Raw genomic sequence first — 72089 nt, 5'->3', positions numbered from 1 at the left:
AATTTCTCTCATGGGTAAAAGAACACAGTCATTATATTAAGAGAGCAATGGATATACCCTGCCTTACAAAACACAATCATGATCATGGTGACTTCCCTACTATGTAAGTATATTCTTTTTAATTTTTTTGTTTCAATTAAGGTACTCTTACCATATCCAATTGTCAACTAGAAATAAGTAATTCATCCATATATGTACAGGCCCAAGTATTCTATAACACCTGCTTGCTAGTCTCTACTTCTCTCTGTACAAGAAAAGAAACTTAAGCTTAAAAACAATGATTGTAAAAGCAATTACTAGAAACATTTACTTTGTTAAAATTCCCAGGCATGACAGTGAAAAATCTCTGAGTATTTTAGATGTAAGAATTCAGTATATCTGATTATGTTTGCTATAGAATTCTTGGTGAATGGATAGACATTCTGCCCATTGTAGGACTGAATGAGGCTCTAGAGATTTCTAGACTCTGTTTATAATTCCCCTTTAAATAACTTTTACTTACTTGGTGTAGTAAGACATTGTCATTTCCTTGTAGTTCCTTAAAAATGTAACATTACGCATAAGCATAACCACACTCCCATTTTCTCCAATTTCTTTAAATCATTTGAAGCCATGTAGATTGTGTTAAATTTTCCTGAAAACTAAAACACAATGTCCAGATTGATCAAGTGACCTAAACATTGGCATTCCCCTCTCTCTCTCATCTGTTTCACACATTGCTTCTGTGTCAAACAAAAGTTACCTCACATGTAACATTCATGTTGCATTCTTTTGAGTGGTGAATATATGTGTAAGTAACATTATTACTACATAGGATAAATCATTTCTTAGAAGAGTGAATTAGGTGCAATATTTCAAACTAATCAAATACTTAGCTTTTGTCAAAAATGCAGTGTAAGCAATAACAGTTTTTATGTCTTGACTTAATTTTTAACTTTTTATTTTATTGCGTGCTTACATTTCTTCAGAAATTAAGAACTTATTTTCATGCATAATGAAGTTGCAAACTGGGGAGATGATTTGTGAACAAACACGAGAATTTTCCTTTTACCCTTGAAATGAGAGTCACCACAACAGCAAAGACAACAAAGAGAGGAAAAACAATTCACATAACATAAATGATCCTAAAAAGTTTAGAGTAATTAACCAAATATCTTGAAGGAAGTATTTTTATATTTTCCAAGAAGTCATGTCTAGCTTTTCTGACAAGTTATATTTTAATAGTGTCCTTTTATTGGAGGGAAATACTTAAAATTGTGGCATTGTGCCTATAGAGATGGCTATGTTGTTAAACAGAAGTCATAAAAGAAAATAAATATATATGAGATCAAATCTCCAAAACTGTGATAAAATTCAAATGCATTACTGTGTTTTTCCTCTCCTTCCTCCTATGATGAAAAATATTTGAAATGGTGAGGCAAATATTAAAATATAGGCTAAATAGCCTATATACACAAGAATCATGAGATAACAAGCCAACATGTGGGCCACAATACTTAATGTCTCACTCTGACTTCTATGTGTTTACTATAACCTATGTCCATAACAAACAAATTTCCAAACGTAAAAATACCTTTATGGGAAACATAATTAAATATTAAATTTAGGATAAGCATATGTCGTGTATTCCCATACAAGGGCATTTCAAACAATTTTGGTACATGCATGGCCAAAGAAATGACACTATCATTGTCAATTACTTAGATTTTTTTTTATTTCACAATAAATATAATGTGACATGACAAGGAAATTCAATCAAACAAAAGAGGTATGAACTTACTTTTAGTTGTTGTACTTGGTGAATTTTGTACCTGAACTCTTGGAAGATAATTCTGTATTCAAGAAACTTGTATTACTTTTCAATGACAAAACCATACTTACGATGCCATTTATTAAATATCAAGTAAATCATATTAGTTTTTACTGCATTTATGCAAAGAATGTTTTAACACAGATAATATTGTGGGGGATGTCACAAATGCATACTTAATGGAAAGTTGTCTGAAATAATATATCAGTAGAATTACAATGATTCACAGATCAATGTGAAAAGCACCACACACACACACACACACACACAAACACACACACACACACTTTAATGCCCATAATGTACTTTTTCAGGAATAATCAGAAAGGGTAACAGAGCAAGCAGAAAAACTTCACTATCTTGTCTTGGTATCTAATGATACAGGGACGAGTTTCTCTTGAAAAGTAAAATGTAGACACATTTAAAGCATTCCTCATTGGCAAGAACAATGACCTGATATTTCTTCCTTCTTCCTACCTTAAAAAACGGTTGGTGGACATATTTTGGCTTTTTTCCATTATACTGTTCACGAATGAATATTCATTGGACCACAATGTAACTGGATATTTGATACCGTACATATGAGAAAGAAACTTTTTAGTTAAATGATTTATTTCAAGGACATATTTAGACTTTTACCATTCTATATTTATGTGCTAAATGATGAAAGAAAAAATACTGCAATTTACAAACCCTGTTTCCCTGAGTAAGAGAATGTTTGTAATGTTAATTTCTACAATCCCTAAAATTCTTGCTACTGTAGAGCGGAATTAAAAAATAATACTACCTTTACTAACATATCAGTTAGATCGATAGATAGATAGATAGATAGATAGATAGATAGATAGATAGATACATACATACATACATACATACATACATACATACATACATACATGCATGCATGCATACACACATACATACATACATAGAAAAAAAGAAATTATATAAATCAGAATTTAAGGAGGAGAGATTGAACAATAAGCCTTACAGAAAGAATGTGAGCTAAGAAGCTTATTTTTATCAACCGTTCATTGGAAAGTACTAAGGAGAATGCAAATATATTTTGCGTAAATGCACCATGATTTTTAGAAAATGATCTTGACCATAAATTTCAGATGTGCACTTCCAAATCATTCCATTCAAACCTTTTCAAGTAATATGGTGCTAACTTAAATGTTCAACATTGGTATGGAAAAAGCAGACATGAGGACCAGTGGCACGCAACTTGTTCACTTTTCTTGCCCATAGTCCAAAAAACACATATTAGCAGCTGATAGGCTCCCATTAATGAGCACAGAACATGACTGTAAATAGGATGGAAGGCAATAACAAAAAATAATTATTGTATTGTGAAATGATTTGGAAATTTACTGAAGATTAAAAGTGTTGACATAACAGCCAGTATAACATTTTTTCAATACTTTGATTCGCTTAAGTAGGATAATCAATAGTAGTAATAAGCTATCATGGGAGGTTTAGAATAATACCCACTTGAAATTGACCAACCATGGACAACCAGTGGAATTTAGGAAAAAACATATTTTCCTACAGTTTGGTTAGAAAAGGATGTAGTATAGATTTTTTTACAATGTAGTAACCACTTACAGGTGCACCCAAAATACAATGTTTCCCTACTTCACAAATTAAGATGTAGATTGTTGATCCAAAGTTACCACACCAAATCCATCTGCTTAATAAAGATCAAACCAAGGGAAAACTCAAATATGAAATGTGCTTTAACTGAAGAAAATTGATTAACTACATTTTAGGTCATATTCTGGGTTAGTTCTAGGAAATCCATGAAATAAATATCAAAATTTTCTAAATTCCAAGATCTAGAGAAGAAAATATGGAAGATCATTAGTGAGTAACTTAGAATATTATATATGTATATATATATATATATATATATATATATATATGTGTGTGTGTGTGTGTGTGTGTGTGTGTGTGTGTGTGTGTGTGTGTGTAATTAATTATAAAGGAGAGGAAATATTTAAAAATATGTCATATATATGTATATGTGAAGGAAATCTCTTCTCCTAATAGTGACTCATAATTAAACAAGAAAATCAAAGAGAAAGAAAATCTTTCAAAGCGAATACAAATAAATTACAGAAGTAACTTGTGATAGGTATTAACTGGTTATAAACACAGATACCCACTATGTCTCAGCAAACTCTCTGAGGTGAAAAGCGGGAAGCATCTTAAGATGAATACCAGAATAAGATTCTTTGAGTGTTAGAAGTGTGGCATAGTTTGAAGTGTTCTGTATACTTAAATATCTAACGATTTGTGTGATTTATTTTTTACCGCATCAGAAAAGATGCTGATGGTTTTTTGAGCACAGGAAAGGCACACTTTTGCTTACTGAGCTCTGATAATTTTTATTCATATGGTTCCTGTTATTTCAGAGTGTTGAGAATCATCTATGATTTAGATTTGTCTCACTCAGAAAGGTAGAGACTTAATGTCCAGAGTGAATATGTGTGCTCAGAGCTACATATTTTACTCAAAATTACATTAAGAATGGACTCTGAAGCATATAGTATTTTACATTTCAACTTGGTGAGTTGCTAAGATCCTGAAAACAGCTTCTCATTTGTCACTGTTTCTGCCTAAACTGGTTTGGTAAGTGTAGAAAGATTTATTCATGATGTGCCCTGCACTTCTTGAATTTCAAATTTTAAGACAAGATTGCATGAGATAAACTAAATATCCCTTTCTTAACTGCCACCTGTGCAATGAAATTTTAAGATATATTCACATATTTTTTTTATTTTTAAATAAATAAAAATAATTGATTTATTCACTCACATTCCTATATCAGCCCCTCTTCCTCCTAATCCCCTATACAGATCCTCTCCCATTTCCCCTCCCTCTCCTATGAGATGGGAGAACCCCCACTAGATTTTAACCTTCAACATAGCCATTCTTCAGTTGTTGACCCACACCTCCTTACTGTGTTCCATCTTCCAGTCTCAGTAGAAAGTATATACCTAAATCCAGATCAGGTCTGATAGAATGTCAGTTAGGCTGCCTTTCTATAAAAGTTCTCAACTTTCTTAGTTCTTCTGAAAGGAAATTAAATAAAATAAAGGTTTAAACTAAAAAGGCCTGGGACTGAGACAATACCTTCAACAAGAAAGAGGATATTTAACCTAGTGAGAGGGGTCTTTTATGCCCTTCATAGAACTGAACCAAGTGCTATTGAGGACTGCTGGCTATGCCTGTCCTCAGGTCCTCCTTATTATAAAGGAATTGCCTTCAATGGAGATTTCAACAGAACCAGCAGCCATACTTCCTGTTCTTGGGGGACAGGACAAAAACTGACCATGACTGAAGTATCTGCGAGGAGTCTAGGTCTCTGTATAGGCACCCCACTTCCACCCACAAACACCTATGTGGACAAATTCAGTCCGTGTCCAGGATGGAATCTAATTACTATCTTGAACCTTCCCCAGTTGGATGGTGGGCTTGCAATAACAGACTTACTCCCTGTGTATCAACTAACGTTTTTAATTCATCTCATGATTTTTGTGTCATGATCCAGCTTTTACCCCACTTATATTATCACCCTGCATCCAGGTTAGAAAAAAGCTATGCTGGCCCGTAGTCAAAAAAGAACAATTACTTTAATCCTGGCTGCATTCATGGGAATAGGTATGGCAGTAGGAGTGGGGACAGGTGTGTCAGCTTTGATACAATGAAGACAGGAAATTAATTCTTTGAGGGATGCTGTCAATGAAGACCTAGTGGCAATAGAGAAGTCCTTTGCGCTTTAGAAAAATCTTTGACCTCCCTGTCTGAGGTAGTTTTGCAGAGCAGGAGAGGTCTTGATTTGTTATTCATAAAAGAAGAAGGACTGTGTACTGCTCTTAAAGAAGAGTGCTGCTTCTATGTAGATCACACAGGAATAGTTAGAGATTCTATGCAGAAACTGAGAGAAAGATTAGAGCAAAGGAAACGAGAACGGGATGCTCAACGGGGGTGGTTTGAGACGTGGTTTGAGTCATGACCATCTTGGATAACTTCTTTGATTTCTGCTGTAGCTGGACCAGTCCTTATGATATGTTTAGCTTTAGTTTTTGGCCCTTGTATAATAAATAAAGGGATGGCTTTCATCCAGAGTAGAATTGATGCAGTAAAACTCATGGTTCTTCAGAGACAATAACAACCTATAGTTCAAGTAGATGAAGGGTTAGGGGCCACCAATCTCTACAATTCTATTATTAGAATTAGTATAAAGAGAAGAAGAGGGGATGAAAGGAAATTAAAATAAAATGTTTAAACTACAAAGGCCTGGGACTGAGACTGCAAAGAAAACAAGCGCAGGCATGCGAAGTTCTCTCATGTTTCTATTGGTGACCCCAAATCAGGAGACTTGAGTGGGGGGCTCCTTCTTGGTGTCCTACACCTCTATTCTGATGCTATCCCTAATAACCCTCCATGTATTGTCACAATATCACAGTCAATAATTCAGGCTGAGACTTTCTGATAAACCAGAGGTCACAGAGGCCTTCAGAACTCCAGGTGATCTGGTTGCTCTCTTACACACTCTTGGTGGTTACCATATTATTCACACAATCCCTCCTCCAGTCCTCATCACCAAATCCCCAACTCTAAGTTAAACGGGGACTCCATGATAGACCCAAAGATACTAGGCACCAGAACTGCAGGTAGGCCATTGACCAAACTTCCCTACAATCTAACTGTCCCACAATATTACTCCAGTACTCCATTTCTTGTCACATTTTGACAACTTCCAACTCAGGTGGATATTAGAGGTTTTCTGTTGTTGTTTTAAATTTATTTATTTTTCATCTTTAATCCTGTCTTACAGTCCAGACTTCATCGCCCTCCTGATCACTCCTGATTTCATACCTCCTTCTTCCACTCCACACCTCAAGAGGATGTATTCAACACCCCACCAACACTCCATTAGACGTTACCACTTTATGGGGAATCACATCTCTTGAGGGTTAGGTGCAGCTTCTCTTACTGAGTCCAGACCCATCAGTCCTCTTCTCTATATGTGTTGGGAGGCACATATCAGCAGGTTTATGCAGCCTGGTTGGTACAGGTTACTTGAGATTGCTGCTCTTCCTATATGGTCATCCTCCTCCTTGGTTACTTCCACCTTTTCTCTAATACAGCCACAGGGGTCACTAGCTTCTGTTTATTGGGTGGTTTTAAATATCTGCATTTGACTCTTTCAGGTTCTTGTTTGGCATTTCAGGGAGCAGTCATGATAGGTCCCTATTTGTAAGCACATCATAGTTTTAGTAATAGTGTCTAGCCTTGGGGCCTCCCCCTGAGCTTGAACATATTTGGGCCTGTCACTGGACCTCCTTTTCCTTAGGCTCTTATCCACTTTTCTCCCCGAATTTCTCTCATTCAGGAATAATTCTGGGTCTGAGCTTTTGATTTCAGGATGGCAACTCCATCACTTCAACTTTTCTATTCAAAGTGGATATTATATCTTTCTTCTCCCCACTGTAGGGTATGTTCTCTAGGGTCCCTCCCTTTGAGTCCCGAAAGTGTCTCACCCCCGCCAGGTCTCTTTTCCATTCTGGAGTGTCCTCCAACTCTTACATTCTGAGGTCGCATGTTTCCAATCTTTCCGCTGGCCCCTCTGGGTTACAGTCTTTTTTTCTCACCCAATACCAGATCTGATTCCCCTCTCTCCGGCATCCACTGTCCATGTTCCCTCATAGGTCCCTTCTTCCCTCCCCTCTTAAGGTTGCTTTCTTCTCCCTCCATAATGGGATTGAGGCATCCTCACATGGGCCCTTCAAATTTTAATTTCTTGAGTTCTGTGGATTGATTCTTGGGCATTCTGTAATTTTTTGGCTAATATCTACTTATTAGCGAGTATATACCATGCATGTTATTTGGATCTGAGTTACCTCACTCAGGGTGATAATTTTTACTTCTAAACATATTTCTGCAAAACTCATGATATCTTCACTCTTAATAGCTGTGTAGTATTCATTGTGTAAATGAACAACATTTTCTGTATATGTTCTTCTGTTGTGGGACATTTTTTTTTCCAAATTCTGGTTATCACAAATAAGACAGCTATCAGCAGAGTGGAATACATGCCCTTGTTTTCTGGCCATAAATAAATGTGATGCGAATTATTCCATTGTTTCATTAGGTTTAGAAGTTTTGTCTTTCTTGCTTGTATGAGCTACATTAAATTTGGTGTAATGCTGTCTTCCCATTTCTATTCATACCTTCATGTCACAGGTTTTTCCCTATCCAATTACATTAGCATAGAAGAGTTCTGGAATTGGTTCCGGAAAAGGAATACAGAGCTAAAGGTTGCATAGACAGTGAATGTCTCAGGTTAGGAGGAGAAGGAAGATAGTTGTGGCTTTGAAACCGCATGGCATTTACCAGCCACAAGTAGCTATCACAAGATTGGGAAAAAAATGTAATAAGCTTTCTTATCAATTGGCTCTGATATCATTGTTTTGGTATTTTGTAAATTGTGAATTTATTTATCCATAAATCTGATTAGTTAATTAACGTTTAAGAGTCTTTATTTTACCGGGTTATTGGGTATTATGATATCCAACAACGAGGGTTGTAGTTCCACTTAGTAATTGGAATGTGGGATAACATTAGGATAAAAGCTAGAGTAATGCACATATTAAGTGAAGGCATCACTCTGCCATTTGAGTAGATTATCTCAGATATATTCCATATATTTCCAGGATGCATACAACACCACTTTTAGAGCTTTGCCTTACTCAGTCATTTGTAATTAAAATGAATATAATATTCTTTATCCTGCTTTATGAGGTAAAATTTCAGGGTGCAAATAAGGAAAATAAGTAGGTAACTATATAGTTCTTTCTGTACATACATAGAAAAACATAGTGAAACCTACTCATGGACATAGAATTACACACAGTCAAGATATAAACAATGACAGCCATGCACACAAACACTCAAGCTCACATAGATTTCATGCCTCAGGTAATCAGAGGACATCACTCTGGATTCTTAGTAAATAACCTTTTTGCTTTGTGAAGAATTGTCATATATCAACTGGATGTATATCTTTCCCTAAAGAAACCTACAAAGTAAACCTTATGATTGTTGAAATTTTGGTTAATATCCATGTAAAGATACAACTCTTTCTATGGTTTTGAATGTGTAGCACACATATTCAGGGATCCCCTCTTGCCAACAAAAGGTCTTAACAATAATGGACATGATCTGACTTCCCACAAGAGCAGGCTATATAAATCCCATGACTTATCACATGCTACTGACCTGGTTTTCAGTCATTGTAATTCTCTCAACTCTCACAGGAGAAATGACAAATACATTAACTAGAATAAATGATTCTATACTTGTATTCTTGGACTATATCCTATGTAAACCTGGGATCTTGTTGAGTGCTATGTCTGTATGTTATTTCCATCATAGGCCTACATTTACTTCTTTTTAAAATTTGAAGAGATTTAGTAGTATTCTATGTTTACTAAGTAAACAGATCACTGTGAAATGCACCCTGGACTTCTTTTTGGCTTTGCTTCCTCACTAAGTTACAAATAAATAATGAAAGTCCCCTTTTCATTTTGTGGAAATTCTCAAACCAACAACATGATGGATAGCAGTTCTCCAGGGTCTTCTGAACAGGCTGTTGTGAAATCCCACAGAATCTAAAAATAAACTATTTATTTTAGGAAGCAAGATTTTATTTCTTCCTTGACCAAGTGAGCATTGAGTAGATTGTTGTTCAGTTTCCATTACTATGTAGGCTTTGTTTTGATCCTCTTGTCCTTGAAGTCCAGATTTAATTTATGTTGGTTTAATAGGATACAGTGTTTTGTTTCAGTTTTCAATTGTGTTGAGGCTTATTGTGTTTCCTAGTATTTGGAGAGTTTTGCAGAATGTTGCATGAAGTGTAGAGAAGATGGTATAATATTTTGTGTTTGAGTAAAATGTTCTTTAGATATCTATCTGTTAGTTCCATTTGATGCACAACCTCAGTTTCATTGTTTCTCTGTTTAATTTCTGGGTCAACAACCTGTCAGTTGTAGATAGTGGAGTACTGAAGACTCCTACTACTTTTGTTTGAAGTTTGATGTGCGTTTTAATCTTTATTAATATGTTGTTTATGAAAGTGATTACATTTTACTTGACGCATAGATGTTCAGAAATGAGATGCTATATTGGAAATTTTTCTCTTGATGCGTATGAAATCTCTTTTCATGTCTCTATTAATAAATTTTGGTTGAAAGTTTATTTTATAATAAATTAGAATGGCTACTTCACCATGGTTCTTGACTTCATTTTGTTGGAAAATCTTCTTCCAGAACTTTACTTTGAATTAATGTGTATCTCTGTTACTGATTTGGGTTTCTTGTATGCAGCTAGATGGTTTCTATTAATGTATCCACTGTGTTAACCTTTTTTTTTTTTTTTTTTTTTTTTTTTCATTTGAGAATAGTGACTAAAGATGTAGAGAGCTGTTAAGGACCAGTGATTTTTTAATTCCTCCTATTTTGATGTTGTTTTGTTGTTGTTGTTGTTGTTGTTGTTGTGGTGGTGGTGGTGGTGGTGGTGTTGGTGGTGGTTGTGGTGGTGGTGGTGGTGGTGATGGTGTGTGTGTGTGTGTGTGTGTGTGTGTGTCTACTTTTGGATTTCCTGATGTGGAATTACCGTTTACTTGTGTTCTTTGTTTTCTGGGGTGTAGTTACTCTACTTGTGTTGGAGTTTTCCTTATTGTATGCCCTCTAGGTCTGCATTAGTCAAACTATATTGTTAATTTGGTTTTGTTATGTAATATCTTGTTTTCACTTTTTTTGTGGTGATTAATTATTTTGCTGTGCATAGGAGTGTATGGTGGTATTTGTAAATGCTTATAGCCTATTAGACATAGGCCCAAGCATTTCTGGATTTTAAAACTCTCTTTTGAGAAGTGTTGTGTAAATATAATAGGTCTGAATTTATGTTATTTAGTCTTTTTTCCCTGTGGCTTTTAATACTCTATCCCTGTTCTGTGTATTTAGTGTTTTGACATTTTTTCTATGAATATATTGATGATATTTTCTGGTCCTCTGATTTAGAAGTCTTCTTATCTATTCAGATTATTCTGATGTTTGTTTTTTTCATAATCTCCCATATTTCCTATATATTTTGTAATAGACTTTTTGGCTTAACATTTTCTTTAACAGATGTGTTACTTTCTTATACTGTGTATACTATCCATGTGAATCTTTCATCTATCTCTTTTATTTTGTTGGGTATTCTTGTTTCTGTATTTCCTTTTCTCTTTCCTATGTTTTTCTTCTTCAGGATTGCATCAGATCGTATTCTTTATTGCTTCTATTTTCATTTTTAGGTCTTGGAGTGTTTTAATCATTTATTCACCTGTTTGATTTTACTTTTAAGTATTTCTTTTTGCTTGTTAATTTCTTTTCCTTGTTAATGGTCTCTACATGACTGGTTGTACTTTGCCACAATTTTTTAATCGTTTTAATAGTTTCTTTTTTTAAGGGTTATATCATCGTTCTAATATTATAATTAAGGTAATTTTTGTGTTATTCAGGTGTGTTAGCAATTACAGGGCTTGCTGTTATATGACAACTGAGTTCTTGTTTTGACATACTGAATTGATCTTGAGCCTTTTAATAGTTACTAGTTTTGGCCTGCCTAGTAAACTCACATGGTATTTTGGGAAATATTAAAAAATAAGCCCACCATCCCTCTAAAAGGCTTGACTACACTCCTGTGCACCTGCCACCATCAACTCTCTCCACATAGTCCCCACATCATCTGGCTCGGTTGTTCCGGGAGCAGCTAGTAGTTCCTCAGCTATGACTCCATGTAGTCTATGATCCCACATTTCAGTAACTAAATAGAACCACCATCCTAGCAGTTGCATATAACAATACACAGTAACTTGGTAAAATCAAGACTCTTAAGGCTTAAATAACCAATCAGACTTATGTATCAATAAAAATCACAGTTTACAGGATGACAATACAATAATATCAGCGCTCATTAGTAATGATAAAAAAACTTTACCCCAGTATTTCTAACCTAGTGAAATCATAGCTACTTGTGGCTGGTAAATGCCACGTGGGTTCATGTCCACAGCAATCTTACTTTTCCTCCTACCCTTAGATGATCCATGTCTCTTCAACACCTAGCTCTGCCTCCCTTTTCCCAGTCCAATCACAGACCTTCTCTGCAATAAAGTAATTGGACAGGGAAAATCCTTCAGATCATATTAAAAAAACAGTTATAAAAGGAATAGTTCTAATCCTTGTACTTATAAAATTTTATAAAAGTAGAAGAAATTTATACCAATAAAACCCTTGATTTTGCATCTAAAAAAAACTATGTACAATCTAATAAATTATGACTTTATACCCAAGGAGATAAAGGGGTCTGCAACCCTATAGGTTATGAACAATATCAACTAACCAGTACCCCCGGAGCTCGTGTCTCTAGATGCATATGTATCAGAAGATGGCCTAGTCAGCCATCACTGGGAAGAGAGGCCTCTTGGTCTTGCATACTTTATATGCCTCAGTACGGGGAAATGCCAGGGCCAAGAAGTAGGAGAGGGTGGGTAGGGGAATGTGGTGGGGAGGGTCTAGGGGACTTTTAGGATAGCATTCAAAATGTAAATTTAGAAAATACCTAATTAAGTAAATCAATGAAAAAAAAAAAAGAAATTATGACTTTAGCTTAGTAACAAGGAGATTTCTACCAAATGAGGTCCTGACTATGCAATCAATTCTAGCTATGCCACTCTGTTCCAGTATGATCATTCCTCTATTCCCTAGTAAGATAGCCTATTAATAACCATCTCCAGCCCCAAAGCAGAGGGAACTGGCTAGATGGCTCTTCATATATTCTTCAAGCTGAATATGGGCATTGAGAAATTATGAAGGGAAGGGGAACGTTAGAGAAAATAGGATTGATACACTCTGATCTCCATGTCTCGAGTAGATCTGACTGAAGTCCAGGACATCAGGAGTTCAAGCAGGTCTGAATAGAATATCCCCCAGGGCTGCATATTATTCAATATATAAATCCCAAAACTAAATTTTAATATTATCAAGACATATATTTTATTTGATTTTCTGTGACCTAGTCCTCTGGAACTCTCTTTTCGTTATATTTTATTCATGTAACTCTGGAAAGTGTAAATCACTTTGACCATAGACATAGAGAAAAAATCTTTTCCCCAAATCAGCATATCCTTGAGCCAGTAAACAGAAAATCCTTTATTTAGACCTCTCTCTCACAGGAATAATATAAACACAAAATACGACTCATGTGCCTATGGGACTGCTATGGCAAAAATTTCCTATAATGTGGACACATTCGAGGATTTCTCCCAAACGTAATATCTTGCCATATCACGAAGCAGAGGCTCAGATGATTATCACTGGAAGAAGGCAGGCATTGACTTATTTCGGAAAAGAGCCAGATATCATTGTTCAGCCTTACAGCGTAAGTCAAGACACTTGGCTGAAACCGCATAGTACAGATTGGTTGCTTGCACAAATACGGTTTAATAGAACTATAGACAACCACTACCCTCAAGATAGGTTAATAAAATTTTTAAATGAACATGATATGATATTTCCTAAGATTACTTTTTTACAGCGTTTAAATAATGCTCTATTGATTTTTACTGATGGCTCCTCTAAAGGGCAAGCCGGATATCTTATTAATGATCAACAGGTTATTGTAGAGACTCCTGGTCTCTCGGCTCAGCTAGCCGAATTAACAGCAGTACTAAAGGTCTTTCAGTCTGTACATGAGGCTTTTAATATCTTTACTGACAGTTTATATGTTGCTTAGTCAGTACCCTTATTGGAAATCTGTGGTACGTTTAACTTCAATACGCCATCAGGATCCTTATTTTCAGAATTGCAAAACATCATTCTTGCCCGGAAAAATCCGTTTTATATTGGCCATATATGGTCTCACTCTGGTCTTCCTGGGCCTCTGGCCGAGGGTAATGATCGCATTGTCAGACTTCTAATAGGAGAAGCTTTAGTTTCGGATCCTGTTGCTCTGGCCCAACGTGATCATGAAAGGTTTCACCTCTCTAGCCATACCCTAAGGCTCCGACATAAGATCACTAAGGAGCAAGCAAGAATGATTGTAAAACAATGTCCTAAATGTATTACATTATCTCCAGTGCCACATCTAGGAGTCAATCCTAGAGGCCTTATGCCTAATCATATTTGGCAAATGGATATAACCCATTATGCAGAATTTGGAAAACTAAAATATATACATGTTTGCATTGATACCTGTTCAGGATTTCTCTTTGCTTCTCTGCATACAGGGGAGGCTTCAAAAAACATAATTGATCATTGCCTACAAGCCTTTAATGCCATGGGGTTGCCTAAGCTTATTAAGACAGATAACTGGCCATCTTATTCTAGTAAATACTTTATTGCATTCTGTAAAGAATTCGGTATCAAACATAAAACTGGAATTCCTTACAACCCAATGGGACAAGGAATAGTTGAACGTGCTCATAGCACCTTAAAGAATTGGCTTTTTAAAACAAAAGAGGGGCATCTATATCCCCCAAGGTCACCAAAGGCTCATCTTGCCTTCACCTTATTTATCCTAAACTTTTTGCAAACTGACATTAAAGGTCAGTCTGCAGCGGACCGCCACTGGCATCCAGTTACTTCTAATTCTTATGCATTGGTAAAATGGAAGGACGCCCTGACTAATGAATGGAAGGGTCCGGATCCGGTTCTAATCTGGGGAAGAGGCTCGGTTTGTGTTTTTTCACGAGATGAAGATGGAGCACGGTGGCTACCAGAGAGATTAATTCATCAGGTAAACACAGATTCTGTCTCTTCTCGTAAGTATCATTCTAAAGACTAAAATTCCTCTTGTGCTTAGAATTCAGCTGGGAATGAAAGCTCCCAGAAACGCTGTTTTCCTCTGAGCCAAATCCCCTACAGGAAGCCGGAGACTAGCTTTAGTTTTACAATTTGCATCTGAATAAGTACCTGGATTTCTCCAAAAAGAAAATTTGCATTGCTACTCTCTCATTGTCTAGATCTCTTTCTTTTCTCAAGCAGGTCAATCTCCGGCCGGACCTACAGGCGTGCCTTCCCCTCCCCTAAGAGCAAACAGGTGGTACTGCTATTCTCCCTTCCAAGGACATTCCAGCACGTGGTTTTCAGTCTGAGATAGGATTTAGATTTACCAAGAGAGCTAGGGAACTAGAAATTTCATACATTTACAGAGATTAGTTCTTATTTTGATAGAGATGGGCTTAGTCCCTTAGCTGGCCTCTGGCTTTTCACCCTTGCTGTTACTGCAAGGTGTCCTTAGTTCCTCAGGCTAGGGAATAACAGGGATGAGGAGGAAAGACTTCCAGCTCCTATTTTAACCACAATTTGTGGTGTTAATACTGACATAATTCTTGTCTAGGCCTTGCTAAATCTGAGGTTGACAAGTCTCCACTAGAGACCACTCAGGACTCAGACCTGCACTACTGATTCTTGATCAGATGAATACAGTATGGGTACTGCTTGGCGCAGGAGATTACTGCGGAGGGAAGGTCCACCTTGACCGTTTCTGAGTTCCCTGTGTGACACACCTGATTTGAAAGAGATTGGTATCTGATTCCAGCTAAAAACCAAAAATACCTAAGTCTCTGCCTCCCCTCCCCAAAAGATACCAAGAGCCAAAGATGTGGGTTGTTATAACGCCCACGGGAGGAATCGGGTCAATGTACACCCAAGCCAAGGTTAAAGGCCCTCTCATCTACGGATGAGAAAATCATTTGTTCACCTCAGTTAAGCGTTGCCTATTTAAACTTAATTAATAGGGGGGAGAGAGGTTGGAGAAGTTACTGTCGAAATGGCAAGCCCTTCACTGTCTCCCACCCAAATAAAATAGCCAATTACCCTTGTACTAGGAGCCAGCCAGTCTTGCCCCTTCTCCTTGTTTTCCCGCCTGTCATCCAAAATTGCGGAGGATTATCAACTCAGTGTTATTCTAAATTTGTTCGGTCAAACTTCGCCAGGGTTCCAATGCCCTACTTAAAATGCAACCTGGTAGTTACCTATTCAGCACTAATTAGCATTATAAAGTCAGAGCCTACAGCTAAGTGCTATTCCATTAGTGCTTTAAAGACAGTCTTAGCCAGATACAGTTTACCATTAGAAAAGATAGGGAATCCCTCAAAAACAGGTTTTTTCTTTAGCCTTAAGAACTCAGGCAGAACTATTTAGCATAGATAATTTTTCTGCCTCAGGCCAGCCCTTTCTTTTTTTTTTTTTTTTTTGTTAACTAATGGGAGGAGATGTGGTCTCCCTTCCCCCACCTGATTGAACCTGCTTGCTCAAGGTTCATTCTTGCTGCTCATTCGTGCTGCCACGCCCACTGCTGGACCCTGTTGGCTTAGCTGCTTGGAGGCACACACGTGTTCGTCCTGCTACTGAATCCCGAGTTACTTGGAGGGAAATTGGGTTCGCTCCCCCTTCCTTTATAACTGAATGTTGGAATTAAAAAGGCGGGCTTTGAACATGAAATCGTCTTAGCCCCATTCTTTCTTCCGCCCCATCTAGATTCCTCTCTTTTCAGCTCGAACTGCCATTCTCAGTTGAACTGTTCGTGTTGTGGACTGCGGGAAGGCTGCAACAGCTTTGGTTGATTCTTTGTATAGTTCTCTTTGTTTCCATTTGGTTGATTTCAGCCCTGATTTTGATTATTACCTGTCATCTACTCCTCTTGGGTGAATTTGCTTCCTTTTGTCCTAGAGTGTATAGGTATACTATCAGGCTGGTAGTGTATGCTCTCTCTAGTTTCTCTATGGAGGAACTCAGAGCTATGAGAATTCCTCTTAGAAATGCTTTCATTGTGTCCCATAAGTTTGTGTATGTTGTGGCTTTATTTTCATTGAACTCTAAAATGTCGTTAATTTCTTTCTTTATTTCTTCCTTGACCAAGTTATGATTGGCTAGAGTGTTGTTCGATTTCCACGTGAAAGTTGGCTTTCTGTTATTTATGTTGTTATTGAATGTCACCCTTATTCTGTGGTGATCTGATAGGATGCATGCGCTAATTTCAATATCTTTATGCCTTTTCAGGCCGGTTTTATGACCAATTAAAGAAAAATGAATGTTGCTTCCTGTTATTTTGTTGTTGTTGTTGTTATAGTTGGGATTCTTTTCTTTAGGCTATCATATTTTTGGTTTGTTGAAGCATTACTTTCTTTCATTTTGTAAGTTGTAGTTTCAGTCCTTGTGTTGTGTTTTCCCTTTATTATCCTTTGAAGGGCTGGATTCATGGAAAGATATTGAGGGAATTTGGTTTTGACTTGAAACACTTTGGTTTCTCAATCTATGGTAATTGAGAGTTTTGCTGGATAAAGTAGCCTGGGCTGGCTTTTGTGTTCTCTTAGGGTCTGTATAACATCTGTCCATGATCTTCTGGCTTTCTTAGTCTCTGATGAGAAGTCTGGTGTAATTCTAATAGGTCTGCCTTTATATGTCACTTGACCTTTTTCCCTTAATACATTTAATATTCTATCTTTATTTAGTGGATTTGTTGTTCTCATTATTATGTGATGGGAGGAAATTCTTTTCTGGTCCAGTCTATTTAGAGTTTTGTAGGATTCTTGTATGATCATGGGCATCCCTTTCTTTAGGTTTGAGAAGTGTTTGGTTTTGTTTCTGTTTTTGTTTGGTTGTTTGGTTGGTTGGTTTTCTTCTATAATTTTGTTGAAGATATTTGCTGGCCCTTTAATTAGAAACTCTTCACTCTCATCTACTCCTAGTATCTGTACTTTTGGTCTTCTCATTATGTCCTAGATTTCCTGGATTTCTTGGTTTAGGATCTTTTTGCATTTTGCATTTTCTTTGATTGTTGTGTCCATGATTTCTATGGAATCTTCTGCTTCTGATATTCTCTCCTCCATCTCTTATATTCTGTTGCTAATTCTCATATCTATGGCTCCAAATTTCCTTTGTAGGTTTTCTACCTCCGAAGTTGTCTCCCTTTGACTTTTCTTTACTGTTTCTACTTTCCTTTTTGGTCTTGGATGTTTTTGTTCAATTCCATCACCTGTTTGGTTGTGTCTTCCTGTAATTCTTTACAGGATTTCTGTGTTTCTTTTTTAAGGGCTTTTACTTGTATAGCAGAGTTTTCCTGTAATTCTTTAAAAGATTTTTGGTTTCCTCTTTATGGGCTTCTACCTGTTAAACTATGTTTTTCTGTATTTCTTTAAGTGTGTTATTAAATTCCTTCTTAAAATCCTCTTCCAGCATCTTGTAATATGATTTTAAAAATGAATCGTGTTTTTCGGGTGTGTTGGCGTATCCAGGAGTCGCTGTGGTGGGAGAGCTGGTTTTTGATGATGGTGAGTGGTCTTGGTTTCTTTTAGTAATATTCTTACACTTGCCTTTTGCCATCTGGTAAACTCTGGTCTTAGTTGTTATAGCTATCTCTGGCCGGAGTTTGTTTCTACTGTGATTATGTTAGCCTCTGTCAGCAGTCCTGGGAGTCTAACTCTCTCCTGAGTCCCAGTGTTCAGAATATTCTTTGCATGCCACCTCCACTCTTGCAGGGAAGGTGCACGGAGATCTGGAGCTCAGCTTTACCTCCTGGCTGAAAATGCAGGCCTGAAAGGGGTGCTTTCCCAGAAGCAATGTTGCTTCTGCAGCCTGTGAGCCCTCCCTGGAGACTACATCTCTTCTGGCGGGAAAAGTGTGCAAATGTCTGGAGCTCAGTTCTGCTTCCTGACTGAAGATTCAGTCCCAAAAGATGCTCTGTTCTAGAAGCTTTGCTGCTTTTGCAGCAAGTGCACTCTCCTGCCCAGACTTGTCTCTCCTGGACCTGGGTCACAAGATGACTCTCTCACTCTTAGAGCTTAGAGCTTAGTGCTTAGAGCCCTCCCTGGATGCCACCTCTCCTCTGGTGTAATAAGTCTCAGTGCTTCTCCTTTAAAGTGCTTCTATCTGTTTCCTTTGCTCCCCTGTTTTTCTCTAAGGGAATTATTTATATCCTCCATAAAATCCTCTGTAAGCTTCACGACACATGATTTTAACTCTACATCTTGCTTTTCTGGTGTGTTGGGGATTCCAGGACTTGCTGTGTTGAGGGAACTGGCTTATGATGTTGCCAAATAATCTTGTTTTCTGTTGGTAAGATTCTTACATTTGCCTTTTGCAATCTGGTTATCTCTGGTGTTAGATGTTCTTGCTGTCTCTGGCTGGAGCTTGTTCCTCCTGTAGGTGTGTAATCCTCTGTCTCCACTCCTGGAAGACTAGCTCTCTCCTGGCAGAAACTCTGCACTTAGGACTCTGGGACCGCCCAAGCTGTGGTTGCAAATTTTGGACAGGAAGAATCCTGTCCCAGCTGCTCCACTGATCTTGTTCTCCTTGTCAGTCCCTCTCCACAAAGTTATTGGAGAGAAAGTGACTGTCTAAACTCCTTTCCCAGGAGCAAAAACACTACTGGAAGAAGAGGTCACTCCTGGTGGGAACCATGCTCAGCAGGCTGTCGAACAGCCTCAGGTAGCAGGTACAGATGCAGAAGTGATTTGTTAATGAACCAATATTATCGCTGTTATGTATGTGCTTCAAATTTGATGTGTTTTACAGTTATGTGCATCCAATAAGTGAGTCTGCATCCAATTTCATTCCAATATAAAAAATGACTTTACAATATTAGTTGAACATAGTTGGTTATGATTTTCAACGATTTAATATATAAATTAGTTGTGAAGAAAAGTCTATATTCAATTTAATATATCAAGTGAATAAAAATGATGCAAAATGCCATTGAGATCAATTTTGTTAGCCATCTCAAGCTTAGAATGTAGTAGGGAACCATTTTTTTTTCTTTAGTTCATTTGTTTGTTTGTTTTTAATTTCATGTTACTCTTCTTTGTTTTTCCCAAACAGGTTTTTGTATATTATGGTTCTGTATTTTGACTATATTTTAATTGGAGTTTATTACTTCCTTTTTTTTTGGTTCACAAAAGTCTTACTATTTTTAGAAGAAATGTGATGTCTTCGTGATTTCAATGTCAAGTAAAATATGGAAACATAACAGCTTAGGAGAAAAGGCCAAATTCTCCAAACCAGATCATATTCAAGGGAATATGGCAAAACAAATACAAATCTGTAATTAAAATAAATACAGAAAAGGAAGATAAATTCTGTTCGTAAAGGATCCCAAATCCTTTCAATTCTGGAAAAATGATTTATAAAACTTTCTTCATTAATTATATTTTAAAATTTAAATTATCTATTCTGGATTTTAAAAAATGAACTTTAATTTTTTTTTTAAACACTAGCAAATATGGCAAAATTTTACTTACTTCCCTACATATAATTGCTGTTCTCTCTCTCTCTCTCTCTCTCTCTCTCTCTCTCTCTCTCTCTCTCTCTCTCTCTCTCTCTCTCTTTCTCCCCACACAACAACAAAAACACAAAACCAAAAACTGAAAAGAACTGAAAAGTAAATCTTGGAGTACATTAAACACAAACTTTTATGTATCCCATTTACTGCTTCTTATGGTATTGCTTGGGATTCATGAATGTATTATCCTTAAGAGATCATGCCAATAGCTTCAATTGTATCATGATGTTCATTCCTATATCAGTCTTTGAGGGTAAAAAGACAGAGAGTGTAAGGAATTTTTAATTATGTTTGTATTCCAGATATGGTAGGTTTTGGAGTATGGGTGTACAAAGTGTCAAGGCACAGGATAAATGGTCTTTCAAATGATTTTGAAATTATAAAATTATAAAACTCAATATGGATATTTTAAAACAGTAAGTTCTTAAACTGAGTGATTGTATATACAATCAACTGGAACTTATTATTATTTAAACAACAACAAAAAATTCCTTCTTTGGTATATGTGTAGTCTTCTATTGTTTACCAAGTAAATTAGAACAATATGCTTTTTCACACCGTTTACATGAGACCACAAAATCTATATGAAATGTATCACATGAACACTGTGCAAATCAACCTACATTTTCAGGGTTGAGTCAAGCACTGAATTGTTATGTGTTCATTAGGTACTGATATGGACATTTAGGAAGTATGTCATATTCTAATTTCTTTCCAATGAAGAAAATAACTTCTGAGTATAAGGTATGCCTCAGTATCAAATTTTTATGTACAAATTAGTGGTAAAGGAGCGTCTATATATGGTTTAATATATCAACTCAATATGAGAGATGAAAAACGCTACTGAGTTCACGGTTTGTGATGGCTATCTACTGCTCTGGGTGTTTTTCTCCTTACTCCAAAGTACTGGTTTTGGTTTCTACCAAAGAGGTATTTTTGTGGATTACATTTCTGTATTTTAATCTTTTTGTAAGATGAGTTCTGAGTCTGTGTGTTTCTCATGTATATTTTCACCAGATTCTGCTTGTTCCTTTTCTTTGTTCTATTCTGCTTTTTTTTAATTATTGTTTATGTCATTTTATATTATATTTTAAATATTAATTTTTGTTTTAATAAGAGAAAATATTTGGGGCTGAGATGGGAAGTATAAAGGATGAGACATGCTTGGTGGCACATGCCTTTAATCCCAGCACTTGGGAGGCAGAGGCAGGCAAATTTCTTAGCTCAAGGCCAGCCAGGTCTACAGAGAGAGTTCCAGGACAGCCAGGGATATTCAGAAAAACTCTATCTCAAAAAAAAAATATTTTAAATAACAGTACCTATGGAAAAAAGTCAAATTCTAATTTTAAAAATTAAATAAAAGCTAGAAAGATTTCTTTACCTCACTTTAAAGACCTGTTTTCCTATGACATGCCCAAGGCTCATTTTCATGTGTGCCTGAACTCAATTGTTGTTAATATCTATTTACTCATCAAAAAGATTAACAATTTCATGCAGGCACCACATTTCTTTGAGTACATGTACTCTAAGATGTATAAAAACATATTTAGCAAACTTAACGTTTGAAATATCTAATTAGGAAAATAAGGTAGTAAATGAATTGTGGTAATTTATAATCCTTCCTGTGTTGACTTTGAATGACATCACCAAAAATCTTAATATCCGTACTTTATTAACTGAAATGGTGAATTTAAGTTCTCTGAGATATGCTCACATTAAATTTCTTAGCCACAAATTTTAATTAAAATTGAAGACATTTATACAAGTTCCAAGATTTCTAATGAGACCAATCCATGTTAAAACCAATAGAAGATAAATACATAGTATTTCAATACTGAAATAAAAGTCATGTCATATTTTGCATGTTGTGGATATTTTAATTGAAAAAGTAGCCTAGAAAGAACACTTATTCAAATCCTGGAATGAAAAGAATTTATCAATGAATGACATAATTGTGCAGCATTTAGGTTTTAGTGTTAAAACAGAGGATATGGAATATGTAAAAGCAGTACTTCATGACAATATGTAAAATATTATTGCGAGCAAATAGCACCATGAGTAAATCTGCAAGCCAGGAAGAACACACAATTATATGGGCAGAATGAAACAATGTTGTTGGCATGGTGTCATCCATATTATTTCTGCTTTGGTGGAGAATATAAATGGGAAAGAAAGTAGAAAAGAAAATTCTCAGAAGATTATGCTAGGGGTGAAAACACTGAATGCAATGAAGAAAGGCATACCCTGATACAGCATAGAGTATATAGCGTCTCAAAACCTGGAGAGAATTTGAATACATTGTATAACTGAATATTTGTCCTTTAACACATATGAATCAAGAAAGACTTTTTTAAATTATTGTAATAGAGTGTCATAGGTTAATAGAGTATGGCCAGGAGCAGGAGGCAGGTCTTTCCTGAACATTTAGAAAAGCAAAACTTTTGTACATGTACCTTCATTTACTCACTGGGATAAATTTTGCAGGCTCAGGTAAAAAACAATCTGAGTCTGTCCATTAACAGTTAAGACTCATGACCTAACCATAGGAATGAAAAACAGACCCACATTCATAATTATCAGAGACTCTTATACCTAATGTGAACTCAGATAAATTAGGATGTAAACTTCACAGTACTGCAAATGAAAAAAAAATCAGTTAATACCATGCTTTGAAATTGTTAAACTGTGCTTCAAGTCAGGGAAGAAAAATGTTAATTCAAAAGTGACACTAAGACTCACCTGGCTTATTTCTGCCTTTGTGCAGTCTTCGCAAGTAAAATACCAATTCAATCATGATATAGGAGGAAATGCCAAAGTCTACAAACCAGTTTCTGTAGGTCACACAATAGGAAAAATTCAAGATCATTATCAATCTGTACATAAAATTAAAAAATAGAAAGAAGACATATTTAATGGTTAACTCTCCTGAAAATTTCTCAAATCAGCCAAAAATTTTTTTTGAAAAATCTGTTCTGTAATTTACATATAAACTTTAAATTGTTTAGTATTCCTAATTTTCAAACAGTATACTTTAATGTAATATTTATCTTCTCCCAAATATGTTCATGTTCTCCTCTGTTACCAACACACATTTTTTTCTTCATTATCTCTCTTAGGGTAAAACACAAAAACATAAACCATAAAACTGAAAAAAAAAGGAAGGAAAGAAAGAAAGAAAAGTAAATCATGTAGTCCATGAAACACAAACTTCTATTATCTGCTGAACTACTAATTTTGGTTAAGCTTGGGGTGGGTTATTTTGTTAGCCTTAAAAGATCATGCCCATAGCTTCAAAAACTGTATACTGTTAATTATTTCTGTGCCAGTCTTTAAAGGTAACAAACATATTGAGTGTAAAGAATTTTAAAACTTGCAAGTGTTTCAGATGTGTTGACATTTTTACATGGGTAATGAGAGTCATGGGATATGATAAATTGTTATCTCAAAGGCTTTTGGAATTCTATTTTATTTCATAATTTTGGAATTATAAAATGAAATATACTTTCATCTAGTAATTTTAAAAACAATAGAATTGATTTGTAACCAACTTGCACATGTTTTTTAATTCTTGTTTGGTATATGCTGTAGCCTTGTTTTATTACCAAGGAGATTAGAATGATCTGGTTTTTTGACATAGTTTACATGAGAGGTTAAAATACATGAGATGTTTCCCAGGATAGCTCTGTAAATCAACCTATATTTTAGGTGTTGTGTAAGGGATTGAACTGCTATATGTCCATAATTTATTTTTATTCAGTAATGGTGTCTCAGTCTACAAAATGAGTTCTAGGTCATCCAGGGCTATACAGAGAAAACCTGTCTCAAAAATCCAATATATACATATACACACTCACACACACACACACACACATTTCCAATAAAGGAAATAACTTCTAATAGTAAGCTTGATCTCAATACCAAAGTATAATGTCCTAGTTAAGAAGAATCCATATTTTATTTAATATAACAAGTCAATAGGACAGATGAAAAGTGCAATGAAGTTCATATTTTTTGTTGGCTCTCTACTGCAGGGAATCTTTGTGGAGCTTTTTTTTTTTTTTTTTTTTTTTTTTCTATTTGTCTTGGATTCAAATTTTATGTTAATGATTTGTTTTTGTTTTTAACCAAACAAGTGTTTTGTATATTAAGCTTTACATTTTGATTTTATTTTAATATGAGATCCATGTCTCTTTAATTCTCTTGTGTGTTCCCATCTCCTTTTATTTGTCTGTTTATTATGCTCTACTCTCGTTTGGTTGTTTATTTTTTTTAAAGTCATTGGACATTAATTTTTTTATGTATTTGTCTTTTAATGCGATAAAATATTGAGGATGATATAGGAAGTATAAAAGATATAATAGGGGAAGCTATCATAATACCTATCCCTGTGGGGGAAAAATATCTAGTTCTAATTTTAAAAATGAAAATAAGCTAGCAATTTTTTTCTTTACCTCTCTCTAATTATGTTTTTTTATACAATGCCCAAGAATCATTCTTTCATCTGCATAAATTTATATGTTTTTAATATCTTTTCATCAAAAAGCTTAAATTGGCAGTTACACACATATTAACAATGAAAAAGAGAAAACCCTGATACAGCATAGAGTTATTTAGCATATTAACACAAGATGAGATTTTGAATATTGGAGTTTGCCATGTATGAATTTTGGAAGATATTTTAAAAACATTGTATGAGAGTCTCATAGGCTAACAATTAGAATGTCCAAAGTGGGTGAAGGCAGGTTTTTCTTGAACCTATGGAAAAGGTCAAACTTAGTAAGGAAACCTTCCTTTACTTACTGAGATAAATTTGACATCATAAAGAGCAAAACAGTAGGAGTCTATCCATAGTGACTTAATATACATAAGATTCTCAAATGACATGTTTTTTGTTTTTTTTTGTTTGTTTGTTTGTTTTTTTTTTTACATATAAGAGATGTCCTTAACTATGATTGTCTCAAAAATATTGTAAAACGCAAACCTTTCTCGACAGTGAGTAAAATAACAAACATCAATTATTACCATGTAATGCAAGATTTAAACTGAATGTACTGGAATGTGAAGAAAATTGTTAATTCACAATTTCTATCAAAATTCACACGGTTTGTTAGTTCCTTTTTACAGTCCACAATTTGTGCACAATTTTAATAGATTAAGATGGGCCCTGGCAGTGTTTGGACTGCCAAGTAAAATCTTATATCAATCACATATTGGATAGCAGGCCAAATACTACAATCGAGTTTCTCTAGGTCACTCACCAGGAAATGTGGCAAGATAAATATCAATCTGTACTTATAACAAAGACACAGATAGGAGAAAATTCAACATTCATAAGATCCTGAAAATTTCTAGACTCTGTAAAAAGTTCTTATTTCTGTTCAGTAAAGTATTTTCTTTAAAGATTTAGATTGATTATTTTTTATGGTTTTCATACAATATACTTTAATTGTATTCTTTATCACTTAGATTTGTTGTACATTCCTACATACATTTGCTGTCCATGTTCTCTCCTAGCACATAAACAAATACAAATCCCACAAAAATGAAAAATAAATCATAGAGTTCATTATACAATAAAATTTGTTGTTTCCCAAGTTCTCGACATTGAATTGCTTATTGTAGGATCATCTTTCTTTTTGTTCTCTCTTTTTTTTTTTTTTGCATTATTATTTGATTTTTTTTTCAATCCAGATTCTATCCGCTTCTGACCCACCCTCTGACCGTTTACATGCTACATGTCTCCTCCCAGGCCCCATCTCCATGAGGATGCCCAATCCTCCAGGCCACCCAACCGGATTTCTTCACTGCCTGGAACCTCTAGCATCTTGAGGTTTAGGTGCATCTTATCTGACTGAGTGCAGACCTGGCAGTCTTCTGCTCTACTGGGGCCTCATATCAGCTGATGTATGCTGCTCCATTGATGACCCAGTGCCTATGAGATCAAGGAGAGTTGAGACTATTGGTCTTCCTACAGTGTTACACTCCTTCTCAACCTCTTCCATCTTTTCCCTAATTTAACCATGAGTGTTGGCAATTTCTATAAATTGTTTAGATATTAATATCTGCATCTGACTCCCTCAGGTGCTTGTTGGATCTTTCAGTGGGCAGTCATACTAGGATCATTTTTGTAAGAACACCATAACCTAAGCTATAGGGTAAGGCCATAGAACATCCCCTTGAGCTGGATCCCACTTTGGTCCTGTCACTGAACCTCCTTTTCTTCATGCATTTCTTCATTATTGTCCCTGCAGTTCTTTCAGATAGGAACAATTCTGTGTCAGAGTTTTTAACTGTGGGATGGCAACCCCACATTGGACTTTAATGTGTCTGCAAAAATTGCATTACCATGTTAAATTCAATGTCAATATTTGAGAGTTACAAACACTAATAGAGTAAATATTAAAAATATTCCAGCATAGCAAATGGAGTAAGAATTATATATGGGATTACACAGATACAGCAAACTGTTATGGTTCCTTCTAGCCAGTGGTAACATGAAAGAAATGGACACCAAGTCAGGTACACACAGCAACTTTGCTTTGGGCCTTTTCTTTTACAGCTCTCTTCCCCAGCAGCTTTTTCTTGGGGCAAGGGCTAAACTTCTTCTATTACAACAGCTTCTCTTACTCTACTTCTACTCATGACAAGGGCTAAACCAACTCATATTACAACAGCTTATCTTCTACTTCTACTCACAGCAGGGGCTAAAACTACTCTCTTCACTACTTGTGCTGACTCACCTCCTTCTAGCTCCACCCCACCTCATCCAATCAGAATTCACACACGCTCCAGGCATGAGCTCAGGTCATTAACAGATAGGCTGACAGGTCCCAATCATGAGGAACATTCCAGCCTGGCAGGCAGAACACACATGCAGCCTCACTGAGCACATCGGGCAAGGCAGTAAACAAGTGGGTTTCATGGGGCCTGCAGCCATACTGCTTCCCACAGCAAACAGGCTAATGTGTCACACCAAAAGCTTTTTAAACTCTAAGATGAGAAAATCAGTGGAGAGGCTGAATTGATGGCTTAGTGACTGTTCTTCCAAAGGTCTTGAGTGCAATTCCCAAAAAACACATGGTGGCTCCCAGCCATGTCTAATGTGATCTGACTATGACACAATTATCATATGCATACAAAAAAATCATTTATAAAAGTAAAATCAAAAGTAATACATGAAAATAATAAATTTGATAAACAGTATTCATGGATATGCATAGAAATGTCATTTGTTGAGGGGTTATTTGGAAAGACATCCTGTTTGAAAGCACACTGCTAAGCTTCAAAAATATGCTACCATGTTGCTTGTTTGATTAATTGAAGTTGTCAAAACATAGTCTTTATGAGAACAAGAATGCTTGGAACTGGTTGCCGAAGGGATCTGCAATCTTATAAGTGGAACAACAATATGAACTTACAAATTCACCCACCCCCCACGCTCCCCGGAGCTTGTGTCTCTAGCTGCATTTGTATCAGAAGATCGCCTAGTTGGCCATCAGTAGAAAGAGATGCCCAGTGTTTGTGAATACATTATATGCCTCAGTAAAGGGGAATGCCAGGGCCAAGAAGTGGGAATGGGTGGGTGGGGAAGGGTGTGTGTGTGTGTGTGTGTGTGTGTGTGTGTGTGTGTGTGTGTGTGTGTGTGTGTGACTTTTGGGATAGCATTGGAAATGTAAATGAAATAAATACCCAATTAAAAAAAATTTAAAAAGATCTATTTTCAGTTGAAAGTTCTAACACTGACACTATTACTTATGCCATGTTGTTCTTTCATACGGTAGCCTTTCATTGCTATCTTCTGAAAGGCTCTACAAGCACCTGACTGAGACTGATGCAGATAGTTACAGCCAACCATTAGATTGAGGTAAGAGACAACTATGGAAGAATTAACAGAAAAACTGAAGGAGATGATGGGTGTGACACCCCATTGGAAGAACAACAGTATCAATAACGTGGAAGCCCTCAGAGGTCCCAGAGCCTAAACAGCCACCCAAAGTACATATATGAGCTAGTCCATAGCCATGGTGTATATGTAGCTGAGGACTGCCTTGTCTGACCTAATGAGTGAGGATGCATTTAAATCAGTAGAATTTGTTCCCCCAGAGTTGATGGCAGTGAGGTTAGGATGGATGGGGGAGCACACTCTCAGAAACAAAGGGGAAAAGGAAGGGGAAATTCACAGTAAGGGGAATCTAGGAGCTGCAGTAACATTTGGAATATAAATGATTAATATTATTTAATAAAAAAGTTTTAAAAAGATGAATTTGAATAGACATAAACACCTAGATAAGTGCTCTACCTATTTTCAAGTTTATTATTTTTGTTGCTTTTGCTTCTGAATTCCTTTGAGTTTTGATTTCTATCCTGCATTTTATATAAAGAGGATTTCTCAATTATGCCTCCTGTATTTAAAATTTCCCTGAAATAGTAGTTGATAACTTTAGAGCCCTGAAACAACATGCCAAACATTTTCTCTGAGAATGTTATCTCTTGAGCTCATATTAGAAAATATTTCCCCTTTATTTTTTTTCCTCTTGAAGGGGGTCTTGGAGTTTTATTACACACACACACACACACACACACACACACACACACACACACATAAGGAGAGAGAGAGAGAGAGAGAGAGAGAGAGAGAGAGAGAGAGAGAAATGATATATAAATTTACAAATACAAACGTAAATATATTGCATTTCTGATAAGTCCCTAGTCAAATTAACTAAAGGACCCAGAGGCAGCATTCCAGTTAACAAGATTAAAAATGTATTTCTCTTTTAATTATTTTAAAAAATATTTCTCTTTTTTTTCAGTCCACATTTTATCCCCATCCTGGTCTGACCCACCAATTTTTTCTCATCCCATTCCTCATCTCCCTGACACAAAGAGTATGTACCTACTCTCCCCTCCCTCCCAACCTCCACCCACCATACCAGAACTGCTCACTTCCTGGAACCTAAACTCTGTGGAGAGTTAGCTATGTCATCTCTCCCTAAGCCTAGACCAGGCAGCCCTATGCTTTACATGAGTTGGGGGCTCATTCTAGATGGTTTATGCAGCCTTTTTGGTGACTCAGTGTCTGAGAGATCTCAAGGGTCCAGGTTAGTTCAGAATGTTGATCTTCATATGTCGTTGCTCAAATTCTTTCAGCCTTTCCCTATTTATGCCATACGGGTCCCCGATTTCAGTGCATTGGTTAGGTGTATGGATCTGTTCCTGTTTTAGTCATCTGTTTATTTGACTTCTTGAAAAAAGAGCTATGCTAGGCTTCTGTCTGAAACTAGACCATAAGATCAATAATACTGTAAGGCCTCGGAGCCTCCTCTTGAGCTGGATTCCAAGTTGGGTCTGTCACTGGACCTCTTTTCCCTCAGTCTCTTCTCCATTTTTGTCCCTGCAGTCCTTTTAGATAAGAAAAATTCCATGACAAGCCCAACTCTCCACTTAGTACACTGCCTTTCTTCCGGAGGTGGACTCTTGGTTTTCTATTTTTTAGTAATAAACCATCAGGATTATATGATAGGCATATTTCCTTCTGTCAATTCATGTCCTCTTTTCATCCATCAGAACATCCATATACTCATCTCTCTACAAATCTAGTATAAGCATTATCTGATTTATCCACTGTATCATATTTTATTCCCAAATGTATTTGTCTAAAACAAATGTAAATGTGCATGTAAAGAAACAGATACAGGAATGGAGAGATGGCTCAGTGGTTAAGAGCACCAACTGCTCTTCCGAAGGTCCTGAGTTCAAATCCCAGCAACCACATGGTGGCTCAAAACCATGCATAATGAGATCGAATGCCCTCTTCTGGTGCATCTGAAGACAGCTACACTCTACTTAGATATAATAATAAATAAATCTTAAAAAAAAAGAAAAGAAAAGAAACAGGTACAGTATTCATGGCTGTCAGGTTTATGACTATTGCAGTCACTATAGAATTTAGTGTAGAGTGTTTTCCAAAAGCTAGAAATCAATCTACTGCAGGATCCAATGAGGCTACATTCTTTATCCATTTAAATGTTAGTGAAAAGGAAAAATGCATTCTCTGTAGATTGAATTCTATGAGTATATATATATCATCAGTTGGATGTGATGTTGATAATTCTCAGTGCAATATATGACTATGTCAGTTTTATATGTCACTCAAGGTTGTTCTTGAATATGCATATCTCCAGATATTTGTTGCAAACAGATGATCTTCGCAACTGCAAATAAATATCTGGGAATTTTCATTTTATAAGAAGTAGGTACTATGTCAGATTTTTATTAAATCAATTCAGTCTTGTAGGTTAGTATATGTATATCACAAACAAGCTTCTATTTAAGCCATGCTATGTAACCTCCACCCCCCATCAGGCTGAAACCTGTTTGCTCAGGTTTCACTATTTACGTCTGTGAGGAGCCTGCAACTCTATTGTTCTGCCACACCCATTGCCACTTACTCTTCTGGAGCCATACATGTGGTCACTCTGCATATGTAATATGGAAAATCATAGAAGGAAACTTTATTGAACATAGCCACATTGGAAAGAAGAACATAGTCCAATGATATCCAAATATACCATCTGATCAACTTGATTTTCTAGGCAAATGATTATATTTAAGTAGATGGTTAGAGATATACACAACTATGCAGTCTTGTTATAAGTGTGGCCCCACCTATTTTTGACTCACCTTTATCTTGGTTTCAAGGTAGACCAGTTGTCAAAACTAATGAAACTACATTCAAAGAGGAAGAATGTACCTCTAGTTGGCCCAGATCTTCAGCTTTTACTTCTCTCATCTTGGTTTTCCTAGCAGAATTCCAGCTCCTTAGACCATTGTGGCATTGCTTGGAAGCCAAAGGAAGGTAAATGGGACAATGTTTCCATACTTGGCTAGTTATAGAGTGATGTCAGAACCAGTCCACTCATCAATCCTTCAGAAGCTCATCAGCTTTTGTACGAGAACATTTTAAATAAATAATATATGGGCTTTTAAGATTTTATTATTAAAATGTGTGTGTGTGTATGTGTGTGTGTGTGTGTGTGTGTGTGTGTGTGTGTGTGTGTGTGTGTGTGTGTGTGTAGAAGTATGTGCACATGAGTAACTTTCTGATCTCCCTGAAGGGTGTTCTGAGCCACCTGATGTGAATGTTTGAATCTGAACATTGAGCACCAGGAAGGGCAGTGTGTACCCTTATATTATGAGAAATCTCTAGAGACCATTAAAGTATTTTCTTAAGATTTTACTTTTAAAAGTTTCAATGACCGAAGTTACAATACCATCAATACCTTTAATCATATGGAACTAGAAAATGATTTATGTGTTTATATTTTGTGGACACTAGTGATCATGGATTGTCTTCTATGAGGTGACTTGTTGGACCTTTTTGATATAATCACTATGATTAAAGCAATGATTCACTCATGTGTGTGTAATATTCAGAGTTGAGATACGATATTAATTTTATAAAGTTTTACTCTTTTTTTTTTTAGTGATGTGTAAAGGAAATCTTTTATGCCTAGCTTCAAGTGAGTGTACAGTGAAGACTTTATATCTGTTTTTAAGTGATTGATATTGAAGTGTTTCTGTGTAGATTTGAGTAAAATGTATGAATAAAGGCTTTTCTGTGTTTGGGTCACTAATTAGAGGGTGGAAAATTGTTTTGAGACTGTTTGAATCTTGAAAAAAATGTTGCCTCTGTGGAAGATCTGAGATGATATATGAAAACGTACAAAGGCACTAGTCCTGGTGCTAAGACATTACTGGCAAACCTTTAATTCTTATTTTTGATTATGTTTAGACATGGACAAACAGGACAGGATAGAATTGAAGACCCAGAAATGAACCCACACAACTATCCTCACTTATCTGTCACAGTGAGTACAAAACCATCTAGTGACAAGAAGACAGCATTTTCAACAAATGGTACTGCTTCCACTGGTTTTCGGCATATAGAAGAATGCAAAATGATCCATTCCTATCTTCTTGTACAAAGTTCAAATCCAAGTTGATAAAGGATATCCACATAAAACCCAATATGTAGAATGTCTCTTAGTACGTTCTATCTTGCCATTCTTCCTTATGTCAGAAACTTGAAGATTTAGGTTTTGCATTGATAGTTGAACTGATTGATGAAATAAAAAGTGGGAAATTCTGGGTTAGTTCTTTTACCATAAACATAGGACACATTATGTATCAAATATCAGTTATACATGTATTTTCAAAACTTATAAAAATGAAATCTTTCAAAAAATTCTGAAAAGAAATATCTAGGAAACATTAAAATTGCCTAAATGTTCATGGACAAGGAAGCAGTGTGTCCTGGATTGGTGGTAAATATACATTAATCTAAGCACTCAGGACACAGAGGCACAAATTTTCACACTGTTGCCTTAACCAAATATATTTGAAATACTAAAAAAGAAACAATTTTCTCATTATAATGTTTAATTATTATATTATGAATATAAATGTATGTATACAATGAAAGATGAAAACTTATTGTACTGACATTCCAATGTTGAATTCTTACATTCTTTTATTCAAAACTTGAATTTCAATTTGAATTTAAATTACTAAAAAAGAATGGAAAATTAATAAAATGATAACTGATAGTTGAAGCAAAAGAAATTTAATTGTAATTGAAGATTATTTTGATCAGAATTTTTTAAAAATGCTATAAAAACCTAAAAAAAAAAAACCCTAAGATTATGAAACTCAAAAATCCCTAAAACCCCTTTTAAAAACCTAAAAGTCTCTAAAACCTTAAAACAAAAACAAACCTAAATCCCTAAAGAAAATACCTGAAGCCCCCAAAAAACCTAAAACACTAAAAATCACCTAAAGCACTCCAAAAACCTAAAATCATAAAAAAACCTAAAAGAATAAAAGCCCTTAAGTCTTAAAACAAACAAACAAACAAACAAACAAAAAAACCCAAAATCCTAAAAAAAATGAAAATACATAAAAATAAATAAAGAAAGAAAAAAATCGCTATATCCCTAAAATCATTTAAAAAAACAAAAAGAAACACAAAAGCAAAATAAAATAAAACAAAAAACTAGAACCATGAAACACTAAAACCCTAGAAAACACTGACCTCTTGACCAGGTGAGGGCAACATCTTGTATTCTGGTTCCCTCAGATAACAGTCTGCTCAGGAGAGCACATTGGTTGCACAAGTAACATAGGTTCTGGAACAGGATGCCATTGGGGCATTCATCTTCAGAAATGAGGCAGAGCTGGGCTCCAGACCTCTGTGCACCTTCCCTGCAAGAGGAGAGCTTGCCTGCAGGGAGTTCTCTGACCACTGAGGCTCAAGAGAGAGTTTGACTCCCAGGTGTGCTGACAGACGCTACCAGAATCAGAGCAGGAACAAACTCCAGCCAGAGACATCTATAACAACTAACAACAGAGATTACAAGATGGCAAAAGGCAAATATAAGAATCTTACTAATAGAAACAAAGACGACTCACCATCACCAGAAGCCAGGACTCCCACCAGAGCAAGTCCTGGTTACCTCTACACACCTGAAAACCAAGATTCAGATATAAAATCTTATCTCATGGTGCTGGTAGAGGATTTTAAGAAGAAAATTAATAACTCAATAAAGAGATACAGGAGAACATGACTAAAAAGGTAGAAGGCCTTAAAGAGGAAGCAAAAAAAAAAAAAAAATACTTAAAAGATTTGCAGGAAAACACTGCTGAACAAGTAAAAGCCCTTAAAGAAGAAACGCAAAAACTCCTTAAGGAATTCCAGGAAAACACAACCAAACAGGTGATGGAATTGAACAAAACTATCCAAGATCTAAAAACAGAAGTAGAAACAATAAAGAAAACCCAAAGGGAGACAATGCTGGAGATAGAAACCCTAGGAAAGAAATCAGGAACCATAGATGCAAGCATCAGCAACAGAATAAAAGAGATGGAAGAGAGAATCTCAGAAGCAAAATATTCCATAGAGAAACTGGAAACAATAATAAAGAAAATGCAAAATGCAAAAAGATCCTAACTTAAAACATCCAGGAAAGCCATGGTGGAACACACCTTTAATCCCAGCACTCAGGAGGTAGAGGCAGACAGATTTCTGAGTTCAAGGCCAGCCTGGTCTACAGAGTGAGTTCCAGGACAGCCAGGGCTACACAGAGAATCCCTGTCTCAAAATAAACAAAAACAAAAACAAACAAAAAAACAAAAACACCATCCAGGAATTCCAGGATACAATGAGAAGACCAAACATACAGATAATAGGAGTAGATGAGAATGAAGATTTTTCAAATTAAAGGACCCGAAAATATCTTCAACAAAATTATAGAAGAAAATTCCACAAACCTAACGAAATAGATGCCCATGAACATACAAGAAGCCTACAGAAGCCCAAATAGAATGGTCCAGAAATGAAATTCCACCTGACACATAATAATCAGAATAAATGCAGTAAATAAAGATAGAATATTAAAAGCAATAAGGGGAAAATGCCAAGAAACATATAAAGGCAGGCCTATTAGAATAACATCAGACTTCTCACCAGAGACTAGGAAAGCCAGAAGATCCTAGACAGATGTTATACAGACCCAAAGAGAACACAAATTCCAGCCCAGAATACTATACACAGCAAAACTCTCAATTACCTTAGATGAAGAAACCAAAATATTCCATGATAAAACAAATTTCACAATGTATCTTTCAATGAATCCAATCCTTCAGCGGATAATAAAAGGAAAACACCAACACAAGGATGGAAACTTCAACCTAGAAAAAGCAAGAAAGTAATCCTTCAACAAACCTAACACAGCTGCAGGAACAGAATCCTAACTTTAACAACAAAAATATCAGGAAGCAACAATTACTTTTATTTAATTTCTCTTAACATCAATGGACTCAATTCTCCAATAAAAAATACATAGACTAATAGACTGGCTACACCAACAGGACCCAACATATTGCTGCTTACAGGAAACCCAATTCAAGGAAAAGACAGACACTACCTCAGAGTGAAAGGTTCAAAAACAATTTTCCAAGAAAATGTTCCCAAGAAACAAGCTGGAATAGCAATTCTAATATCGGATATATCTGACTTTGAACCCAAAGTTATCACAAAAGACAAGGAGGGGTACTTCATACTCATCAAAATTAAAATCTACCAAGATGAACATTCAATTCTGATTGTCTATGCTCCAAATACAAGGGCAGCTGCATTCATTAAAGAAACTTTAGTAAAGCTCAAAACACACATTGCAACTCACACAATAATATTGGGAGACTTCAACACGCACTCTCACCAATGGACAGATCCTGGAAACAGAAACGAAATAGAGACACATAGACACTAACAGAAATTATGAAACAAATGGATTTAATAGATATCTACAAAACATTTTATCCTAAAAAAAAAGGATATACATTCTTCTCAGCACAACATGGCACCTCCTCCAAAATTGTCCATACAATTGGTCAAAAAATTGGCCTCAACAGATAAAAAAAATATTGAAATTGCCCCATGCATCCTATCTGAACACCACAGACTAAGTCTGATCTTCAATAACAGCATAAAAAATAGAAAGCCAACATTCAGGTGGAAAGTAAACAACACTCTACTCAATGATTCCTTTGTCAAGGATGAAATAAAGAAAGAAATTAAAGACTTTTTAGAGTTTAATGAAAATGAAGCCACAACATACCCACATTTATGGGACACAATTAAGGCAGTCCTAAGAGGAAAACTCAGCCCTGGGTGCCTCCAAAAAGAAACTAGAGACTGCATACACTAATAGTCTGACAGCACTCCTAAAAGCTCTAGAACTAAAGGAAGCAAATTCATCCAAGAGGAGTAGACCACAGGAAATAACCTCAGGGTATGAAATTAAACAAGTGGAAACAAACAACTAGTCAAAGAATCAACCATAAGATCTGGTTCTTTGAGAAAATCAACAAGATAGATAAAACCTTAGCCAGATTATCGAGAAGACACAGGGACAATATTCTAATTAACCAAATCAGAAATTAAAAAGGAGACATTACAACAAATCTCGAAAATATCCAAACCACCATTAGATCCTTCTACAAAAGGCTATACTCAACAAAATTGGAAAACCTGGAAGAAATGCACAAATTTCTAGACAGAAAATAGATAACAAAGTTAAATCAGGATCAGATTAATTACGTAGACAGTCCTATATCCCCTAAAGAAATAGAAGCAGTCATCAATAGTCTCCCAGCCAAAAAACAAAAACATAAACAAAAACAAAAAACAAAACACATGACATGATGGGTTTAGGGAAGAGTTCGGTCAGACCTTCAATGAAGACCTAATTCCACTTCTTCACAAACTTTTCCACAAAATAGAAGCATAAGTTACTCTAACCAACTCATTCTATGAATCCACAATTACTGTGATACGTAAACCACAGAAAGATCTAACAAAGATAGAGAACTTCAGACCAATTTCCATTATGGATATTGATAAAAAAATACTCAATAAAATTCTCGCTATCCAAATCCAAGAACACATCAAAACAATCATCCCTCCTGACCAAGTAGGTTTCATTCCAGGGATGCAGAGATGGTTTAAAATACAGATATCCATCAACGTAATCCATTATATAAACAAACTAAAAGAAAAAAAAAAAAACACAAGATCATCTGCATAGATGCTGAGAAAGCATTTGACAAATCCAACACCCATTCATGAAAAAAAGTCTAGGAAAGATCAGGAATTCAAAGCCCATACATAGACATGAAAAAAGCAATCTACAGTAAACCAGTAGCCAACATCAAAGTAAATAGTGAGAAACTGGATGTAATCCCACTAAAATCAGGGACTAGACAAGGCTGCTCACTTTCTCCCTACCTAGTTAACATTGTACTTGAAGCCCAAACCAGAGCAATTTGACAACAAAAAAAAGTCAAGAGGATGCAAATTGGAAAGGAAGAAGTCAAAATATCACTATTTGCAGATAACATGATAGTATAAATAAGTGTCCCTAAAAATCCACCACGGAACTCCTAAACCTAATAAACAGCCTCAGTGAAGTAACTGGATATAAAATTAAGTCAAACAAGTCAATGGCCTTTCTCTACACAAAGGATAAACAGGCTGAGAGAGAAATTAGGGAAAGAACACCCTTCTCAATAGTCACAAATAATATAAGGTACCTTGAGGTGACTCTAAGGAAGTGAAATTTTGGTATGATAAGAACTTCAAATCTCTGAAGAAATAAATTGCAGAAGATCCCCTAAGATGGAAAGATCTCCCATACCAATGGATTGGCAGGATCAATATAGTAAAAATGGCTATCTTGCCAAAATCAATCTACAGATTTAATGCAATCCCCATTAAAATTCCAACTCAATTCTTCACTGAGTTAGAAAGGGCAATGTGCAAATTCATCTGAAATAATAAAAAACCTAGGATAGCAAAAACTCTCTAGGATAAAAGAACCTCTGGTGGAATCACCATGCCTGACCTAAAGCTGTACTACAGAGCAATTGTGATAAAAAAAAAAAAAAAAAAACTGCATGATACTGGTATAGCAACAGACAAGTAGACCAGTGCAATAAAATTGAAGACCCAGAAATAAACCCAAATACTTATGGACACTTGATCTTTGAACACAGAAGCTAAAACCATCCAGAGGGGGGGAAAAAAAAACACAGCATTTTCAACAAATGGTGCTGGCACAAATGGGGATTATCATGTAGAAGACTGTGAATTGATCCATTCCTTTCTTCTTTTACTAAGGTCATATCTAAGTGGATGAAGGAACTCCACTTAAAACCATAGACCCTAAAACTTATAGAAGAGAAAGTGGAGGAAAGTGTTGAAGATCTGAACACAGGGGAAAAATTCCTGAATAGAATAGCAATGTCTTATGCTGTAAGATTGAGAATCGACAAATGGGACCTCATAAAATTGCAAAGCTTCTATAAGGCAAAAGACACCATCAATAAGACAAAAAGGTCACCAACAGATTGGGAAAGGATCTTTACCTATCCTAAATCAGATAGAGGTCTAATATCCAATACATATAAAGAACTCAATAAGGTGGACTGTAGAAAATGAAATAACTACATTAAAAATGGGGCTCAGAACTAAACGAGGAATTCTCATCTGAGAAATCCCGAATGGCAGAGAAGCACATGAAAAAAATGTTCAGCATTCTTAATAATCAGGGAAATCAACATCAAAACAATCCTGAGATTCCACCTCACACTAGTCAGAACGGCTAAGATCAAAAATTCAGGTGACAGCAGATGCTGTCGAGCATGTGGAGAAAGAGGAACACTCCTCCATTGTTGGCAGGATTGCAAGCTTGTACAACCATTCTGGAAATCAGTCTGGTGGTTCCTCAGAAAATTGGACTTAGTACTACCGGAGGATCCAGCAATACCTCTTCTGGGCATATATCCAGAAGGTGTTCCAACTGGTAAGAAGGACACATGCTCCTCTATGTTCATAGCAGCCTTATTTATAATAGCCAGAAGCTGGAAAGAACCCAGATGTCCCTCAACATAGGAATGGATACAGAAAATGTGGTACATTTACACAATGGAGTATTACACAACTATTAAAAAGAATGAATTTATTAAATTCCTAGGCAAATGGATGGACCTGGAGGGCATCATCCCCGAGGTAACCCGATCACAAAAGAACTCACTTAATATGCACTCACTGAAAAGTGGATATTAGCCCAGAAAGTTATATTACCCAAGATATAAGGCACAATTTGAAAAACACATGAAACTCAAGAAAAACGAAGAACATAGTGTGGATACTTTACCTATTCTTAGAATTGGAAACAGAACACCCATGGAAAGAGTTACAGAGACAAAGTTTGGAGCTGAAATGAAAGGATGCATCATCTAGAGACTGTCATACCCGAGGGATTTGTCCCATACAAGGGGATTCATCCAAACCCGGACACCTTTGCATACACCAGCAAGATTTCGCTGAAAGGACCCTGATATAGCTGTCTCTTGTGAGACTATGCCAGGGCCTAGCTAACACATATTTGGATGTTCATAGTCAGCTATTGGATGGAATATAGGGGCACCAATGGAGGAACTGAAAAAAGTACCCAAGGAGCTAAAGGGGTCTGCATCCCTATAGGTGGAATAACAATATGAACTAACGAGTACAAGCCCCCCCACCCCCCGGAGCTCATGTGCCTAGCTGCATATGTATCAGAAGGAGGCCCAGTTGGCCATCAGTGGAAAGAGAGGCCCACTGGTCTTGCAAACTTTATATGCCTCAGTACAGGTGAATGCACGTGCTAAGAATTGGGAGTTGGTGTGTAGGGGAGTGGGGAAGGGAGGGTATTGGGGACTTTTGGGATAGCATTGGAAATGTAAATGAAGAAAATGCTTAATTTAAAAATAAATAAATAAAATATACTTTACTTTATATTTTATCTGATATTCTTAACATCCAACTTCTATATTTTAAAGCTATTCCAAAATTAAGCGATTCTGCACTGCCATATGCATAGTGTCACAGTGCTTCACACACTGCTAACTTTCACTCTTGTCTGTCTTTTCAAATCAATGCCTTTTGTCACATCAGGAATCTATGTCCTTCCAAATCCCAACAAAGACAATTTACCATTATGTGATTTCTTAGATTTTGTTGCTGGAAAAAACACCATGACCAAGAGAAACATGTGAGGAAAGTGTTTATTTATTTATCCACCTTTTTTCATAGTACATTGAATGCAGTTGAGCCATGAAATTGGATGCAAGAACTCCATGAAAGCAAATAGAACAATGTTGATTACAGGCTTCATATTCATTGTGTATTCAGTACCCTTTCTTATAACTCAAGGACAGTGTACCTACAGGTGCCACTGTTCACAGACAGTAGGGTAACCTCATATTAACCATTAATTAAGGACATGGCTTAAACACACAACCACAGATCAAAATGATGGTAGACATTCCTCATTGAGATTCCCTGACCTAAACATATTCATGTTTGCTTTCCTGTTTGTAAGTACACATATGTATATTACTTAATTTTTTTTATATGATGAAGTACTACTTTTATTAAGATGAAGAATAACATAAGTTAAATATCATCTAACATTTTCCTACCATGAAAATTTCAATAAAGCAATTTACCTTTTCAGTTCTTTATAAAATTTGAATCTGGTCTATTTAAAATAATATAACACTTTGGGAGAAAGAAACACATTTGCAACCCTACACTAGAAGGCAAGATTGAGAAAATGTCCACAACTACCATGACCTTCCCCCTGATGCTGTGGTAGACAGGGAGGAAGGTGATCCAGACACTGCAGAACACCAGCATGCTGAAAGTTAGGAACTTGGCTTCATTGAATGTGTCAGGAAGATTTCTAGACAAGAAAGCCAAAGTGAAGCTCCCCAGAGCCAACAGCCCAAGTATCCCAGGACAACGTGGAAGACAATGACAGAGCCTTTATTGCAAATTATGACAATCTTCCCATGTTCAGATTGTATATCTCTGTCAATAAAGTGAGGAGATTTTACCAACCAGATTCCACAGAGAAGAAGTTGGATTAGGGTACAAATGGGAATGACCAACTTAGGTGCCCCTGTTACCAACATCCCTCTCATTCTTCTTCCTGGAGTAGTGAGCTTGAAAGCCATGACCACAGATATTGTTTTGGCCAATACTGTAGAAACAGACACAGTGAAAAATACTCCAGATATGGTTTGCTGCCAGAAGCAGGTGATCTGGTCAGGATGTCCAATGAAGAGCAGGGAGCAGAGAAAGCAGAAGACAAGAGAGATGAGCAGGATGTAGCTGGGAATGCGGTTATTGGACTTCACAATGGGAGTATTCTTGTACTTCACAAATGTGATGAGGACTAGAATTGTGATGGCCGAAAAGTACACTGCCATGCAGCTTAGAGCCATCCCAAATGGATCTTCTTAAGCCAGAAATGATACAGCTCTTGAGAGAGAGTAGGTTTGCTCTATGTTGGCATTCTTATCATCTGGACATTTCACAAACTGTTCCATATCTGCTGGCAAATGAAAACAATCCCTTATAAGTTATCATAATTACATAGGTAGTAATTTTATATTCATGTTATTCTTAGGAAATATCAATAAATAAGTTGATGTTGAGCATCTATTCCCTTCCTTTTTGCTGTAGAACCAGTAAATTGAGATTGCTCTGTATTAACCTACACATTGTGATGGTAAAAAAACACCATCATTGGAAGTGGAAAGAAAAAAATTATTGAACAAAAACAAGTATATGATGAATAATAATATGCATAATCTCAGATTATATAATTCCTCTAAATATAAATCCACTATTCACAGAAAAGTGTAGTGTGCAGATATCAGTACTGGTGTCAGTTGATGAAATGCATCATGTGCTTTGTTTGCTCTATGGTTTGTGCCTTTGTCTGTATCTACACATAGGAACAGATCATACAATTCCTCCTTCAAACACTATTTGCATAAAGGAATATTTTCATTCATGAAGCTGTAGGTCTCATAGACCTATGCATGTCCCTTTCATTTTTTTTACAATCTCTATCTTGCTAAATACACATTCCATGCTATATGGCATGAAGATTATGAAGGTTCATATTTCTCCCTCTTTCCTTAGCTAAGCTCTAAACAATCTCTTTTTGCATTTTTGAAATCTTCACTCTTGTTCTAATTCTTTAAGAGGAAATATTAAATCCTTTGTCCATCTAACCTCTTAAAATATATTTCATTAAACAACTGTTACACTGAGCATGTGGTCTTTTTCACAGAGTAAGCTGGGTGATAGAGGGAAAGATTATGGACTGATCAGGTGGTCAACTTTCTATGTACAACAAATCAAAGAAAAATTAACATATGCATAGATTACATCTAAAATGTTTCTTTAAAACATTTTTTACAGGTTTGTCCTCCTAAACACTTTCTATATTATATAAAAGCAGTAACCATCATATTGTGAGAGAAATGCCTTGTTTCAAGAAGACATTGGAAGTTATTTGCTTGGTCTAAAAGAAGTTGGCACGATTTAACTGATTATGTTTTCATTCATGGAGATTTTAAGTCTTTAGTTTGCATCCAGGCCATTTGATATTTCTAGTTTGGATAGAGAAGGTATTCAAATTCAGCAAATGTTCTTCTGTATGCAAGCATGTACCTCTGTCATTGGAAACCTCATTTTCTGGGCACTGAACACAATCAAAGCAGCAGTCTGCTGTTTCTTACTGAAATTTTTCCCTGAATCCCGCAGTACATATCACACTACACACAGAAGAGGGAACCTGAGGCAGTGCATAAATATTATATAATATTCATGTGAGTGTATGTATTTCATGTATTTATCATATGAATAATGACCCATAGATTGATATATAGGGCAGTAACAGAAATGGCTATACATATTCCTCTGATAACCTGTATCACTTAACAATATCAGGCACATTTGTATTCATATTACCCTGCAACACAATAAGTGTCACACAAAAATTACTACATTATGTAGTATTATTTATGTATCATTCAGGTTGTTGCAATTCAGAAATTGTCCTTCCTAAACTGATCAATCCAAAAAGAATGTTTAGTTGGCACAAGTTTTGCCTCTCATAATTTATAAATTACAAAAAAAGAATACTGTGGTATATGGAGGGAGAATGTAGGGTAAATAAAGAAAGAGTACTTTGATGATTATGACCAAAATATTTTATATAAGGCTCCCATAAAATTAATGAAATACTCCTAAGTGTAAAAGAAAACCTTGAACACACTGTCCCTTTCTCTCTTTCACCTGCATCTATGAGGGTGCTCCCTACCCACCCACTCGTGCTTCATCACTCTAGATTTCCCCTCTAGTTTTCCCCTGTACTTGGCCATCAAGCCTTCACAGGACCAAGGGATTCTCCTCACACTAATGCCAGATAAGGCAGTCCTCCACGGAGGACGTGAATTCATGAAGGAAGATAACATTTGAAATGAAAATAAATAAAAAACAATACAAAATAAATAAATTAAAAAGAGAAAACCTTGAATCTATAGAGACATTTATGTTAACGAATGCATGTTATACTAAATTAGGCTATAAATACGTTTGCACAGAACTAAAAAAATTCACATATTTAAATTTTTTTCATTAATCATATGTACATATACATTATACTATAAATCCATTATATATATATATATGATATATATATAATATATATAATATATATATAATATATATATAATATATATATAATATATATATATATTCCTGTATTGTAGGATATAAGTAATTGTATCACTGTGTATATCTTGAAATGGATAAATAAAATTAAATAAAATGGATATTAAAATGAGTAGCCTGATTGGTGATATTAACAGTTGAATATATTAAAAGCATGATCTACAAACATACAAAACAAATATAAAACATGTTCTAACATATTACTCATAATTTTCTTCCTTTGAATAAAATTAGCATTTTCATAATGCTTAAATTCATAGAGTTTTTGTTATTTGGAAATATGTAAAATATTCTTACTGATAAAATATTTTCTTTACTTGAAACACTGATAATCTTCTTAAAGTAAGCTGATTGTTAGTTAAGATACACAACTATATAATGTTTTTGAATACTGTCAGGTGGTATCTAATAAGGGCTTTTGAATATATTTCTTAATTATTCACTATATAAAATTTTATGCTCCTTTATTATGCTTAATTCTCAAAGAGTATTTTGTATGTTTTGTAATAACTTAGTAGTGAACATTAGACTTAGTATCCTCAGTTATGGATATTATTAAATATGCATTAATGATATTATAGGGTATAAAAGGATAAGAATAAAAAAGTTGAAAGAACAGATATATTAGTTAATTCTCAAAGTATTCAATAATATTAAGATGATTGATGTATAAATTTCAGTTAAGTATAAGTTATAAGGAGAATCTGTTAGGTATTTCATATGTAGTGGAAGTCATGCACTTTTATATATCTGTGGAATGACAACTCTAAGGTTATTTTATATCAGTTTTACACAATAGGACTGTAATTTAGTTCAAGGATGGCACTCAGAGATAAAACAATATTTATTTATTTTCATGAATACAAAATGTATCATATCATAGTGCTCAATGTGTATAAATACTTAAATTGTATTCAGCTCTAAGGATCCCTAATATGTCAGGCATATTTCAAGATATTTAGACAGAAATTTAGCGTATCTCATATTACAAACTTTACTGCAGTTGAAATTTTATATTTCACACATCTCCCTTAATCATCACTATGCTCTCTTGTAGAATTTCAGCAAGTGAATATGAGCTTCTTCTGGTAATGTTTTTTGCTACTGATGAGATCAACAAGAATCCTTATATTTTAGCCAACATGAGTTTGATGTTCTCCATCATTGGTGAAAACTGTCAGCATTTATTGAGAGATTTGGATCAAGAATATACACAAACAGAAGGACAAATGAGTTTTTTAATTATTTCTATTATTTAGATGAATCATAGGTCTTACAGGAGCATCATGGAAAACATCCTAAAAACTGGCAATGCACTCTTCCATGCGACTGGTAAGAATTTGTGACACTAAAAGGGTTAAGAACATTAAATTACATTTACAGGTGCCTACCATCCTAGGCTGTTGCAGTCTTTTGGAAGTCATTTGGTGCACATGAACAATGGATTGAGATCCATATCATACTCATTAAAACAAGACTACATGTCAAACATTCAGGTCTTTAATAATCTTGAATTTGGGTTTGCCCAGATTTAGAGGTGAGGCTCCATGTGCTTTTCTGCAGAGACATCCTCCATGTTGCTTGGAGCACAAAGAGTATTTCTTAAAATTTATTTTATTTTGCCTAAAATTCATGTTATGTACTTGATTTGGAGGAAAGAAAGCAGAGCACATATCATCGTGTCCTTCCTAATTATCAAGGCAATATGTGGTTTCTATTTTCATTTAAGTTTTTCTATTGGGTGGCAATCTTAAGCTATCCACTACAATAATTTTTGAACTTATAAAACAAAGTTTTCTCCTGTTTCACAGATAATATTCCATAGCTTCTTTCCAGTTGCTTGTCCCTTTATTTCTTGTTGATATCAGATATCTGAGTCCATGTTATTCTCTGTGTAAGAGGTGATGGCCTCTATCCTATTTTCATGTCAGAGAATAGTCTTAGAAGTGTTGCTGTTGTATATTCATTAATTTTGAGGTCATTTATTAGTAAACCATTCTTATCCTGTTTTTCCCCATTAATCAGATACTGATTTGTGATTCTTCAATCACTTTAAACAAGGTTTGATATGGCACAGAAGTACGATTTATACAAAGCATTGAAGCACTTTTGAGTATCTTCACTCATCAATCTACATTGATGGAAGGACTTCCTCTTTCATGAAAATGTATGCAGTAGCAAATAGGTTATTCATGAACCACAGATATTTGAAAGGCAATGGGATGCCCGTTATACAACTATGCACCAACAAATATAATTTCAGTTTCTTTAATACAAATATCATATTAGTGTAATATACTTTAAATGATTTTTGTACAAAATTCAACCTATTCTAATGAAACTAATTCTGACATGTTATAGCTTGTTTACACACAGGATTTTTAACCCAATGCATTATAATTGGCACGACATATTACTTCACTAATACTCAACATCCATGCAGGATTGTTGATGGTGATTCTTCCAAGGTTTCCCCTTAAAACCCTTAATCCATAATACTAGGCTTACAATACAGGGTCCAATTTCCCTTCCAATTTTCATTGTCCCATATGCATAACTATACTAATATTGAATACCAAAATTAGAATTTCAATATTATATAAAAATTTTACACCTGTAGGACCTTTGCAGTCTGAACTTATGAAAGCAGGGTTTACCACCCAGCCCTATCAACCTACATGCCTAACAGGAGCTCTTCCATAATTAGAAACATAGGAGAACCCTTTGGCTGAATACCCATATCATTTTGGACCTCCACAGTGATAAGCACATGAGGTACATATCGAGCTCTTCCTGAGTACTATTGTCTTTCCAGTTTGAATCTCCAATTGAAAATATTGAAGATCTATATGCTTTCCCTAGACCCAAAAGCCAACTTGGCTCCTATTAGATCTGCCAAAACCAGAGACAGTGTGATATATGATGGCTGTACCAAGCAAAGACACTGAAGGCATGTCCTAACCAGATACAGTACTTCCTGACTCCCAGAAGGCCTTCTGGAATCGAGGTCACACTATACTACTTGATTCCAAAGAGTACTGATCCAATCCCAGATACCCAGACAATTTAACAACATAAATCACCAGATGGTGAAAGAAAAATGAAAGGACATAACCAAAAGAGGCCAAAGTAATTTGGCATTATCATAACCAAGTTTTCCTACCCTGGATACTTAAACATTCATGAATAGCAAGATTTTGACTAAAAATTTCATTTCATGAAGATGAAAAATACCTTAAATGAGGATAAAATAACACCTTTAAAGAAATACAGAAAACCACAGTCTAACAGGTAGAAGCCCTTAGAGAGGAAAAAAAATTTCACTTGAAGACATGCAAGAAAATACAATTTATTTTTTTCCATTTGTATTAGGTATTTAGCTCACTTACATTTCCAATGCTATACCAAAAATCCCCCATACGCCCCCACACTCCCCTACCCACCCACTCCCCCTTTTTGGCCCTGGCATTCCCCTGTATTTGGGCATATAAAGTTTGGAAGTCCAATGGACCTTTCTTTCAAGTTATGGCCTATTAGGCCATCTTTTGATACATATGCAGCTACAGACAAGAGCTCCGGGGTAAAGGTTAGTTCATATAATTGTTCCACCTATATGGTTGCAGTTCCCTTTAGTTCCTTGGGTGCTTTCTCTAGCTCCTCCATTGGGGACCTGTGATCCATTCCATAGATGATTGTGAGCATCCACTTCTGTGTTTGCTAGGCCCTGGCATAGTCTCACAAGACACAGCAATATCTGGGTCCTTTCAGCAAAATCTTGCTATTGTATGCAATGGTGTCAGCGTTTGGAAGCATATCATGGGATGGATCTCTGTATATGGCAATCACTAGATGGTCCATCCTTTTGTCACACTTCCAAATTTTGTCTCTGTAACTCCTTCTATGGGTGTTTTGTTCCCTATTCTAAGAAGGGGCAAAGTGTCCACACTTTGGTCTTCATTCTCTTGAGTTTAATGTGTTTATCAAATTGTATCTTATATCTTGGGTATCCTAAGTTTCTGGGCTAATATCCACTTATCAGTGAGTACATATGATGAGATTTCCTTTGTGACTGGGTTACCTCACTCAGAATGATGCCCTCCAGGTCCATCCATTTGCCTAGGAATTTCTTAAATTCATTCCTTTTAATAGCTGAGTAGTACTCCATTGTGTAAATGTACCACATTTTCTGTATCCATTCTTCTGTTGAGGGGCATCTGGGTTCTTTCCAGCTTCTGGCTATTATAAATAAGGCTGCTATGAACAGAGAGGAGCATGTGTCCTTCTTACCTGTTACAACATCTTCTGGATATATGCCCAGGAGAGGTATTGCTGGATCCTCTGGTAGTACTATGTCCAATTTTCTGAGGAACCACCCGAATGATTTCCAGAGTGGTTGTACAAGCTTGCAATCCCACCAGGCTAGACAAGGCTGTCCACTCTCTCCCTACCTATTCAACATTGTACTTGAAGTCCTAGCCAGAGCAATTAGACAACAAAAGGAGATCAAGGGGATACAAATTGGAAAGGAAGATGTCAAAATATCACCTTTTGCAGATAATATGATAGTATATATATATATATGTGACCCTAAAAATTCCACCAGAGAACACCTAAGCCTGATAAAAAGCTTCAGTGAAGTCGCTGAATATAAAATTAACTGAAACAAGTCAATGGCCTTTCTCTACACAAAGGACCAACAGGCTGAGAAAGAAATTAGGCAAACAACACTCTTCTCAATAGCTACAAATAATATAAAATATCTAGGAGTGACTCTAACTAAGAAAGTGAAAGATCTGTAAGACAAGAACTTCATGTCTCTGAAGAAAGAAGTTAAAGAAGATCTCAGAAGATGGAAAGATCTCCAATGCTCATGTATTCTCAGGATAAATATAGTAAAAATGGCTATCTTGCCAAAAGCAATCTACAGATTCAGTGCAATCCCCATCAAAATTCCAACTCAATTCTTCAACGAATTAGAAAGGGCAAATGGCAGATTCATCTGGATTAACAAAAACCTAGGATAGCAAAAACTCTTCTCAGCCGGGCGTGGTGGGGCATGCCTTTAATCCCAGCACTCGGGAGGCAGAGGCAGGCGGATTTCTGAGTTCGAGGCCAGCCTGGTCTACAAAGTGAGTTCCAGGACAGCCAGAGCTGTACAGAGAAACCCTGTCTGGAAAAAACAAAAAAAAAAAAATCTTCTCAAGGATAAAAGAACCTCTGGTGGAATCACCATGCCCGACCTAAAGCTGTACTACAGAGCAATTGTGATAAAAACTGAATTGGTACTGGTATAGCTACAGACAAGTAGAGCAATGAAATAGAATTGAAGACCTGGAAATTAACTGACACACCTATGATCACTTCATCTCTGACAAGGGAGTTAAAACCATCCAGTTGAAAAACAAAACAAAAACAAAAACAAAACATTTTCAACAAATGCTGCTGCCACAGCTGGTGATTATCATGTAGAAGAATATGAATTGATCCATTTTATCTCCTTGTACTAAGGTCAAATATAAGTGGATTAAGGAACTCCACATAAAACCAAAGACACTGAAACTTATCAGGGTGACCTTGGGGCAAAACCTCCAATATGGGCATGGGGTGAAAATTCTGAATAGAACAGCAATGTCTTGTGCTGTAAGATCAAAAATCGACTAATGGAACCTCATAAAATTGCAAAGCATCTGTAAGGCAAAAGACAACATCAATAACACAAAAATGCCGTCAACAGGTTGGGAAAGGATCTTTACCTATTCTAAATCATATAGGAGACTAATATCCAATATATATATATAAAGTACTCAGTATGGTGGACTTCAGAAAATCAAATAACCCCATTAAAAAATGGGGCTCTGAGCTAAACAAAGAATTTTCACCTTAGGAATAACAAATGGCTGAAAAAAGGTTCATCATCCTTAATCATCCTTAATCATCAGGAAAATGCAAACCAAAACAATCCTGAGATTTCACCTCACCGAAGTCTGAATGACTAAGATCAAAAATTCACGTGACAGCAGATGCTAGCAAGGATTTGGAGAAAGAGGAACACTCCTCAATTGTTAGTGGAATTCGAGCTCATACAACCACTTTGGAAATCAATCTGGTGTTTCCTTAAAAAATTGGACATAGTACTAAAGGAGGATCCCGCAATACCTCTCCTGGGCAAATATCCAGAAGATACTCATACCAGTAAGTATGCTCTACACATGCTCTAATATTTTCATTGCAGTGTTATTTATAATAGCCCAAAGCTGAAAAGAACCCAGATGCTCCTCAACAGAGGAATGGATACAGAAAATGTAGTACATTTATACAATGGAGTACTGCTCAGCTATTAAGTAAATGAATGTATGAAGTTCCTGGGCAAATGGATGGACCTGGAGGGCATCATCCTGAGTGAGGTAACTCAATTACAAAAAAACTCACATGATATGTACTCACTGGATAATAAGTGGATATAAGCCCAAAAATTTAGAATTCCCAAGATATAAGATACAATTTGCTAAACATATGAAGCTTGGGAAGAAGGAAGACCAAGGTGTGGATACTTTGCCTCTTCTTGGAATTGGGAGCAAGGCACACATGGAAGTAGCTACAAAGTTAGTGTTTGGAGCTGAGACAAAAGGATGGACCATCTAGAGACTGTCATACCCGGGAATCCATCCCATTATCAGCCTTCAAACCCTGACAACATTGCATACACTAGCAAGATTTTGCTGAAAGGACCCTGATATAGCTGTCCCTTGTGAGACTATGCCAAGGCCTAGCAAACACAGAAGTGGATGCTCACAGTCAGCTATTGGATGGATCGCATGGTCCCCAAAGGAGGAGCTGGAGTAAGTACCCAGTGAGCTTGGGGCATCTGGAATCCTCTAGGTGGAACAAAAATATGAAGTAACCAGTACTCCCCCAGAGTTCATGTCTCTAGCTGCATATGTATCAGAAGATGGCCTGGTAGGATATCAGTGGAAAGAGAGGCCCATTGAGCATGCAGACCTTATATGCCTCAGTACAGGGGAATGCCAGGGCTAAAAGGTAGAAGTGGGTGGATGGGTGTGTAGGTGTGGGAGGGTGTGGGGGATTTTTGGGATAGCATTGGAAATGTAAATGAAATAAATACATAATAATAATAATAAAAATGTCAATATAAGAGTACATAAGGAGGGACCCATGGCTACAGCCACATATGAAGCAGAGGATGATCTAGTTGGACATGAATGAGAGGCTTCTGGTCCTGAGAAGGCTCCATTCCCCAGTGTAGGGGAATGCCAGGACAGGGAAGTATGATTGGTTGTGTTGGTGAGTAGAGAGAGGATGGATGGGATAGGGGGTATTTGGAGGGGAAACCAGGAAAGGGAATAACATTTGAAATTTAATTAAGAAAATATCTAATATAATATAATATAATATAATATAATATAATATAATATAATATAATATAATATAATATAATACTGGGGAACAATAACTTCATGGCAGAAAAAAAAATTAAAGAAATCAAAGCACACAGAGGAATGCAGAAGAGCACTGCTCCCAAAGACAGCCCTGTCCTTATGATACTATGGCACATTGTTTCACAAAATGGATTTGATCATGTCCTCAGATAGGGCATTTGACTATACTATGTAGGTTATCCCCATATGATCAGAAGAAACAAACGGAAGCAAGAAGAGCAGAGTCAGAAGCAGATCTTAGACTGATGCCAAGGCGAGGCTGGGAGGCACAGCATGCTTTTGGTCTTCAAGGTTCCAGAGTGTTGTTCTCCACCTTCCTGATGTTGCAGTTCCTACAAATATATATTTTCTTATGCTGTGGGAATCCCAACAATAAAATTATTTTTTTACTACTTCATAACTGTAATTTCCTAGTGTTAGGAATCGTGACATAATTATCTGACACACAGATAGTCTTAGACAACTCCTGTGAAAGTGTCACAAGGACTTGCAACCTATAGGTTGCCAACAACAGTTCCAGGCATGAGTAAAACTAGCTAACCCCTTGAGTTTTACACTTTCTGCCTTCTGGAATTGTACTAGAAGAGATAGGCTCTGTTTTAGTTGTCTAAGGATGTGATCATTTGTAACACTAACTGGAAACACACATACCAAAGTGGATAAGGGAATCCAATTTTCCTGTCCTGGAATCTTGGCAGGTCTTAGAGTCAGCTCTAATCAAATGGAAGAGAAAGGATGCTGGATGATTCCCTACTCAAAGTCTTTGGAGACAACAGGGAGTCTGTTTGTTTCCATGGAGAATGGGGGAGGAATTGTACTCCATTATAAAGATCCTTACATTCCCTAATTTTATGCCTGCTGGCCTATTGGAGTGTACTTTGTACATTTGTTTACTACATGTTGTGTTCTGTGTTCATGGTTATTAACTCTAGGGTTCTTACCATACTTTCAAAATGAAATTCTTCCGAGTTTGAAACCTTTCATATTTGTCCTTTGTATACTATATGATTCTTTTAAAAAAATCAGTTTATAGGTCTTTTGTACCAACATCTAGCTTTTGGGAAAATACTTTTTATTGAAAATACATCTTTTCATTCAATTCAGAGATAAGTAAATAACATTTTCCAAACTGTTGTAAAGGGGCCCTAGGGACTTAAGGAGATCTGTCTACTTCCTTTCCATAAAGGTGAAGAAGGCTGACGTCATCATCTCACCCTGTGTGCGAAAGTCCATTATGGTTCAAAATTGCCACTTTTGAAGTCTTTAGCAAACTAAAGAACTCCTTAATTATACCTTAAATTCTGGAGAAACAAAAAAGTAGGGGGTTTTGCTGGTTCACTTACAGGTGGAAAGAAAGGCTAAAAATATTACATCTTCCCCACCAGAAATTTCTGTTGGAGGGCTCCTTTAAAAAAAATAAAAATAACAAATGCTTAAGAAAATTTTAGAGACGTGATCACAAAGCACAGATTTGTTGAAAATATTAAAAGATTTTTCCGGAGGCCCCTGAGTCTGCCCTTCATATTTCCAGGAGGAAACCTCCATCAGAGACTTATAAAGCTGAATCTGACCTTTTCTTGACCCCACTAGCTCAGTTCTCTTCAGTGGACATTCACAAGGTCATTTTAGCTGTAGAAGACACATGTGAAATGAGTGATTCCTGAAGGTATGCAGGCTCACTTTTTGCTTCAAAAGACAAAAGAACCTGAGGAAGCCACATGGAACTCAGTCCAAGCCCACTGTGATGAGAGCCAGTCACCTACAAGTAAGTGCAAAGCAGAGATCTGGATGGTTGATGGCAGGGAAAGGAACTTCTTTCTATCCTCAGGTGGTAGATAATTATCAGGAGAGGATCAGTGATATTTACTGCTGTACCCCAGTCTCTGAGCAGGCTCAGATTCAGCACAGGATAGCTGTTAAGTCTGTGTGACTATTGGGCCAGACCTTTCTTAGCTCCAAGACCCTTTACTGATGGCAAAGGGGAGATATTTCTGGAGCAGTCTTCAAAACCTAATTACTTAATGACTTTGCCTCGGGGTAAGCTGAGGCCAGCCAGTATAAGGCCAATCTGAGGAGCTCTGATGTTCCAGAGCAGAACGTGATACAAGGGACCAGTCAGGTCTAGAAGGAATGGAACTAGTTTTTAGCGCCCCACCTCCCACTCCCAGTAGCATCAGTTCCTGAGGTGCCTGAGACAGGAGAGTCCCTGTTAGACCTGAAGTTGGGAAGAAGGCTGCGAAGCTGACTGTTCCTGCATCATCATTATCTTTGCTGTGGACTGAGTGGCTACTGGATGGTTGACAACAGGGAGATGAGGTTGCTTCTGGGTATTGGGAAGGAGACAGAGTTGGGCCAGTGATGTGTGGAGTGGAGTTTAGAATGTGGGGTCGTTTATTACTCAGAGAAGGGGCCTTGCAAGCAGACAGACAGTACTGTGGCATTAAGGATAAAGCAAACTTTGACCTCAATGGAGCCTGTGACTTTACTAACTTTAGGATGCAAATTGAACGGTTTGGTAAGTTGAGGTCGCCTGGTAAGCAGATGTTCCCTGGTAGGAAATCCTTACATGCTGACCTCTCTCTCTGGAACCCACCATAACAAGGAAAGAACAAACTGTCTTAGGTAAAGTTGTACTCTGATGACAACCAACACAAGGCTTGCCCTTGACAGTATGGACACACAAGAGAACTAAAATGAAAGCAAATGGCTTGATTGGGAACACGGAGGGGGCATGACCTGGGTGCGAGGTAGCCAAGCTGACTAACCTCATAACGATGATGGGCCAGTTACTTGGTGACTGTGTTTTAGATTGCCTCAGATCCTAGGCGGGAAGGATCTTGATTGTTCCCTCTTAACAATCTTATGATTTATATTTCTGTCCAGATTTTTTTTCATATTTTTATTGATTATTGTTAATTTCATGTCATGAACCCCAAGCAAAGTCTCTTCCTAGTACTCCTAGGTCTGCCCCCACCCATCTGCCCTACCCCCTCCAAAAAAAAAAAAAAGATAAAAAATACAAGTCCAGTTTGCGTTTCTTATGCACTTTCACACTGGAGCAAGGTCAAACAATCAGTGACCAGACAAAAGGACTCAGTTCCATCCAGTTTAATGAAAATTTTATTCCTTCATAGATGCATAAAACTCCATAGTTTATACATTTGGTGTCATGTATAAATAGTGAAGAAAATTATATATAAATTCACTGGTGTGCCTTCTTCATATGGTATTTCTAACAGCTTTAATTTAAATATTATTACATTTTAGTTACTTTTTAAAATATTTAACTTCCAAAGAGCAATATCTATAGCTAATGTGCTAGTTTGGTTTCCTTTGGTTGTCTTTTTCCCTTTCTTCCTTTCATCCTTGAGGCAGGGTTTCTCTGAGAAGTACTGGCTGTCCAGAACTTTCTCTTCAGGACAGGCTGTCATGGAACTCACAGAGAGTAAAAGGCCTCTGCTTCCCTAGTAGGAGGTTAAAGGCATGCACCACCACAGCCCAGAAGTAGTTAGGTTTTTATCCAGCAATATATAATGTTTTTCCCCACATACTCACCAGTACTTATTGCTGTTTGTTTGATAGTAATTGCTCTGACTGCTGTTAGATCTCAATTTAGCTTTAATTTGTCTTCCTCTGATAGCTAAAGATGTTGAATGTTTTACATGTATTTATTGGTGACTTGTATGTGCTGTTTTGAGTATTATCTATTAACTCATTAACCCATCCAGTGATGAGATAATTTTCCTTAAGTTTTGAGGTTCTTTATAGATTTGTCCAGATTAATATTTTTACAAATGTGGTTGGCAAAGTTATTATTTTTATTTTTTAACTTTTTCCTGTCCTGTAGGCTCCCTCTTCATTCTCCTTTGCCACTTGCTTCCTTTGGAGACTGGAATCTTTTACTGTCATGTAATGACATTTGTCAATTCTTGTACTATTTTTTGAGCTATATGTGACTAATTTAAATTCCCTCAGACCTTAGACAGAAAAGAACTAAGCTTACTTCCTTTAACCTGACCTCCCTCCCCATCTAGTTTACTAAATTTTTTATTCTTTATTGCTGAATAAGCATAAAATAAGTTGCTATTTGGGGTCCTTTTCAGAAACTCCTTGATTGTGCTTAAAGTGGGATATTGTAATTTTATTTCCCTTTAGCAGTTTGGGTTTCAAGTGTCATCTTAAGATCATGGGTCCAGCCAGGCTTGGTGGCTCATGCCTTTAATCCCAGTACTTGGGAGGCAGAGACAGGCAGATTTCTGAGTTCCAGGCCAGCCTGATCTACAAAGTAAGTTCCAGGACAGCCAAGGCTACACAGAGAAATCCTTTCTCAAAAAAACAAAAATCAAACAAACAAACAAACAAAAAGATGATGGATCCATTTCGAACACTTTTGGACAGAGTGAGGGACACAGTTTTAGTTTTGTTCTTTGACATATAAACACTCAATTTTTTGCCAGCCCCATTTATTTTTCCTCTTTAGTTTGTTTACTTTCCTTTGTGGGGTTTTGGGTTTTGGGGACAGCCTATGTAGTGAAGAATGATCTTGAATCCCTTTTTTCCTTACCTCTACCTCCCAAAGTACTGGGATTATCCACATCAACATTTCTGGTTTTATTACAATTTCTTGAAGACATTTTCTTGTTCATCAATGAATATTTTTAACAGCAATGTGAAAACAAAATGGCTGTAGCTGTGGGTTCACCTCTGCATCCTTTATTTTGTTCATGGATTTTCTTTATTGTGTCAGCATGTGACTGTTACTATAGCTCTTTACTGGATTTGTTGTAGTTGTTGTGGTTGTTTTTTTCTTTGTGGAGACAGGGTTTCTCTGTGTAGCCTTGATTGTCCTGGAAATCACTCTGTAGACCAGGCTGGCCTTGGACTCAGAAATACACTGGCATCTAACTTCCAAGTGCCAGGATTGAAGACATGCACCACCCCTGCCTATCATATTAGTGGAAATTTAAATTAAGTATTGTGATCCATCTATGCATTTTCCTTCTGTTTAGGATTGCTTTGGAAAATCAGAGATGTTTTGTATTTAAATATGAATTTTTATTTTTTCTTTTTCTATTTCTGTGAAGAATGGCATTGGAATTTTTGATGAGGATTATATTAACCTTGCAGACACTTTCTGGCAGAAGTGCCATTTTCACAATCTTAGTCTTCTAATCTAAGAAGTGGGAAATGTTCCCATTTTCATGTGTTTGGTTTCTTTTTACAATGTTTTTCAGTTTTCATCACCTTGGATAGATTTATTCTTAGGTATTTTATTTTTAAGACTGTATGGTTTGGTATTCACAATGCAGCCCAGGTTGGCATCCAAGTCACAGCAGTTTTCCATGTATTAGTTTTCTGAATGCTGCAATTATCACAGCACAATACCCCAAACCCAGGTCTTCCTTTAACTTTAAGAATCTGGAATGAATGGAGTTCTCCCCTCCTGATTAACTTGTCCTTTATCATAATATATTTTTATATTATAATTATATTTTTAATTATATTATTGGTATAGAAAAAACACTAGTTCTTATATCCTGACTATACATTATTTTGTTGAATTTATACATCTGATCTAAGAGCTTTCTAGAGGTCTCTAGGGGTTTTTCATGTCAGATTATGCTATTTATTATTAAATTATGTGACTTCAAATTTCTCTATTTGAATCCCTTTTATTATTTTTTTTCTTTATTCTCTAGGCAAGATTCTAATCAATGTATTAAATACTATTGGAAAGAGTACATGGCTTTGTTTCTTGATTTTAGAAGGAATGTTTTCAATTTTCCACAGTTTATTGTAATTGGCTATAGGTTAATTACATATAGCCTGTAAGGAAATTTTATATAGTTTATTATGTTACACTTACATATTATAATTACATTATCAATCACTAAATTAATTATATTATTACTATATTTATATCACATGTAATCATATTATCAGTAAATTATTAAATAAATATTATTAATATATAAATGTGTAATATATCAATATATTGTAATTTATATGATTTAATATAATTGGCTATAGGTTTGTTACATATATCCTAAATGGACATTTTTTTATATGTTTTATTTTAACATAATCATATATTATAATTATATTATTACTATATCATATTACTATAATGTTACTATAATATATTATAACCACACATTATTATTGTATGATCAATTAATTATTAAGAATATATTATTAATATATTGATATATTGTGATTTATATGATTTATGATTATTGACTATAGGTTTGTTACATATACCCTACATGGAGATTTTTATATGGTTTATCATATTTCTCTATTATAATTATACTATTAATATTATTAATATAATATATTCTAATAATATTATTCTAACATTATAATACTATTATTCATAAATTATAATTATGTGATCAGTACATCATTATAAATTTTATAATATAAATATATAATATACATATAATACAATTTATATTAATTATTATTGTTGGCTATCGTTTTCCTATATATAGCCTACATAGAGATTTTTATATGGTTTACCATAACATATTCCTATATTATAAGTATGTTGTTAATTATATTGTTAATATAATAATATATTCTCAGTCAATGATTAATTAACCATTATTAATATATTAATATAATATAAAATTATATATTATAATTTATATGATTGATTATAATTGGCTCTATGTTTGCTGAATATAGCCTATATGGAGTTGTTTATACGGAAATCTCTTTTTTCTATCCATATTTTTTCCCAGAGTTCGTATCAAGAAGGGATGTTGAACTTCGAAAAGTCCTTTACCTCAGCTATTGAGATAATCATGTGATTTCTGTCCCTGTTATATTTGCTCTAGAAGTATGTTGATTGGAATTCTTAAGTTAAAGTCAACTTGACCATGGATAGGGTATTTTTAATGTGTTCTAAAATTTGATTATTAAGTATTTTGTAGATTATTTTTGCCTTTGTGTTTATCAGGAAAAATGGTCTAGTTTTTGTTGTATCCTCTGATTGTTGGAATCATAGTAATACCAGCTTTATAAAATGTATTTGGTAGTGCTACTTTTTTTTTTCCTAGTTATTGGAAATAGTTTCGGAATTATTGCTCTTTTTTCCATAATGGTTTAAGATATTGATAGTGAATCAATCTGACCTTGGGCTTACACACATGCATAAAACCAAACACACACACTTTAACTCTCTCTCTCACACACACACACACACACACACACACACAAACCTTACACATATGAACGCACAAATTTATAATATATATATAATATACTACATATATTCAATATATATCATTATATATTTGTTAACATATTTAATATTCAAAATGTATATAATATATAACATATATATGCATTATATGGATGTGTTTGTATATGCATATATTTGAACACTCTTTTTGTTTAACATAAGCACTCATAGTTGCCAATGATCATCTTGTTTTTATATCTTAGATTCAAAACATAAGTACTTGCATTTTCATTTGGATCTTAGGGTTTTTACATTTTTTTCCCAATTTCTTTAAAACTTTGCAGATAATTCAAGTACATGTTCAATGCCAGTTTAATCCTATAGTATTTTGGGAGGAGTTGAGGAGCACTGTTGAAGTCTACATGGGAAGAGTTATCAGGAAGCTTTACCTTTGAGTTTTATCTTACAACAAGCTGCTGTCTTTTTGTTTTTTTCTATGAGACTGAATGAAAAAAAAAAGATAAAAAAGAATTACAAGGAGGCTATGACTGCTCCTAATTAGTTGAGAGACCTAACAGAGACAGATAGGGTGTTAGTATTGAGCCCTGGCAGGCCTGGGACTCACTATACTTATCAGGCTAGTCTCCATGTCATGGAGACTTTCCTGCCTCTGCCCCCTAAGTGCTGAAATTATTTTGTCTTACTACCATTTTACTGGTTATACTGTCAGTCTTTGTGGTTCCAATGTCTTATTCAAATTTTAAGGAAGACATTTATGCTCCATACAGTATTGTGTGGTTTCCCTGCCTTTGCTTGACATCACTAACCCTGACTTAATCACGAGACAGGGACCTAGGACCTTTCATCACTGATCCTTAAAACCCAGCTTTCTTAAGCTGTGTATACAAAAGGTGCCTCCTGAAGGTGACATATGGTCAATTGGATCTTCAAAAGGTAGATGTGGCTAAGGAGTATGAAACTTGTATTGAAGCCAGTGTGAGGAAGAATGCAACTCCTTTGTATCTCTCAGCATTGGAACACAGCAGTGAGTCTTAGACTCTCATGTCAGGGACAGGGATTCCAGAGAGAAAAATCTAGCTCCTTCCAGAGTTACTCAAATTAAGCACAACGTGGAGAAATCTGTGTATTGGTGGTGGTCTGGCGGAGGGGGAGTATCTATGAGCTGCTAGACAGACCCTCATCTGACTCTTGCAGGCTCAAATGATAGATGCTGGCTAACCCCACCCCTGAAGTGTCAGTAAGACTTGCCATAGGCAACAAGTAGCTAGATTCTTTGCATTACTAAATAGGTCTGTTGGGGAAAGGAGGCAGCTTTCTGAGAAGGGATTCTTTTCTGATGATCTGTTAGGCCAGCACCATGAGGTGTTTGATGCATGGAGAGATTTGACAAAGGGAGACAGCAGATCAGTCAAGTCTAGGAGCAAGGGACAGAAGATATTCATTCTTGGTAGCCCCAGTTCATGAAGTACCTAAGTATAAGGTGAGGTGAATGATTCTGAATAGGTCTTTGAAAGTTCCTGTGAATAGGGGAGGCAGGAGAAAGGATGTGCAATAGAGAGTGGCAGTTGGCATAACTGAAGCTTGGATATTCACTTGAAGGATGGAGACCAGGTGGGTGGGACCTAGGAGCCAGGGACAGGTTGCAACCTGCCCGGGGAAGCATTGTTTGCTGTGTGTTATAATGAGAGGGCTCATAGGACTTGAAGTCAGGCAGTGTCATGGTAAAAACAATGGTGTGAATTATAATGAGCACTGGGTTTCAAATGTGTGTGGTAGGAGGTAAAAGCACTCACTGTGCAATCTTGAGTACCTAGTTCCATCCTAAAAAACCTTGGTAGTGGGAAGGAATCTCAGACTCCCAAAAGCCACCCTCTAGTCATCCCATGCACCACAATCCACTTGTACAGCCATATTTTCACATATTCCTCATACATACAATGTAATAATAATATTAATATTAATATTTTTATTATTAGTCATAATAATAGTAACTTTTTCTAATAATAGTAATTGTAATAATTATAATAAATAAATCCTTATTTTGGGGATACAAGATATGAGAAATAAGGGTTTGCAACTTGGTATGAAATATTCATGTTGACCACATAAGAGGAGAGTACCTATTAATGTGTGATCTAATTAATCACGTAGCCTTTGACCTAGGATCACAGGGAGGAGGGTTTCTGGCCACTAAAGAGCTGGGACAGAGCTTACCAACAGATTTCTTGGCTTAGGGTCTCAGAAATATGGAGTCTAACACCTATCTTATAAATATTTAATAAGGTACTTATTTTTAAAACAACAAAATTACTAATCTGTTCTCCCAGAGCTTTGAGACACTTCACCCCAATTTCTCTTTGTAATGCTTTGCTTAGTCTTAGGAAGTAAACCATGACTGTACTAAGTAAGCTTGTAGATGATTTCAGCATTGTCTATATTTAAGTGTTTATATGTAAACATTTATATGTTTCTCAAATTACATCATGGATATGTATCACATGCTCATCTCTTGGGTGATACCAACCCAGAGGGCTTCATTTGGATGCCTAGATATCTAGATCAAGGAAAGTAGAATCTTCTAAGGGTTCCATAGAGGCTTTTCCTCTTCCATGTGCCTGGATACTATAATCCTTTCAGGCTCCTTGTAGATAGGCTCATAATTGTATCTGAGTCACCAATGCACAGGCTAGGTATATCTTCACTTTTGCAAGGAAATGTTACAGGGGAAATGGGGTTGAGGTCATTTTCATGGCCAGTCTTTTAGAGAAGATGTCAAGAAAAGAAACTGCTTTAGGAAAGGGAAGGGAAACGGGAAGGAAGGAAAAGAGTCACTGAGGGGGAGAGGGAAAAAGGGTACAAGGGCAGAAGTTGAAATCCAGCCAGAGAAAAAAGCTCTCCAATGTCACAGTAGTCACAAGCCCTGAAAGCTGGGGAGACCAGTCTTTGAGCACTTTCAATGAATTCAGTGACTCTAAGATTTTTTTTTTACCTCAACCCTCATCATACCAAAGGGAAAGAACAATACTACTCTCTCTCTCCTAAGTTCCTGTGGGAGATAAGCACACAGATGTGTGAGGGATGTTTAGAATAGGCCCTGTCTCCAGATATGGAGTGAACTGAGTATTGATTTCACAATAGGAACTCCTGAGATATTTTTTATGACATTCATCTCCTCATATAGTGTTTTTTTTCCTTCGAGAAAAACTATTATGAAGGTTATAGCAAAGACAAACTGGTAGAGGTGGGCATGAGGTCATGCCACTTAGTGGGTTGTGACAAGATCAAGAGAGGAAGGGTTGACTGCAAAGGTTACTAATGGACATTCAAAGCTGGAGGGCTTTCTCAGGGAAACTGTAGCTGTTCCCCTTTTGGGGACCTCCATTCTTTTGGAAACACTTGGATACCATTATTGTGTGAGGAGTGGGATTAGATGCCTGCACTCTTTTAAAGTTTTAATGTTTGTATCTTATAATTGTGTATGGATTTTTTATGTTCCTGTACGCATGACTGACTATATACATACATGCATGCCTGGTATCTGGAGAGGATAGAAGGGTTTGTTGGATCCCCTTGAACTTGATTACAAATGGTTGTGGGCACCGTGTGGGTGTTGAGAATGAAACCTGGGCCCTATGTGAGAACAGACAGTACTCTTATCCTAAGAGGCAGTGTTCTAGTCATGTGTCTCTGCAGAAGGATAGGTGTTCCCAGCTGCAGTCCATGGGACTGCTCAGAACATGGCTTCCTAATAGCAGAGAACATTCTGCAGGGATACTTGCGGGTAGGAATAAAAGCTTCCAGCTTCCACTAAGTCCAAGTTCAGTAGCCACACAGGCCAGTGGCTAACCTACTAGAACGCACAGTTCCAAGGAGTCTGCAAAAAGGATTAGTGGGCATGCTTTGTATAACTTTTGACATCTCTGTGCAGAGTTGGATGTGTACACTTATGAAGAGACCATGTCTGGCATCAGGTTCTGAAAGCTGAAAGGACAGGAACCATATACACGTTAGTTATCACTCCTGTGTCTCCTTTCTCACGGAGGCCTCCTCTCTGCTGCAGGTGGCCCAAGGAAACACCTGAGACCTGAGGCCCCAGGACCAAGAAAGAGCCGTCCAGTGGGAAAAATGGAAGCACCCATTAACTCTGCCCCACAGGGATCCTCTACTCAGCCTTGGAAATATGGCAGCCTGTGAAGCCTTCGTCCAGCGCTTCAGGCAGTTCCAGTATGATGAAGCAGATGGGCCTCACGAGGCCTTCTGCAAACTCTGGGGACTTTGTTTCCAGTGGCTGAAGCCTCAGTCACACTCTGTGGAGCAGATCCAGACTCTGCTCCTGTTGGAGCAGTTCCTGTTTATTTTGCCCAATACAAACACCAAGACCCAGAAGTTCAGCCTGGAAATTAGACAAAGATTTCTTACCCTGATAGAAGACCTCAAGAGAGATCACAAGAGGCCAGGATACAAGGTGAAGATTGGTTGTGGTTGTTTGTTCTTAGTCCAAAAATGGAGGCAGGCAGCTGGGTCGGGATGAGCCATTCTGTCTCTGTGTCATTCCACAGCCCCTAGCCTTCCACAGAGCCCTTTAAACATTCTCTTCTGCTGGATTCAGCAATGAGGTCACAGAGTTTCCACAGTTCCTGACTCCATGCCCACTCTACAACACCCAAATGGCAATGCCTCATTTGTTATCAGTAAATGAATTTCTTGAGCAGCATCACTTACTACAATTATCTCTGTAGTGACGAGATATGTATTGCTTGTATCTTTATGGAACAGTTTGAAAAGGCAATGCCAGATAGTCTAGAAAACATATAAAAGGAGTGAACGGGAACATAGTTTATTATAAACTGTTATTGCTTCTGTATAAATGTGCTTGGACATTGTTTTACCTGAAGACACTTCAAATTGTCTTCCATAAATTGTTCCATGCCTATATCTCTGATTACTCACTGTGGTAGGACAGTTAGAAGTTAACATTAAATTTCCTGTGCTATATACTCTTTCTTTGTCATGTGTTATCCTAAAGTGGATAGATGCTTTTACCTCCCTGTAACTACTAACCAGCAGCAAAGCTATGAGCTTTGGTTAGGGTAAATAAGGACAACAAATGTGATGCTATCCCTCCTGTTAAGAATTCATAGAACATCTAAGTGACAGGAAAATATGTAACAGTATCTGGTTCTTCCTTGGTTTTCCTGATCTGCATGATGAATATAGGGGGGGGGGTGTAGATGTCTGAATTTGTGAGAGCTTAGGAATAGCTTTCCATCATGAGTGATACACATCACTGGCCCATTAAATTCCAATAGCAGTTCACATTAGCATACCCAAAAGGCCTGAGAAGGAAGGTAGTATTGCTTTGTTCTCAGAACCACTTCTCAAAGCCTCTGTACAGGGAAGGCCTGGATGTACACTGGACAGTGTCTGTGGGAGAGCAGCCAGCTGAGATTCAGGACTTCAGCATGGGACAGGTGCTGCTTTGCAGTAGCTTCAGCTTCAGGGCAGTTGACTGAATGGACAGGACTCTGCCAAAGGACTCTGCCTCCTGAAGGTAGCATGACTGAATGCTTTTGCTTTCTTCCTGTCTTCCTGGTTTGTTGAAAATAGAAGATGTCATCTTCAAGGGTCTAGACATGTCATGACCTGTCTAGGATCCACATTCCTCCCCCGGCTCTTGAGTAATTGAAATGTGGCCATTTAGGTATAAATCTGTTGTGAGAATGGAATGTATTTGACCCCACTGTCTCCTTTATGTGTGTTGTCTGTAGTGGTTCCTGGAAAGGTAAAAGCTCCTCCCATTGCTCCTGGTCAATGATGTACTTCCTGTGAGGTAAAAGGAGCTGCATTTCAGTGGAATGATGTGTTCTGAAATTTTCTTCAGATCAACATGTGTAACATACTCCTGGAAGAAATGATGTAGATGAGTATGTTTGTCACACAATCCAAAACACCTGTGAGTCTACCCAAACTTCAGATAATAGAACCTGTCCAGGAGATCTCTGAGATCCCAGCACAAGGGCCACTGCAAAGCAGTTTCCATGGTCCTGGCCAAAGCCAGACCTTTCTAACTATTGGTAAGGCAATCTCCTTCCCCTCCTGCTCTTTACTTCTGTTTGAAAGCTCATGTTCTATGATAGAGTTGGGACAAGTTGGCATTATCAGTTCTCTAAACATAATAGACATGGTCAAATTTCCTCCCAAGTTACCTTCAAGCCTGTATTCTCCAGTCATAAATTATGCTGTGCTAGTTTTTGCTTCCCTCAGCAACTACTTTAGTTCTCCACAAACAGTTGGATGTCAGCCTTGTGACAAGAGATCTGGCTGTCCACACTCCCTTGGTAAGCAGAAGAAGGAGGCAGTGTGACAATCCATGGAAAGATATTCAATAACTACCAAGTTCTCTCAGCATCAAGTGATGGTGTTTCATTCAATGTGAAGGAGTAGAGGGTGGGAACAGAAGGCAAGGTTAGCATTGGTTAGTGGCTTTAGCTAGCATGGGCTGTGAGCAGAGAATCTGAACAGAAAAATTGAGGAGGATTTTAGGAATAGGACTCTGTTTACCCAGGATGTGAAGGTTATTTGTACATGTCACATGTTGTTGAATGTCACTGAAAATGATATTACTTTGTTTATTATGAATTTTAAATTTTTTTCTTGATTTTCGGTTCTTATTAGGGTTTAGTTATTTTTTTTAATGTTATACTGTTTTATTTGATTGTGTGTGTGTTGTGTGTGTGTGTTTTTAAGTATGTGCTTAAAATTTTTAGGGTTATATTTTGGGGGTCTAAGAGTTTTAGTGTTTCCAGGCAGTGGTGATCCATGCCTTCAGTCTCAGACTTGGTAGGCAGAGGCAGGTGAATTTCTTAATTGAAAGCCAGCATAGTGTACAGAGTGATTTCCAGGACCGCCAGGGTATAGACAGTGAAAACTAGTCTCCAAAATCCCATGCAAAAAAGAATGAAAGAAAGAAAGAAAGAAAGAAAGAAAGAAAGAAAGAAAGAAAGAAAGAAAGAAAGAAAGGAAGGAAGGAAGGAAGGATGGAAGGGAGGAAGGAAGGGAGAGTGAGAGAGAGGGATGGAGAGAGGGAGGGAGAGAGGGAGGGAGGAAGGAAGGAAGGAAGAAAGAAAGGAAGGAAGGGAGAGAGAAAGAGAGCGAGATAAAGAATGAAAGAAAGAAAGAAAGAAAGAAAGAAAGAAAGAAAGAAAGAAAGAAAGAAAGAAAGAAAGAAAGAAGGAAAGAAAGAAAGAAAAAAAGAAAGAGATAAATACAGTAAGTAAGAAATTTACTGTATGGAAATTTTTGGGTTCATTTATATTATTTTTTTATGAATATTAGGGTTTTTTTTTAAAGCGTTTTTAGGGCGTTTGGGCGAGTGTTTTATAGTTTTTATTTTTGGATTTTTGGATTTTTTCAATTTTACTGTATATTTAGTGTCTTAAATATTTTAGATTTTTTTTTCTTGGCTTTATGGTTATATTTTAGGGTATTCTATTGTGTATGTGTGTGTGTGTGTGTGTGTGTGTGTGTGTGTGTGTGTGTTTGTGTGTGTGTGTGTGTGTGTGTGTGTGTGTGTGTGTGTGTGTGTGTGTGTGTCTGTTCTTGAGTATTTTTCAAAAAACTTTGATTTTATTTTTTAGTTTAAGTATTTAGGGTTGCCAGTCTGTAGTGACCCATACCTTTTATCCCAGCACTTTAGAGGCATAGGTCTTGGATTTCTGAGTTCATGGTCAGACTAATCTGCAGGGTGAGTACCAGGATAGCCAGGAAAACATAGAGAAATCTTGTCTCCAAAAACTCCAAAAATAAAAAAAGGGGGGCGGCTATTAGAGTCGTTTTTAGATTCTTGAATATATAAATATAAACATAAACGTAAACGTAAACATAAAGGTAAACGTAAATTTAAAAACAAATATAAATAAAACATAAATATAAATTAAATATAAATGTAAATGTAAATATACATACACCTACACCTACACCTACAACTACACCTACACATACACATATATATTGTTTTTTTAGAAAAGCGTTTTAGAGATTTTAGGCGTTAAGTGTTTTAGTATATGTATAGTGTGTTTTTTTTATTTTCTTTGTTTATTAAGAACCAGGCCAGCCTGGTTTACAGAGTGATTTCCATGACTGCCAGGGTATACACAGAGAAACCCAGTGACCAAAATCACACACAAATTAAAAAAAAAAAAAAGAAAGAAAGAAGGATTAAAAGATAGAAGGAAATAGAGAAAGAAGAGAGACAGAAACATAGAAAGAGAAAGACAGAATTACATAGATAGACAGACAGACAGACAGACAGACAGACAGATATATATATATATATATTTTTTTTCAAGGACATTTCGGTTACTTGTGTAATTATTTTAGATTTCTAGAATTTTTAAAATGTTTGTATAATTTTTACAAGAGTGATTTAGAGGGTTTTTTTTGTTGTTTTTGTATGTTTGTTTCTTTGTTTGTTTGTTTTGTTTTGTTTTCAGGCTTCTAGTGTATTTTTACAGTTTTTTCTTTTTTTTATTTTTTGTATTGTAATTTCGGATTTGGGGTTTAATTTAGGCTTTACTTTACTTCATGTTCTTTTGAACATTTTACTGTATTTCTTAGGGGTTGTTATTGTTTTTGTTCAAGTGTATAGTGTATTTTTAGTGTTTTTTTTCATTTTAATGACTTTATTTTATTTTTGGGTTTGCGGTTTAATTGAGTTTTTTTTTTTTTTTTCTTTATTTTTTTAGCACATTACTCTCTTGCTTAGGGTTCTGTTTTTGTTGTTCTTTTTATACTTGATTTTTTCTAAAAAATATTTAGGGTTTTATATTTGAGGTTTCAACGTTTTGTGTTTGCCAGGCAATGTTTGACTATGTCTTTAACCCAAGCAATTGGGAGACAGAGGTAGGTATATTTTTTACTTAAAGTTCAGCAAGGTGACCAGAGGGAGCTGGAAGACAACCAGAGATACACAGAGAAGTCCAATCTCTAAACCTCGAGAGAGAGAGAGAGAGAGAGAGAGAGAGAGAGAGAGAGAGAGAGAGAGAGAGAGAGAGAGAGAGAGAAAGAGTTAGAAAGAAACAAAAAGAAAGAGAAAAAGAAAGAAGAAGAAAGAAAGAAAGAAAGAAAGAAAGAAAGAAAGAAAGAAAAAAAGAAAGAAAGAAAGAAAGAAAGAAAGAACAAAGAAACAAAGAAACACATAAGAAAGAAGGTAGGAAGAAAAAAAAGAAGGAAGGAAGGAAAGAAGGAAAGAAGGAAAGAAAGAAAGAAGACAGAATGAAAGATAAAAATGAAAAAGAAAGAAAGAAAGAAAGAGAGAGAGGGAGGGAGGGAGGGAGGGAGGGAGGGAGGAAGGAAGGAAGGAAGGAAGGAAGGAAGGAAGGAAGGAAGGAAGGAAGGAAGGAAGGAAGGAAGGAAGGAAGGAAGGAAGGAAAGAAGGAAGGAAGGCAGGAAGGCAGGCAGGCAGGCAGGCAGGCAGACAGGCAGATGGCAAGTCAGGCAGGCAGGCAAATAGTCAGACAGGTAGAAAGAGAGAGAGAGACAGTCAGAGAGACAGAGAGAGAGACAGAAAGAGACAGAGACAGAGAGACAGACAAATATCCAGAGAGAGACAGAGAGACAGAGACAGAGAGAGCGAGAGAGGAGAGAGAGAGAGAAGAGAAAGGAGGGAGAGGAAGGAATGAAGGAAGGAAGCAAGGAAGGGAAGAAGGAAGGCAAGAAGAAAGGCAGGCAGGCGGATAGACTGACAGGTCAAAAAAGACAGACACAGAGAGAGAGAAAGAGAGAGAGAAAGAGAGAGAGAGTGAGAGAGACAGAGAGACAGAAAGACAGAAAGACAGAAAGACAGAGAGACAGAGAGAGAGAAATAGAAAGAAACAAAAAACAAAGACAAAAAGAAAGAAGAAAGAAAGAAACAAACAAACAAAGAAACAATGAAACAAAGAAACACATAAGAAGGAAGGAAGGAAGGAAGGAAGGAAGGAAGGAAGGAAGGAAGGAAGGAAGGAAGGAAGGAAGGAAGGAAGGAATAAAGGCAGGCAGGCAGACAGGTAGACAGGCAGATGGTAAGTGAGGCAGGCAGGCAAATAGTCAGAAAGAAAGAGAGAGAGAGACAGTGAGAGAGACAGAGAGCTTGAGACAGAAAGAGACAGAGAGACAAATAGCAAGAGAGACAGAGAGACAGAGACAGAAAGAGAAAGAGAGGAGAGAGAGAGAGAGGAGAGAGAGGAGGGAGAGGAAGGAATGAAGGAAGGAAGAAAGGAAGGGAATAAGGAAGGCAAGAAGAAAGGCAGGCAGGCAGATAGACTGACAGGTCAAAAAAGACAGAGAGAGAGAGAGAGAGAGAGAGAGAGAGGGAGGGAGGGAGGGAGGGAGGGAGGGAGGAAGGAAGGAAGGAAGGAAGGAAGGAAGGAAGGAAGGAAGGAAGGAAGGAAGGAAGGAAGGAAGGAAGGATGGATGTCCCTGGCCATGTATAACCAAATAGCAGGATCCAGTCACCACACTGTGCAGAAGAGGAAAATCTAGTTTACCTTGGGTAGTGGGAGAACAGAATGACAGTGCATCATTTGATTCCATCTCGTTTTGCCAGTTTCCAAATATCGTATATACTATTGGAAAGAATACAAGATCAACATGCCCTTACAACAGGGTGAGTGGTTGTATGAACTCTAAGAATCCCTCATTGTTGTATTGGTCTGTAGATATCCATAAATAGAGATAAGAAAACAGCTGTTCTGACAACAAACTCTAGGAAGATTACATGCAGGTTAGTTTTAGATTTCTATTTTCTGCCCACTCTCCTACACTCAGAAAGATGTGAGGTCCAACTGTCAGGTTGCAGTTGTGCTTGCCTGGCAATCTTGGCACTAACATATTATGGCTTTAAATTCAAGTTTGAGGTGGCCTTGGAATGACAAGATGCTCTTGGGCATCCCATAGATGGAGGCTATATAGGAAAGCCCATGTCTGCAAATCAGACTGTGGGAACTTTGCCTTCCAATCCAGGACCTTTGGTGTCTACCCAAATCACTGCGGTGGTCTCAGAGTCTTTGTCATCTGATCAGAAGTCTCTGGGAATTTCTTTATCTTCACCAGGAACTCTAGGCTCTTAATCTTCCTTAGAGGCTTTTGGACATTTCCTTTTTTCTTTTTTTTTTTTTCTTTATTCAGCATAATTCTTGTTTATTCTCCTTTTTAATATATTTTAATACATATTTTCCTCAATTACATTTCCAATGCTATCCCAAAAGTCCTCTATACCCTACCCCCTCTCCCCCATTTCCCTACCCACCCATTCCCATTTTTTTTTTTTTTTGGCCCCTGTACTTGGGCATATAACGTTTGTGTGTCCAATGTTCCTCTCTTTCCAGTGATGGACAACTAGGACATCTTTTGATACATATGCAGCTAGACTCAAGAACTCAGGGGTACTGGTTAGTTCATAATGTTGCACCTACAGGGTTGCAGATCTCTTTAGCTCCTTGGGTACTTTCTCTAGCTTCTCTATTGGGGGCCCCATGCTCCATCCAATAGCTAACTGTGAACATCCACTTCTGTGTTTGCTAGGCCCCGGCATAGTCTCATAAGTGACAGCTATATCAGGGTCTTTCAGCAAAATCTTGCAAGTGTATGCAATGGTGTCATCGTCTGGAGGCTAATTATGAGATGGATCCCTGGATATGGCAGTCTCTAGATGGTCCATCCTTTTGTCTCAGATACAAACTTTATCTCTGTAACTTCTTTCCATGGGGGTTTTGCTCCCAATTCTAAGAAGGGGCAAAGTGTCTACACTTTGATCTTCATTCTTCAGTTTCATGTGTTTTACAAATTGTCTCTTGTATCTTGGGTATGCTAAATTTCTGTGCTAATATCCACTTATCAGTGAGTCCATATCATTTGAGTTCATTTGTGATTATGTTACCTCACTCAGGATGATGCCCTCCAGGCTCAACCATTTTCCTAGGAATTTCATAAATTCATTCATTTTAATAGCTGAGTAGTACTCCATTGTGTAAATATATCACATTTTCTGTATCTATTCCTGTTTTGAGGGGCATCTGTTTTCTTTCCAACTTCTGGCTATTTTAAATAAGGCTGCTATGAACATAATGGAGCATCTGTCCTTCTTACTGGTTTGCACATCTTCTGGATGTATGCCCAGGAGAGGTATTGCGGGATCCTCTGGTAGTACTATGGCCTATTTTCTGAGAAACCGCCAGACAGATTTCCAGAGTGGTTGTAAAGCTTGCAATCCCACCAACAATGAAGGAGTGTTCCTCTTTCTCCACATCCTCGCCCGCATCTGCTGTCACCTGAATTTTTGATCTTAGCCATTGTGACTCGTTTGAGATGGAATCTAAGGGTTGTTTTGATTTGCGTTTCTCTGATGATTAAGGATGTTGAACATTTTTTCAGGTGTGTACTGGCTAGTTTTGTGTCAGCTTCACACAGCTGGAGTTATCACAGAGAAAGGAGCTTCAGTTGGGAAATGCCTCCATGAGATACAACTGTAAGGCATTTTCTCAATTAGTGATCAAGGGGGGAGGCCCCTTGTGGGTGGTGTCATCTCTGTGCTGGTAGTCTTGGTTCTATAAGAGAGCAGGCTGAGAAAGCCAGGGAAAGCAAGCCAATAAAAGAACATCCCTCCATGGCCTCTGCTCAGCTCCTGCTTCCTGACCTGCTTGAGATCCAGTCCTGATTTCCTTTGGTGATGAACAGCAGCATGGAAGTGTAAGCCGAATAAACCCTTTCCTCCTCCAACTGGCTTCTTGGTCATGATGCTTGTGCAGGAATAGAAACCCTGACTAAGACAAGGTGCTTCTCTGACATTCAGTATTCCCCAGGTGAGAATTATTTGTTTAGCTCTGAGCCCCATTTTTTAATGGGGTTATTTGATTTTCTGGAGTCCACCTTCTTGTGTTCTTTATATATATTGGATATTAGTCCCCTATCTGATTTACGATAGGTATAGATTCTTTCTCAATTTGTTGGTGGCCTTTTTGTCTTATTGACAGTGTCTTTTGCATTGCAGAAGCTTTGCAGCTTCATGAGGTCCCTTTTGTCAATTCTCAATTTTACAGCACAAGCCATTGCTGTTCTATTCAGGAATTTTTCCCCTGTGCCCATATCTTCGAGGCTTTTACCCACTTCCTCCTCAATAAGTTTCACTGTCTCTGGTTTTATGTGGAGTTCCTTGATTCTCTTAGATTTGACCTTATTACAAGGAGATAAGAATGGATATATTCACATTCTTCTACATGATAACCACCAGTTGTGCCAGCACCATTTGTTGAAAATGCTGTCTTTCTTTCACTGGATGGTTTTAGCTCTCTTGTCGTAGATCAAATGACCATAGGTGTGTGGGTTCATTTCTGGGTCTTCAATTCTGTTCCATTAGTCTACTTGTATGTCACTATACCAGTACCATGCAGTTATTATCACAATTTCTCTGTAGTACAGCATTAGGTCAGGAATGGTGATCCAACCAGAGGTTCTTTTATCCTTGAGAAGAGTTTTTGCTATCCTAGGTTTTGTGTTATTCCAGATGAATTTGCAGATTGCTCTTTGTAATTCGTTGAAGAATTGAGATGACATTTTGATGGGGATTGCATTGAATCTGTAGATTGCTTTTGGCAAGATAGCCATCTTTACAATGTTGATCCTGCCAATCCATGAGCATGGGAGATTTTTCCATCTTCTGAGATCTTCTTTAATTTCTTTCTTCAGAGACTTGAAGTTCTTATCATAGAGATCTTTCACTTCCTTAGTTAGAGTCACGCCAAGGTATTTTATATTATTTGTGACTATTGAGAAGGGTGTTTTTTTCCCTAAATTCTCTCTAAGCCTGTTTATCCTTTGTGTAGAGAAAGGCCATTGACTTGTTTCAGTTAATTTTATATCCAGCTTCTTCACCGAAGCTGTTTATCAGGTTTAGGAGTTTTCTGGTGGAATTTTTAGGGTCACTTATATATACTATCATATCATCCGCAAAAACTGATATTTTGACTTCATCTTTTCCAATTTGTATCC

The sequence above is a fragment of the Mus caroli genome, unplaced genomic scaffold (assembly GCF_978045245.1).
Source record: "Mus caroli unplaced genomic scaffold, Mus_caroli_1 scaffold_22, whole genome shotgun sequence".
In the NCBI taxonomy this organism is placed as follows: Eukaryota; Metazoa; Chordata; class Mammalia; order Rodentia; family Muridae; genus Mus; species Mus caroli.
Note: the sequence above shows the minus strand (reverse complement) of the source record.